This window comes from Moschus berezovskii, chromosome 5 (genome assembly GCF_049115385.1).
Source record: "Moschus berezovskii isolate FMDL1 chromosome 5, NW_MosBer_1.0, whole genome shotgun sequence".
Taxonomy (NCBI): domain Eukaryota; kingdom Metazoa; phylum Chordata; class Mammalia; order Artiodactyla; family Moschidae; genus Moschus; species Moschus berezovskii.
In genome coordinates, this window is record NC_142464.1 from 126,213,527 (window position 1) to 126,277,848 (window position 64,322).

General features: G+C 58.3%; 2 protein-coding genes across 2 annotated transcripts; one reads left to right on the top strand and one right to left on the bottom strand.

The window, feature by feature from the left end:
• Positions 1 to 21,349: 21,349 nt before the first annotated feature.
• On the top strand, positions 21,350 to 24,727 carry NKX1-1 (NK1 homeobox 1). Its single transcript, XM_055434341.2, has 2 exons — positions 21,350 to 21,797; positions 23,865 to 24,727. The coding sequence occupies exons 1-2, from the start codon at positions 21,350 to 21,352 to the stop codon at positions 24,725 to 24,727; spliced, it is 1,311 nt and encodes a 436-aa protein (XP_055290316.2).
• A 5,815-nt stretch (positions 24,728 to 30,542) lies between these two features.
• UVSSA (UV stimulated scaffold protein A) lies at positions 30,543 to 60,100 on the bottom strand. The gene is made up of 14 exons (XM_055434340.2): positions 60,076 to 60,100; positions 59,194 to 59,293; positions 57,844 to 58,174; positions 57,094 to 57,214; positions 56,004 to 56,300; positions 55,189 to 55,301; positions 54,498 to 54,626; positions 48,611 to 48,716; positions 44,168 to 44,312; positions 43,705 to 43,830; positions 42,970 to 43,153; positions 42,497 to 42,608; positions 39,959 to 40,133; positions 30,543 to 39,041 (listed from the first exon to the last, which is right to left on the bottom strand). The coding sequence occupies exons 2-14, from the start codon at positions 59,289 to 59,291 to the stop codon at positions 38,948 to 38,950; spliced, it is 2,031 nt and encodes a 676-aa protein (XP_055290315.1). The 5' UTR covers positions 59,292 to 59,293; positions 60,076 to 60,100; the 3' UTR covers positions 30,543 to 38,947.
• Between the last annotated feature and the right edge of the window lie 4,222 nt (positions 60,101 to 64,322).

The window sequence follows — 64,322 nt, forward strand, 5'->3', positions numbered from 1 at the left end:
GCCGGACCCGCAGGGGCTGTCGGACCCCCAGACCGCCTCCCCCAGCCACGGGCCCCACCGCCAGGGCCCAGGGAGGGAGCGGGCCGGCCTCTCCTGCGGCCTCTGGGGCTTCTGCCCAGCTCCGCATCCTGAGCAGGCGCCCAGCCCCGCTGCGCTCACCACTGTGCTCAGGCCTGGCGGTTGAATGCGTAGACGGACCGCAACCGTGGCCGAGACCCGCAAAGTGAGGGGCGTGCGGGGGGCCCCGCCCAGTGCGGCCCTGAGGGCCCCTCAGAGGCGGGTGGGGGCGCTCGGGTCAGTCGTTGGTGCCAACCGCCAGTTCAAGGGCCAAGGCAGCGTAAGAAGATGGCCTCTCGTGGGCACGGGGGCAACGGGGCTGTTTTACAGCCAAACCACAGGGCACGCGCCCTGTCCCCAGGGGCCGCCCAGCCGGGCACAGGGGCAACGGGGCCGTTTTACAGCCAAACCGCAGGGCACGTGCCCTTGTCCCGAGCAGACGCCCCGGGAGCGGGGCTGGGGCGGTGAGGACGGAAGGGGGAGCAGCGCCGCCCTTGGGTCCACGTAGGGCACAATGGCTGGTACCTCTCTTTAGGAGAGGAGAGGAGACTGTGGACAGCTGTGCCCACCCGCCTCTGTTTTCAGAAAAGGAGGATGAGAAGGTGAACAGAACATGAATTAAGGCCGTTACCTCGGGGTGGAGAGAACAGGTTACGCCAGGAGGAGCAAGACACCTGTGGAGGCGCTGCGCCCGCGCTCCGGCCTCACGGGGCCCTGGCCACAGAGCCGACGCCTTGGGAAAGACCCTGATGCTGGGAGAGGTCGGGGCAAGAGGAGGAGGGCAGACAGAGGGTGGGGTGGCTGGATGGCATCACCCACACGATGGGCGTGGGTTTGAGCAGCTCCAGGAGACGCTGAGAGGAGCTTGGAGCGCTGCAGTCCTTGCAGAGTCAGACAGGACTTAATGACGCACAGCAAAGGTCTCACAAAATAAAACATGTAATAAACAAAGAAAATGTCAAGTCACCAAATTTTGAGACAAAATAGGACTAGTAATCCAAACAGAAAAAAGCTCACTCCGCCCGACCGCAGTGGCCAGCGCTTTTATTCACGTGTCTGTCCCGAGTGAAGTGCGGCCTAAGCACACACAAGTGAACTGCATTGAGAAATCTTTATACTCGGTGACCTTCTTACTGACACAGACAGGAGCCCCGCTCCTCTGAAACTATTGTAGGTATATTGTAGGATAAGGCATACAAGCAATTATGTTAACATCATTAGGAAATAGAATTTTTGGCATAAGAGAAGAAAAATGAAATTGAAAATCAAAGAAATGAAATTTAAAAGTGTAATCTTAATAAACTATCTGAAAATGAAACTAAGAAAACAATTCCATTTAAAATCCCGTAAAAATTTTTAAGAATAAATTTAACCAAGAGGCTGTCAGACGGGCACACTGATACTAGCAAACGTTGCCAAGAAATGAAGGCCTGATGGGACGGAGAGAGAGCCTGCGGTCGTGTTTTCAGAGATTCAGTGCTGCTTTAAGCTGACAATACTCTCCAAACTGGTCTTCAGGGTCACTGAAATCCCTTTCAGAATCCTAGCTGACATATTTGTACAAACTGACAAGGTGATTCTGTAATTTTCATGGAATTGCGGGGGACTCAGAAAAGCCAAAGAATCCTGAAAAAGAAGGATAGAACAGAAGGACTGACTCTGCCCAGTTTCGAAGCCCGTGCAGTAGCGATCATTCAGACAGCGTGCTGCTGCCACAGGCCAGACTCGGGGGAGAGCGGGCTCGCACAGAGTCTAGAAACAGAGCGTGCGTCTCTGGCCAACTGACCGTTTACAGCGGTGCTGAGACCACTCTGGGCCAGGGACACTCTTTTCAACAAATGGTGCTGGGCAGACAGAATATCCACATGCAGAAGAATAAAGCTTAACCCTTACCTCACACCACATACAAGGATTAACTCAGAATGGACTGAAAACCATGTAAGAACCAAAATTATGTAACTCTTAGAAAAAAAGAGAGATAAATATTCACGGTCTCAGACTTGGCAATGGCTTCCTAGATGTGATGCCAAAAGCACCAGCAACAGAAAGGAAAATAGAAGAAATTAAAGTTAACAATCTCTGTGCTTCAAAGGACACTATCAAGAAAGTACAATGACATCCTTGAGATCAGGAGACAGCATTTTCAAACGACATATCTGACAAGCACGTTGCATCTTGAATGCAAAAATAAAATTCTTAAAATTCAATAGTAAAAGACCAAATAATTGCTTAAAAATAGGCAAATGATCTGAATAGACATTTCCTCAAGAGACATATACAAATGGCCAATCAGTTCAGTTCAGTCGCTCAGTCGTGTCTGACTCTCCGCGACCCCATGAACCGCAGCACACCAGGCCTCCCTGTCCATCACCAACTCCCGGAGTTCACTCAAACTCATGTCCACAGAGTTGGTGATGCCATCCAGCCATCTTATTCTCTGTCGTCCCCTTCTCCTCCCGCCCCCAACCTTTCCCAGCATCAGAGTCTTTTCCAGTGAGTCAACTCATCGCATGAGGTGGCCAAAGTACTGAAGCTTCAGCTTTAGCATCAGTCCTTCCAATGAACACCCAGCACTGATCTCCTTTAGGATGGACTCGCTGGATCTCCTTGCAGTCCAAGGGACTCTCAAGAGTATTCCCCAACACCACAGTTCAAAAGCATCAATTCTTCGGCGATCAACTTTCTTCACAGTCCAACTCTCACATCCATACATGACCACTGGAAAAACCATAGCCTTGACTAGATGGACCTTTGTTGGCAAAGTAATGTCTCTGCTTTTCAATATACTATCAAGGTTGGTCATAACTTTCCTTCCAAGCAGTAAGCGTCTTTTAATTTCATGGCTGCAATCAGCATCCGCAGTGACTTTGGAGCCCCAAAAAATAAAGTCTGACACTGTTTCCACTGTTTTTCCATCTATTTCCCATGAAGTGATGGGACCAGATGCCATGACCTTTGTTTTCTGAATGTTGAGCTTCAAGCCAACCTTTTCACTCTCCTCTTTCACTTTCATCAAGAGGCATTTTAGTTCCTCTTCACTTTCTGCCATAAGGGTGGTGTCATCTGCATATCTGAGGTTATTGATATTTCTCCCAGCAATCTTGATTCCAGCTTGTGCTTCCTCCAGCCCAGCGTTCCTCATGATGTGCTCTGCATAGAAGTTAAATAAGCAGGGTGACAATACACAGCCTTGACATACTCCTTTTCCTATTTGGAACCAGTCTGTTTTTCCATGTCCAGTTCTAACTGTTGCTTCCTGACCCGCACACAGGTTTCTCAAGAGGCAGGTCAGGTGGTCTGGTATTCCCATCTCTTTCAGAATTTTTCACAGTTTATTGTGATCCACACAAAGACTTTGGCATACTCAATAAAGCAGAAATAGATGTTTTTCTGGAACTCTCTTGCTTTTTTGATGATCCAGCGGATGTTGGCAATTTGATCTCTTGTTCCTCTGCCTTTTCTAAAACCAGCTTGAACATCTGGAAGTTCACGGTTCACGTATTGCTGAAGCCTGGCTTGGATGGCCAATAAATAAATGGCCAATAAACACACAAAAAATATGCTTAGTGTCACAGGTCATCAGAGAAACGCAAATCAAAACCACAGTGAGATACCATTTTACACCCCGTAGGGTGGTTAAAAACAAAAGGTCGGATAATAATAAGTGCTGAAAAGGAGGTGGTGCAATCAGAATGCTAATGTGGTGCTGGAGGGAATGTAATATTGTGTAGCCATTTTAAAACTTTTGAAACAGTTTGGCAGCTCCTCAAAAGATTAAACATAGAGTTACCCAGTGACCCAGCAATTCTACTCCCAGGTATCTACGCAGGAGAAATAAAATCTTTTCATCCACACAGAAAGTTGTACCGGAATGTTCATAGCAGCATTATTCATAATGTCCGTCAACAGATGATTAGGTAAAGAAAATGTGGTATGTCTGTACAAGGAATACTAGTAGGCAAGAAAAAGGAATGAAGAGCTGGTATATGCCCCAACACAAAGTTCCAGAGGAGGGGAGAGAGCACAGAACACATATTTGAAGAAACAGAGATCCCAAACATCCAAAATCTGCTTAAAGACATACATTAACAGACTCAAGAAGCTCAGTAAACTCCAAAGAAGGTAAACTCAAAACAAATTCATTCCCAGAAACATCATAATCAAACCACTGAAAACCGAAAACCAAAAAATAAATAACCACGAGAGCAGCCAGAGGATAGTGGTTATCTGTAGGGAAACTTGCAGAGATCGTGAAAACAAGAAGGCAGCGGAATGAGAGTTTTTAAGTGCTATCAGGAATGAAATATCAACTCAGATTTTATATCCAGTAAAAATGCCCTTCAGATATTAAGACAAAATAAAGACACTCTCAGACAAAGGAAAAGTAAGAGAATTTGTCACAAACAAACTTGTTCTAGAAGAAATGCTAAAGGGGGTTTTCAGGTGGAATGAAAATTATGCCAGAATGAAACTCGGAACTTTAGAAGAAATGCAAGGAGGGTCATAAATGTCTGGGTAAAGCCGTAGTGTCCTTCTTACTTTTTAAAATTTATTCTTGTTTTAAAAAAACATTTGGCTGCACAGCAGCACAACACCTTAGTTCACCGGCCAGGGATCGAACCGGTGGAAGCATGGAGTCTTATTCACTGAACCATCCGGGCAGGCCCTCTTCTCACTTCTTTAAGATACATGAGAGTTGAGGACAAACATTACAGCATTGCCTGTGGGAATTCTGAATATCTGTAGATGTAGCGGGACCTCCCCAGCAGCGCGAAGAGTAGCTGTGACGGTGAGTTAGCTGCCAACGAAAAGAGAACAGAGGCGGTTTGCTGAAGCTCCCCTCCCACTTGAGGCGGCAACATGTAGACTGCGGCAAAGTCGGTGTCCGCATCACAGTCTCAAGTAGAGTCACTAAAAAATAATTATCCAAGATGTTCACTAAGTGATTGTGATAGCCACCTCGTGATATATGTGAACCAGATTGTGAGCTGTATACCTCTAACTTATGCAGTGCCACATGTCAATTAAATCTCAATAAAACTAGGGAAAAGTTAAAGAATCTAAAAAGGTATCACCTGGAAACAATAACGAAGAAAGCTGAAGTGGCAATAATAATAACAGATGAAAGAAAACTACTCTGGGTAACTGGAAACATTACATGATGATAAAAGGGCCAGTTAACCAAGGAGACACGCAGGGCCAAATGTGCTTTCACCTGACAGCCTGAGCAACACGACCTTCAAAACGCAAGAAGCAAGAACTGAGGACTGGAAGCAGGGATGGCAAACCCACAGCGGCGGGGTCCTCGCTCTGTGTCAGGAGAACAAGCAGACAGATGGTCACCAGGAAAATAGAGGAACTGGACAACACCATCAGCCAATGCTTCTAAATAACGTTGTAGAACAGCACTCCATCTAACAACAGCAAAATGATCCTTTCCAAACGCACCTGCAACGCTCTCCAGAGACCATAGGCCAGGTTATAAAACCAACCTAAGAAATCTGAAGAATTCAACTTATGTAAAATGTTCTTGACCACAGTGAAATTAAAGTAGATATCAATAACGGTAAGAGATCTTCAAAAATCCCAGATGCAGGGCTTCCCTGGTGGCTCAGTGGTAAAGAATCCACCTGCCAATGCAAGAGATGTGGGTTCCATCCCTGGTCTGGGAAGATCCCACATGTTGCAGAGCAACCAAGCCCTTGCACCACAGCTACTGAGCCTGTGCTCTAGAGACCCTGCCCGGCAACAGGACGAGCCGCCGCAGTGAGAAGCCCGCTCTCCACAACCAGAGGAAACAGCCCCCACAGCAGCAAAGACCCAGCCGAGAATGAACAAGCCAGAGTTCCCGGATGCTGAGCGGCGAGCAAGCTTCAAAATAATCTGTGGGTCAAAGATGTCTCAAGGGAAATCGGAAAACATTTTTGAACTAAATTACTCGTGGACTGCGGTTGACGCAGTGCTTAGAAGGGAAATTTATGGCATTAGTGTTTCTATTGGAAAAAAAGAAAGACAACCTCAGTGATCTAAGCTTCCTTCTTAGCAAACGAGAAAAATAAGAGCAAAGGAAACACAAAGCAGCTAGAGATAGGAAATAACAAAGGAGAAGCCCAGATCACTGAAGTAAAAAACAGAAAAACGTTAGGTAAAGTCAGTGAAATCAAGAATCCCTTCCTCGGGAAAGTCACTTAAATTCATTAATCTCTAGGTAGACTGAAAAGGGAGAGAAAAGAGGGAAGACAGAAATTCCCAATGACAACACACGGAGACCAGACACGAAAAGGACAGTCGGGAATGACAGGGGTGAAGCAAGAGCCATCACCACGGAGCCCACAGACACGTTAAAGACAGTCGGGAATGACAGGGGCGAAGCAAGAGCCATCACCTCAGAGCAAAAAGACACGCAAAGGACAGTCGGGAATGACAGGGGCGAAGCAAGAGCCATCACCTCGGAGCCCACAGACGCGCAAAGGACAGTCGGGAATGACAGGGGCGAAGCAAGAGCCATCACCATGGAGCCCAGTCATGCAAAGGACAGTCGGGAATGACGGGGGCGAAGCAAGAGCCATCACCTCGGAGCCCAGACACGCAAAGGACAGTCGGGAATGACGGGGGCGAAGCAAGAGCCATCACCTCGGAGCCCAGACACGCAAAGGACAGTCGGGAATGACGGGGGCGAAGCAAGAGCCATCACCTCGGAGCCCAGACACGCAAAGGACAGTCGGGAATGACAGGGGCAAAGCAAGTGCCATCACCTCGGAACCCAGACACGCAAAGGACAGTCGGGAATGACAGGGGTGAAGCAAGAGCCATCACCTCGGAGCAAAAAGACACGCAAAAGACAGTCGGGAATGACAGGGGCAAAGCAAGAGCCATCACCTCGGAGCAAAAAGACACGCAAAAGACAGTCGGGAATGACAGGGGCAAAGCAAGAGCCATCACCTCGGAGCAAAAAGACACGCAAAGGACAGTAGGGAATGACAGGGGCGAAGCAAGAGCCATCACCACGGAGCCCACAGACACGCAAAGGACAGTCGGGAATGACGGGGACGAAGCAAGAGCCATCACCTCGGAGCCCAGACATGCAAAGGACAGTCGGGAATGACAGGGGCAAAGCAAGTGCCATCACCTCGGAACCCAGACACGCAAAGGACAGTTGGGAATGACAGGGGTGAAGCAAGAGCCATCACCTCGGAGCAAAAAGACAAGCAAAGGACAGTCGGGAATGACAGGGGCGAAGCAAGAGCCATCACCTCGGAGCCCACAGACATGCAAAGGACAGTCAGGAATGACAGGGGCGAAGCAAGAGCCATCACCACAGAGCCCAGACACGCAAAAGACAGTCGGGAATGACAGGGGCAAAGCAAGAGCCATCACCTCAGAGCAAAAAGACAAGCAAAGGACAGTCGGGAATGACAGGGGCGAAGCAAGAGCCATCACCTCGGAGCCCACAGACACGCAAAGGACAGTCGGGAATGACAGGGGCGAAGCAAGAGCCATCACCACGGAGCCCAGACACGCAAAAGACAGTCGGGAATGACAGGGCGAAGCAAGAGCCATCACCTCGGAGCCCAGACATGCAAAGGACAGTCGGGAATGACGGGGGTGAAGCAAGAGCCATCACCACGGAGCCCAGACATGCAAAAGACAGTCGGGAATGACAGGGCGAAGCAAGAGCCATCACCACGGAGCAAAAAGACATGCAAAGGACAGTCGGGAATGACGGGGGTGAAGCAAGAGCCATCACCACGGAGCCCAGACACGCAAAGGACAGTCGGGAATGACGGGGGTGAAGCAAGAGCCATCACCTCGGAGCCCAGACACGCAAAGGACAGTCAGGAATGACGGGGGCGAAGCAAGAGCCATCACCACGGAGCCCAGACACGCAAAGGACAGTCGGGAATGACGGGGGCGAAGCAAGTGCCATCACCTCGGAGCAAAAAGACACGCAAAGGACAGTTGGGAATGACGGGGGCGAAGCAAGAGCCATCACCACGGAGCAAAAAGACACGCAAAGGACAGTCGGGAATGACGGGGGCGAAGCAAGAGCCATCACCTCGGAGCCCAGACACGCAAAGGACAGTCGGGAATGACGGGGGCGAAGCAAGAGCCATCACCACGGAGCCCAGACACGCAAAGGACAGTCGGGAATGACAGGGGCGAAGCAAGAGCCATCACCACGGAGCAAAAAGACACGCAAAGGACAGTTGGGAATGACGGGGGCGAAGCAAGAGCCATCACCACGGAGCAAAAAGACACGCAAAGGACAGTCGGGAATGACGGGGGTGAAGCAAGAGCCATCACCATGGAGCCCACAGACACGCAAAGGACAGTCGGGAATGACGGGGGCGAAGCAAGAGCCATCACCACGGAGCCCAGACACACAAAGGACAGTTGGGAATGACGGGGGCGAAGCAAGAGCCATCACCACGGAGCAAAAAGACACGCAAAGGACAGTCGGGAATGACGGGGGCGAAGCAAGAGCCATCACCACGGAGCAAAAAGACACGCAAAGGACAGTCGGGAATGACGGCGCTCTGGATGCTGCAGTGTCAATGAACAGACTGATTTCTTGAAATCCACAAACTACGAAAACTTACCCAAGAACTAACAACCTGAATATCCACCTATCGACTGAAGCAGTTGGCTCCATAGTTAATGACCTTTCAAATAAGAAAACTCCAAACTCTGATAGTTTCACTGACAAATTCTTCAAAATACTTAGAGATATAAATAACACCAATTCTACGCAACCTCTGAGCAAACAGAAGAGATAACACTCCCATTTTATGAGGCCAGCATTGCCCTAATTCCAACAGCCGACAGAGGCAGAACCAGATAAAAAGCTACAGAGGAACCCCTGTGATGAACAACCGTGAAAACATCCTCAACACAGCACTAGAAAACTGGACCAGCCTCAGGAAAAACAGCAGCGTGCTCAGGCCAGGAGGCAGAGAGGCCCCACGCTGTGACAGCCGTGATCGTCCTCCAGCCGAGGCTGGTGGAGCAAGCCTCCAGGCACAAGTGAAAGGAGCGCGTGGCCGCAGCAGCAGCTACAGGGAAAGGACTTCACCGTACGTGACATCCGGTCGTCATAAAGACTCAGAGAACCAGGCACGGGAAGGAGCCCCTCGGCCTGCAGCTACTGTACATTTTTCAAGTTTCCAGTGGCCTATCGCTCGCAGATAGAAACGTGATTGACTTTTCCAGGGCGCATCCTCTGAGCTGCCAACCTTCTGAGCCCCAGGAGGCCGGTCCGTGGGACTCTCTGTGGGTAATCGTGTTGTCTGAATGTGGGACAGTTGTGCTTTTCTCCTTCCCCATCTGGATACCTTTTTTTCAGCTTGTTTTTCTTGGCTGAAACAGTCACAGGTGAAAGGGTTTGCTATCTGGAGATACAGTTTAAAACAGTCTGGAAAGAAAAGTGTGGCTGTGAACAGATGAACCCGCAGAAACAAGACGTCAGTAATCGCTGAATCTGAGTGACAGTGCGGGGAGCTGATTGTGAGCCTGTCTGTTTCCCTGTGTGTGTCTGAAATATTTTATAATGCAGCCAGGAAATTAAAAGACGCTTGCTCCTTGGAAGGAAAGTTATGACCAACCTAGACAGCATATTAAAAAGCAGAGACATTACTTTGCCAACCAAGGTCCGTCTAGTCAAAGCTATGGTTTTTCCCGTGGTCATGTATGGATGTGAGAGTTGGACTGTGAAGAAAGCTGATCGCCGAAGAATTGATGCTTTTGAACTGTGGTGTTGGAGAAGACTCTTGAGCGTCCCTTGGACTACAAGGAGATCCAACCAGTCCATCCTAAAGGAGATCAATCTGGGTCTATGCTAAAGCTGAAACTGCAATACTTTGGTCACCTCATGTGACGAGTTGACTCACTGGAAAAGACTCTGATGCTGGGAGGGACTGGGGGTGGGAGGAGACGGGGACGACAGAGAGTGAGATGGCTGGATGGCATCACCAACTCGATGGCCGTGAGTTTGAGTGAACTCTGGGAGTTGGTGATGGACAGGGAGGCCTGGCGTGCTGTGGTTCATGGGGTTGCGGAGAGTCGGACACGACTGAGCGGCTGGACTGAACTGAACCTATTATTACAGCACAACAACCCCAACCGCTGAGCGAATAGAAGAGGGGCAAAGGCGGTTCACGAAACCCACACGGGACCGTGTCTGCCGAACAAAACTCACAGCCAGACAGCAGATCCACCTGCCTGGCGCCTGGGAGCTCGGGGCCAAGCAGGACTTCGCCTCAACCTGGCAGCTCGTGTCTGCTGTCTCTTAAAGAGGGGATCCAAGATAAACCACGACCCCACCATGGCGCACAAGCGCCCCGGGCCACCTGGGTGATGACGAGCCGGGATGCAGGGAACCCGGCTCGGCTGAGGGTCGGTCCCGGCTCGCGATGTCACAGGGGGTGGAGGAGCTGGACGCGTGGCACTGACGGCTGAGCTTCCAAACACAGGAAAGAAGACGAGAGGGAAGAGGTGCCCGGGAGACGTTCTGGCTCCTCGGCACCTTCGTCAGCAGGTCTCCTCTGTGGTCAGAGGGGACACTGCGGGGCCCAGCCCGGTCAGCGAGCTTCCCCCTTCCACTGGGAAACTTGCCCCAAACCCACTGTCTCCATGGCCCTCGATCCCGGAGGCCTAAGTACCACCCCTTCTCTGCTGACAGTGTCAGAGTGGTTCCACATCCGCTGTATACGGGATGTGAGTGGGAACCCAAACGCCCACCTGTGCCAGTGGGAGGGTGACGGGAGGCCCCGGAGAGGGGAGAGGCGCAGGGAGGAGCCTGGGTGGGGGCGTTGCACAACAGGGCATCTGCCCTGGGGCCCCAAGAGCCAGCGGCCACCAGGATTTGAGACCAGGGACACGCGGACGGTTCTTGCCAGCAGTCATCAGAAAATAAGCAACCACAGCAAGGAGATCCAACCAGTCCATGAAATCAGTCCTGAATATTCACTGGAAGGACTGATGCTAAAGCTGAAGCTCCAACACTTTGGCTACCTGATGTGAAGAACTGACTCACTGGAAAAGACCCTGATGCTGGGAAAGATTGAAGGTGGGAGGAGAAGGGGACGACAGAGAATGAGATGGCTGGATGGCATCACCGACTCGATGGACATGAGTTTGAGTAAACTCTGGGAGTTGGTGATGGACAGGGAGGCCTGGCACTCTGCAGTCCATGGGGTCGTAAAGAGTCAGACACGACTGAGCGACTGAACTGAACTGGACAGGCAATAAACACCATTGGTGAGGATTTTCTTTTATTGAATTTTTACATCATCAGTAAAAAATTTAACCAATTTAATAGTAAAATGCAAAAAAAGGGAAAAAGTAATGAGTTGGTACTTTTAGATCACATTAAAATTTTAGTAATTTTAATAATTTTTACTAAAATTTAATATTTTAATAAAATTTTCATCTGAGCATAACTTCAGGTCTGAGGGAGAGTTGCAGAGTGCGGCAAAGAGCTCTGGAAGGCCCCCCCGGGCCCGGGTCAGCTCCTCCCCACTACCCACCACACACCTGTCCCTGCGGGCGGCGGGCTGGCAGATGGTCACAGGGAACCTGGACAGGGTTTCACCAGCCTTCCCCCACTACCGTCCTTTCTTAGCTCCCGGAGCTGGGGTAGGACCCTCTGGTGCACTGGGAGATGCCCCTGGGGTCCGCTCCGGAGCCGTGAGGATGGCACCTGGAACGGCACAGCGCGGTCACACGTCCTGCATCTGTCTGGGTCTTTATCTGAGGCCTGCTGTTTGCACGAGGGTGGGAGTGGAACACCGAGACGGGAACAGGTGCAGCCGGGGCCCCAGTCAGCGTCTGCGTGGGTGACGCTCACACACAGGGAGAAGCTGATGGCTGTGCAGTCGGAAGTTCACAGACGTTTCTGCTCTCTGCAGTAACCACAGCCGCCGTCTAGAGCTTGGACCGACAAAGCATTTTTTTCCCGGGAGGAATATTTATCACTGACATCGCTTAGACTTGCCATGCTGGTGACAGTCGGAAGGGGCCAGCTGCCGCTGGTCTCACCCCTGTTTTAAATTCCCTGCAGACGGAGTGGCCTCCTCCCGCCACCCAGCACCGCAGCAGCTGGCCGTGGGGAGGAGCAGGCGGGAGAGGGCAGGCTGGGCAGCGGCCGGGGGCTGACCGGGAAGAGGAGGCACCGGGGTGAGGAGAGGCAGCCCTGCAGGGTCCTCACCCCATCAGGACGTCCAGACCCCGGGCTCTTCTGAGGCCCCGGGCAGGAAGACATAGGGCCCCTTCCCACCTTCCCACGGCCCAGCCTAGCAGGACCGCACTCCTGGGAAGCAGTGCACAGCGTGGTTTGGGGGAAGGATCGCAGCCAGGGCGGGGCGGCTCCTGTGGCTGGAGCACAGCCCGGGGGGATGGCGGCCCCGCTGAGCTTGGCCGGGGATGGCATACCCGCACATGGCCCTCGTCCAGGCCCTGGTTCCCTGGTTCTGTGCCCTCAGGAGGTGCAGCACCGGCCCACCATTCCTGCTCCAGCAGATTGACAATTGTCTGTGGCAGGGGCACCTGAGACAGGACCTTCAGGGAGGCACCGCTGGAAACGAGCATCAAGGAGAAGTGAAACGTGTGTCGGTGAGAAGGTGGGCAGTTGGAACAAGGCAACAGCCAGTGCAAAGGCCCTGGGGCCGCAGCAGGAAGGCCTCCTGGCCGGGGCTGGGAGGGAGGGTTGGTGGGGTGAGTGGCTGGAGAGGTCCTCCAGACCGAGAGCAGGCCTGAGTTTTGTTCCCTGTGTTGGGAAGAGGCTGGACGGGTGTGAGGAGAGGACTGTGATCTGAGCTCTGAGCAGCTTGGACCAGGAACTCCTGGTCTGGCTCTCACGTGAGAGAGAGACCGGGAAGCAGTGGGGGCCTCCGGGGACCAGAGGACCGGAGCATCCCTGGAGGAGGCCCAGGCCGTCCCCCTCGCCATCCGCCAGCTGCTCAGAGGCAGAGACCCACACCTGTCACCCACAGGCCCTGCTTCCAGGGGCCGCTGCACTGGGCCGGTCCAGGGCAGAGGCAGCCGGCACCGGCGCGCCAGGCGGCAGCGTCCTGGGCCTGCACGCGGCTCTCTCGCAGCTGTCCTCAGATTAGATTTCCCCTTTCTCATTACCACCGTCATAGGTCCTTCAGACCTCATTCCAGCCCGAGATATTATCTGACCCGTATAATTAATTAATTATAGCCCAAATATTATAGATTATTAAAAATAGCATAACTAATAGTGTAATATCTCAAGCTGTCGACTTTAATAGTCAACATTGTCTTGGCGGCGCTTATCAGCCCGGGACACCCGGTGAGAATATTGATTCCGGGTAATTTTAGCCGTCATCTGCCATCCTGACGGCCAATTGTCAGGGCCTCACCCAAGCCGGGGCTCATTTGAAATCGTTAAACCGCTGTGCGGCTCACAGTGGATCTTAATGTTTCCTTTTTCTCCCCCTTCAATATGTTTCTGCAACAGAGGAAAATAAATTGAGAAGTGGAGGGGGGAGGGGGAGGGGTTGGGGATGGGAGGGGGCCTCTCTCCGCAGAGCAGCCCCGGGACCTTCCCCAGCGCCCCCAGCCCGTCTTCTCGTCTCCGGATTCTCTGGGAGGAGCTTGGCAGGGGGCGGGGCCCGAGGACCAGGCGGAGGGGTTGGAATCAAACTCGGGACCCAGACCTGCTGTCGCCTGACTCCCGCCCAGAAAGCACCCCCAACCCCGCCCCCAGCCCCGCTCCTGGGGTGTTTCCACCTGGACCCCACCCCCCGGCAGGCGCACAATCTCACCGTTACCGACACGCAGGGTCGGACCCACACCACGCACAGGGATTTGAACGCCCCGTGCGCGCGCGCGCACACACACACACACACAGGGGCAGACATGCAGAGACACGCGTGAGTCACACAGCAGCACCAGGACGCGGGCCACGAGGACAGGTCCCCGGCCACGTGGAGTGCCTGGGGGCCTCCTGGGGGGCGATTGGGAGGGCGCCGTGGGGAGGTGCGGTCACAAACCCCGGCAGAGGAAGGGGAGCCGTGGGGGCCGCGGGCGTCCCAGTCCCCCACCCCGACCCCCGTGACCTGCTGCCCCGCCCGCGGGACGGCACCGCCGGTGACCGCGCCCCGCCCTCCCCTGCGCACGACCCTACCCCCGCCTCCACCCCACCCCCGGACAACGCTCGCCACCCCAGGACACTTCCTTTCGCAAACACAGCGCCCCCAGCCCTGCCACCGACACCCCTTCAACCCGGCACGCGTCCCCCATCCCGCCCACCCCGCCCCGGGAGGTCACCGCGCGCCAGAGTCGCTGCTCCGAGGTTTCCCCTGGAGCCTTACTCAAACTTCTAATTATGATTCATGCGCGTGATAATAATAATTTAATAATCAGGGAGCCGCGCAAGAGGCATTAACCTCAATTAAGCTCATTAAGCCGCCTGACCGCCCCCCGCGTGCCCTTCCGACCGGCGGCTGCTGGCCCCTGAGTGCGAGCCGCTCCTGTGAATTCAGTTAGGGAGCCTCTGCAGTGTCCCTGGCCCCCGCCCCCCCCAACCCCGAGCGCGCTGGGCCGCCCCACCTCCCCGCCCAAGCTGGGTTGTGCCCCCTGCCCCTCTCCCTCTGGGCGGGAGAGGGGCACCTCCTCCCCCACCGCCTTCACCCCTCAGGCTGTGGTCACTGCCCGCCCTCCTCCTGCAGGAGCTCCCGAGGCAAGACCTGCGGGTCTTACTCTCTGCTACCCCCAGACCCAGCCCCGGGCCCATGCGTCAGGCCTGTGGCAGAGAACACAGTGATGAGAGGAAGGTCTGGAGGGTGGGCCAGGCTGTGACCGAGGGGTGGCTGAGTGGTGACTAGGCCAGCTGCTGGACAGGTAGGGGTCTGGAGGGAGAAACGATGGGACAGCCAGGCAGGCGAAGCACGGGGCAGATGGGTGAGTGGGGCTGACAAGGCTGCCTTGTCTCAGCCCTGATGTGTGGGCTGTGAGGGGTGCACTGTATCAGTCAGGGCTCCACTACCATCCCGCTGTGTAACAAACAACCCCAAAGCGCTCAGTGGCCCACAGCATGGTCACTCATTTCCTGCTGGTGGACCAGGATCTGTTGCCAACTGCTGCCCCCGCCAGGAGCCTTAGTGGGGTTCGGGTGGCCTCCACATCTTCCTTTCCAGGCCCAGCTGAGGGGCCGTGAGGGCCCTGGACTGTGTTCTGATGGAAGAGATTGTAAGCGGCCACAGGCGGGAACAGGAGGCCTCTGAAGGCCTGAGTCAGGACGCCTGGTCACTTCTGCCCGTGCAGGTCACATGGCCAAACCCACGTGGCCAAAGCCGGCTTCAGCAGTGGAGAGCATCCTTTCCCCACTGGAAGACCTTGTTGGGAGGGAGAATGAAGGGCAGGGGACTTGGGCTACACCATCCACCCCATGATATTTCTGATTTCATTAGAGCTCTTACAGTTGGATGGGGCTGAGGGAGGGGAGGAGTTACCGTGAAAGTGTGTGTGTGCGCAGATGCATCCAGAACCCAGCTGTGCATCAAGACAGTAGCCCCACAGGCCAACCACGCTCCCTTGTGCAGAGGTAGCCCAGAGTAGCCCAGGTCCATCTCCAACCTCTGACTCCTGGGGAGGCCCAAGCAGAGCCAGAGGCAGCGATTCAGGTGCCTGGGATTTACTGAGGCAGGAGAAATCCAGGAGGGAGGGAGGAAGAGGTCAAGCCAGGTCAGAGCAAGGACACTGCCCTCCCAGTCCTGCCCAGAGGAGGGGCCCCAGGACAGGCGCCTCCCAAGCAGCTCGTGGGTGTAAGCCAGACCCGCCGCACTCAGCAGCTCAAACCAGGAAACAGGCAGGGCAGCACCTGTGTCCACTGGTCAGCGCCAGGCCACACAGTCATTGGAGGACAGACCCAAGGTGGCCAGGGCCATCTCCCCGTTCCCAGGGGAGGGACAGACGAGGGAGTCGGGCCGCTTCGGGGGTGCAAGTGCAGCGCATGAGCAGAAACACACTCTCCACGCTCAGCATTGCTCCTTCCAATTTTTCTTGTCAATGTAAACCCACTTTTGCATTTTGCATCCTGCCTCTGCTCTGATGGCAGACAGGGAACTAAGGGAGCCACACACATGATGTCCCAGAGCCCACCGTCTGGGGCCAGAGCCGCGGTGAACACATAAAGGCACCATGACATGCTCAGACATGACACCGTGTGATGCTTGGGGCTTGGATAGGCCCCCAGGCTGATGCCGCCTCCCGTGTGAGGAAGTCAGGCGGCTTCCAGGTGGGGCTGCCACTAAGGTGAGTAGGCAGGATGTGTGCGGACAGTAGCTAAGGGCACCTCAACAGAGCCACTCCACCACCATACCATCTGGGCACAGCGGGGCTCTGGGCACAGGACGTGGGCTTAAGAGCCAGCAGGACCACCCACAGGACTCAGTCAGGAAGGCCTTGCTTGATTCTGGCTGCAGAGCCCTGAGACAGCCCTGGACCACAGCAGCCTCGAGGAGTTGCTGGAACAGGAGGCCTGTGATTGGATTTGTGCTTCAGAATGATGGGGGGCAGACGGAAGGACCAGGCTGTGGCAGAGGCAGGAGAGGTGGCCATGTCATCGGGACCCTGATACCCAGAGCTCAAGGCACCTGTCAGTGCACTTGGGAGGGGTCTTCTGAGGATTCACCCCTAGACAGCAGGACCTTGGGCATTACCCTGGGGCGGCGGGGGCGGGGATCCATAGAAATCCCAGAAGCCTCTGGTGAGCACTGACTGACAATGTCTGAGCTTGGAGCTCTGCGTCTGGCAGGACCCTGGAGGAAAGTGAGGGGAGGTGGCCATCCCGGGCAGGACCAAACCTGGAACCCCTGCTGCCCCGCAGGGATGGACAGTAACAGGCAAAGTGGCTGGAGAGGACAAAGGCCTCAAGGGGGCGTCTGGAGGGACAGGGTCTGCTGGGGCAAGGACACCCCCCCCCGACACCCCATCTGAAATGTCTTCCCTGTGTCAGCTGGTGGCCGATTACCTGTCCTTTGTGCCATTAAAGATGCTGGCACCACGCGCAGGTGCGGCCAAAGGGCCGCAGGCACCGGGGCGCTGTCCGCGGTGCTGAACACAGGCCTGAGCGTCCGCTCTCCGCGGTCCTGAAGGCGTCTTGGACGCCAAGGCCGCGTGAGGCTGGGTCCCCCTTGTCCCAAAGCTTCCGTGCAGCAGCACAGGCCCCCTCCCTTCTCTGGTGTCCTGAGTGTGGGGTGCCCTTTCTCGAGTCGTCAGGAGACTCCAGGTGAGATCTCAGAGAAGATGAGACAGCAAAGAAGCAGAGCGTTCCCCTTTCATTTGCCTAACTTCAGGTGACCCAAAGCCGTCGCCAGGGGGTATTTTGGCGTGCATAGGAGGGGGAGGGCACACAGAACCTTCCGTGGCCAGCCTCCGCCTCTGCCGCCTGCATTCTCCCCACAGGTGCCCGGGGAGGAGCCTGCTCAGAGAGGGCACAGTGCCAGCAGAGGACCCAGTCCGGACTCGGGGACTGAAGCACTGGTCTGTGGGCGGGATGGTCACCCCTGCTCTGTGTCCTTCACGGAGATGTTGGGAGGATCCTGGGCTGTCTGGGGTGGGATGTGTTTTTCATGAACCAAACATCACTCAAAGCGGGGGTTGTTTATCCATGTGCCCTGGAGACCCCCAAGCACTGCTGCCCTTCCAGCTGCAAGAGGAGAAGGGAGCCCCACCACCTCCACCGTGTACAGCGAAGGCTGTAACTCTGTCACCCCTCGTCCCTTGAGGGGAGGAGGGATGCGGGGACCTTCGAGGTCACATGGAACCCAACTCCCACAATCCACAGACGAAACACTGAGGAGGGTTCGCAAACGCATGAGGCAGAGGCGGTGGGCTGCTCCTCCTGCTGCCGCCTCCAGGCCGGCCAAGCACGGAGAGCTCAGTGCTCCCCCAGCTCCCTCGGGCGCTCCCTCCCCTCCCCTCACCCACATTGTCTCAGCCCCCACCCACACGTGCTCTCAGGCCCACTTCGAAGGCCTTTTATCACCAGTCTCTCCCCAGATTTCTTTTTTAATTTTTTTTTATTGGAGGCAAATTACTTTACATTAATATATTGGCTGGTTTTGCCATACATTGACACGAATCCGCCCCGGGTGTTATCCCCAGATTTCTAACTTTGTCCATGTTGGTTCCAGCCTTGACACCCCCCCAACCCTCCAGTGACCCCCTCTGGTCCTGACAGATGTGCAGAATGTGGGGCTTAGCAACGAGGGGGTTTCCTGTCCGCTAGGCAGGTGGAGCTGTCCCCACGTCAAGCCCTGATTTCACCTGTCATTGCCCACCTGGGGCCCCTGCAAGTGAGGCTGGTGGCTTGGAGATAACCCGATATGGCAGATGGGAAAAGATTGCACAAATGAGGGTCTAATTGACAATCAATTGTGATTAGGAGCAAAAGGACGTCTTTATAGCCCCAGACGCTCTGAGCTAAAGTTGGGGAGATGGGAGGCCATCTCCAGGTCTGGTAGAGGACGGGGTACTGCGGATCCGGATCCACGACCACAGATGTTCCTCAGAGATGGGGGAGGGCTGGGGCAGGAGAGGACGCGATCATTCCCCCCGCCCGTCCACACACAGCACCCCACTTCCCCTGGGAAAGCGGCCTGGGGTCCCCCGTGTACTCTGGAGGACCCCACACTCATACGCCATCACCCCACGCTGCTCCGGGCTGCACGCTGCAGACTTCGAGATCCTTTCCCTGCCTGCCTGCCGAAGCTCCCAGCAGAACGCTGTGGGCAGGGAAGAAGGGGAGGGAAGGATCTCCACGCTCTGGGACAGGCACAGGGCTTCCATCCATCCCATCCATCCGAGTGGCCCTCAGCCTGGACCAGTCCACACCTCTCGGGGCAAGAGCGCTCTGCTGCACTGCGTGTGCGCCTGTGCTTTGGAGAGGAGCACGCTGTGGCTGTTTGCTGCGGTATAGTATTCCATTACGCTTACGTATCACATGTAATATACTGTGTTCTATTTACTGTGCTTTAGTGATAATCACCACACATTACACTGCATCTACATTCTACAGGCCATCATTTCACGTGTGTGCTCATGTTGAATGAAAGTTGTATCAAGAGAGCTCGTATCTCTCTTCCTCACTGAGCATGTAACCAGAGTGAGCGCAGGCTCCTGCCCGCCCAGCCCTCCGCCCACCCAGCAAGGGGTGGGGGTTTTGACTGCTGAGTGTGTGCCTCACCTGGTGACCCGTGGTGGGGCCAGGCACGGTGTGTGAGCGTGCCCTGGAGGGGCTTGCATCACACTGAGCCTCGGCCACCCAGAACCAGGTCAGGGCCCAGTCCAAGGGACTTGCCTCTTGGTGCCCAGGACAGTACCCAGCAGCTGTGCCTGGAGGGGTGAGCGGTCCGAGCAGTAGCTCAGGGGACGGGGCCCCGTGTGCCCCTCCTCACGGAGAGAGTGGAGGGGCAGCAAGGCCAGCTGGGAGCTGGGGGGCAGGGGTGAGGCTGGCTGCAGGGATGTGACCGCGTTTTCGTGCCCAGGTGCTCGTGAATGGATTTGTGCCTGTGTGTGGTGTGTGCTGGTGAATGAGTGTGTGAGTGCGTGCGAATGGGTGTGCACAGCTATGTTCAAACTTTGCTGGGGGAGGGGCAGATGGAGCCTAAGAGTCCCTCCAGGAAGGTGGGGGTGGGAAGGAGATAATTACCTCTCTGTGATGAGAGATTATCCACCCTCCTTCCCCCAGAGGTGATTTATAATTTAAAGATAAAGAATAATCAAGTCCTGGCAAGGAAGGACACAGTGTTGTGGGTCTGATTAGAATCTCCGGACGGACCAGCACGCGGGGGAGGGGAAGAGCTGGGGGAGGGGACGTCTGGCCTCCCCATCCCCCCACCCCGCCCCCACCTCCCTGAGGATCAGCCTGTCCGAGCTTGGCCCAAATTACAGCCAATCGGTCCCCCATTATTTCTCCCAACTTTTAATTTCTGCTTCCAAAGGATCATTGCCCGCGGTAATTGCAAAGGACCCGTCCTTGTGTGCAGAGCAGGCTCCGGGGACCGCAGTGTGGGGCGGCGCACACCGCTCGTGCACACGCCCGCGCGCACACCCCCGCCACCAACAGCGAACACCCTGAGGACCCCGTACGCGCGCTCCCACCACCGTATCCCACCTGGGTCCCGCGGTGGCCGGTGTGCTCGTCGGCGGGCGCCGGGAGGAGGGAGCGGCGGCCCGCCCTCGGACGCGGGCCGGCCCCCCGAGGGCCGCAGGGCCGGGCGGTGCGCACCTCGCGGTGTAGACAAACGCACACGTAACACCCGGACCGAAGGACTTCTCCTGGAGCGGGGAGGGGAGTTTGCGGTGCTGTTTCCCCTTCCGGAAGGCTATCGATTTTTGTGTAAGCCTCCTGCCCTTGGCACGAGATTTTCGGCCCCTGTTTTGGGGCGGGGACGGGAGGCCCAGCCAGCGGTCCCCGCGCTCGATTCCACTTCTGATGAGCGACCCGGGGCCGTCGGCCCCGCCCCCGGCGCGGACACGAGGCCAGGCCCTAATTTGACGGCGCGAAGAGGGCGGGGGCGTGAGGGGAAGCCGGCCCGAGTCGCTAAGCGAGCGAGACCCGGAGACTCGAGAGCAGACCCGGAGCGGAGGGACGGAGGGAGGCGGGACCGAGGCCCGCGGGACGCCCGGGAGAGGGCTGACGACGCGGCCAAGACCCCGGGGGTCGGCCCGCGGGGACCGCACGGTTCGCCCAGCCGCCGAGGGGCGCGGTAGCCTCGCGAGTAGCCGGGATGCCCCAGCCAACTCGCGGGGCGCGCCCCGGGGCCCCCGCAATTATTTAAGGCGGCTGCCTTCCCCCGCCTCAAGCCCGGGGGGCCGGCGGCGTTTCCGGACGAGCGGAAGCGAAGCGAACCGCGACAGCCGCTCGCGCACCGCACTCTTCCCCGGGCTGCGCGTCTGTCGGTCGGGCCCGGGGTGCCGTCCGTGTGTCCCGCGCGGGGCCCGCCTCCTCCGCCCGGGACCGTTCGCAGCCAATTAGGCGCGCGCGCTAACGAGGGCGGCGGAGCCCGCGGCCGCCGGCGGGCGCACGTGTGTGCGGCGAGTGGGCGCGTGGGCGCCGCCGGCGGGGCCGCCATAAAGGAGCCGGCCCGGCGCGGCGGGCGCCTGAGGCGGCGGCGGAGGCGGCGGCAGCAGCACCGGCCGAGCGCGGGGCGCGAGCCAAGCCGCGGCCGCCGGCGCAGGACCGAGCGGCGGCGCCCGGGCCGCCGGGGATGGGAGCCCAGTAGCCGGAGGGGCCCAAGCGGCCGACGCGGCGGGAGGCCGGCATGAGCGCGAGCGGCCCGGCAGCTCCCGGGGACGGCCCCGCGCTGCCGCCGCCGCCGCCAGCGCCAGGCCCAGGGCCCGCACCGCCCGCGCCCGCTGCCGCCCGGGACGCCATGGACGGGCGCGCGGAGGTGCCTGCCTTCCCGCGGGCCGGAGCCCCGCCGCTCGCCGCCAGCGACACGGTGCCCGCTGCGCCCGAGGGGGCTGGGGCGGCCCGGCCCGGCCCGCCGCCGCGCCCCACCTCCTTCTCGGTGCTGGACATCCTGGACCCCAACAAGTTCAACAGCAGAAGACGCCGCTGTGTGCTGCTGGGCCCCGTGGCGCCCGCTGCCTGCGCCCCGTGCGCCCCGGTCCCCGCCGCCCCGGGACGCCCTCCGCGCTCGGAGGAGCTGGAGCGCCGCGCCCTCGTCGCCGCCGGAGCTGGAGCCGGGACCGGAGCTGAGCCGCCGCGTGAGTAGGACAGGGCCGGCGCCGGGTCTCCAGGGCAGGTGCACGGGCCGCGGCTATGCGTTCGCGCTCCCGGGACCCTTCGGCGAATCTGGCCGGCCTGGCGACCAGGCTCTGTGGGAAAGTTCGCAGCGCGCGGGGCCCTCACCAGCCCGCCCGCCACCTGCGTCCGACCCGGACTCCGGGCCCGCATCGCCGGGTGCCTCCCAGATGGCTCCCCGGGCCGGCGCAGGGCTGCGGGCCGCACGGCCGGCGCAGGTTTGGCCACTGCGCGCCCTGGGCACGGCGGGCTCGCGCGCCGTGACCTCCCCACTCCCGCCGCAGCCTCCCGAGGCCCCCGCCCTCCATTCCTTTTTTTCCCTTTTTTTTCCCCTTTCTCTTTTTCTTTTTTTGGGGGGACAAATCAGACTAATTGTGACAAAACGCTGGTTATCTCTGGAAAAACAATTAAATCCCTTCGATTACAGTTAAGGGGAAATGTGCTTAGCGGCGGAAAGCAACCGCTAATGGGGCGGCCCGAGCCCCGGCCCGGTCGATATCCCATTACGGCTGCATGCATATCTCTTTCAAGCACCTTGCAAACTCCCCCCGAACATCTAAATTATAGGGTCAAAATTCGGATAATTACTCGATTAAAACCTATTACACTTATTAGGGGCCGCTATTGATCGAGAATTGCATTCGACCGGCTCCTGATTGCTTTCGGTGCCCCCTCCCCTGGCCCTTCCTCCAGCCAACTTCCCGGGCGCTCTGCCTGGCAGGGAGAGGCGCACAGGGAGGGCAGGACTGGAGCGCCTTTCCAGGAGAGGGGCCTCCAGTTGGGAGCGCCCTCAGAGCTGGACTGATATGAAGGAGGAACAGCCCAGGCGGACTGAGGGGCCCTCAGGCTTCCTGCCTGGCAAGGTTCCGGGAGTTTCCACAGAGCCTGCACTCAAACGGGGGACAGTCAGAAGGCCCAGTTTCTCGGGTTCAGGGAGGGAGTAGTCAGGCCCCCTTCCTCAGTCCAGCCCTGGACAGAACAGGAGCAAAGTACTCTCGGGCTCATCTTGGCACAGTCTCTGCTCGCGGTGAGGGGTACGTGGGGGCCTGGAGGCCCGCCTCCGGGCAGCCTCTGTGGTCACCCTGGAGGAGCCTCCTGGGACTGAATTTGTCCTTTATTCTCCAATTCTCGGTGCCATCCTCACGGGGCCTGGTGCCCGACCGCGTGACATGGTGTTGGGGGCTTGCCCTGCCTTCTTTCCTAGTTGTATGACACCTGTGGGAGCCAGGGCTGCATAGAAACCCCCCTGCCCCATGCCAGGCCACCAGGTCAGACGCTGTCCTCCAAATTTCTGAGATTCGGATTGCAACCCCCTTGCGGGCCTCTGCCTGGAGGATCCCGGGCTGCTGCTCAGACAGGCCGAGCGGGGACTCCATCCTGGGGATCTCAGAACCGCCTTGGACCCCTACCACCCAGGCCCAGATTTCCCGGTCAGGCCCAGTCCAGGCCCGCTGGGGCCTCAGCCCAGGGGCAAGTTCTAGGCCCCAAGGCTCGAGGTAGGGATGGATCCAGGGCAGCGTTTTTGGTCCCCAAAATCGCCTCCGGTAGCCGGCTCCAAGCTTACCCCAGGCCCCTGGTCTGGCCCACTGTTAAACGCTCAGTAATTGGCTGGCCCGGAGCTTTGCGGTAATTGGAGGATAATATACGCCGAAATAAATTAAATGGCCGTTAACTAGTTTATACATTACACAAAATGAGTTTAATTAAGTTTGTATCTGCCCCGCGGATCGATGGGATCCTTCCCCCTCGCCATAAGCCCGGCGGTCCGGTCTGCCCCGCTCAGGCAAAGGCGCAGACCCGGGAGACGGAGGGAATAGGAGCCGCGGGAGAGGAGGGGTGCCGGGGTGGGGGGCGCGGGAGGAGGGAGGGAGCGGGCAGGGAGAGGAGAGCGAACGGGGCCGGGGAGGCGGCAGAGAAGAAACGGAAACGGGCGAGGGGGCTCGATCCGGGGCGCGGGACGGCGGGGACGAGCGCAGAAGGGAGCGCGCCGGTCCTAACTGTCCTGTCCTCCCGCCCCGCCCGGCCCGCAGACGCCGGCGACCCCTGCAAGGCGGACGAGGCAGAGGCCAACGGCTACAGCAGCGGCGGCGGCCGCAGCCCGAGCGCAGACAGCGGGGACGAGGCGCCCGACGACGACGACGATGAGGACGAGGCTGCGGGGGCGGCGCGCGGCGCGGAAGCGCGGGGAGGCGGCGGCGGCGGCCTCGGGGCCCGCGGGTCGGGCTGCCAGGGAGAGGCCGAGGCGCCCTCAGGCGCCGTCGACGAGGCCGCGGCCCCGGGTCCCCGCGGGACCTCGCCCGGAGCCCCGGGCCCGCAGGGAGCCGCGGCGGCGGCGGCGCCTGGGGGCGCAGGGACGGCCTCGCAGAGCGCGGCGGCGGCGGCCGCGAAGCCCAAGCGGAAGCGCACGGGCTCGGACTCCAAGTCCGGGAAGCCGCGGCGCGCGCGCACCGCCTTCACCTACGAGCAGCTCGTGGCGCTGGAGAACAAGTTCAAGGCGACGCGCTACCTGTCGGTGTGCGAGCGCCTCAACCTGGCGCTGTCGCTGAGCCTCACCGAGACGCAGGTGAAGATCTGGTTCCAAAACCGCCGCACCAAGTGGAAGAAGCAGAACCCGGGCGCCGACACCAGCGCGCCGACCGGTGGCGGCGGGGGCGCAGGGCCGGGCGCGGGGCCGGGCGCGGGGCTGCCCGGCGGCCTCAGCCCGCTCAGCCCGTCGCCGCCCATGGGCGCGCCGCTCGCCATGCACGGCCCGGCGGGGTACCCGGCGCACGGCCCCGGCGGCCTGGTGTGCGCCGCGCAGCTGCCCTTCCTGTCGAGTCCGGCGGTGCTTTCGCCCTTCGTGCTGGGCTCGCAGACCTACGGCGCGCCCGCCTTCTACGCGCCGCACCTCTGAGCGCGGCCACGGGACCGACCCGGCGGCCCGAGGACCCGAGGGCGCCCGCGGGCCGGCTCTTTGGCAAGGCTGCGGTCGCTGACTCTGTATATAGCGGATTGCTACCGAAGAGTTTTAAATTTATAAACGACTGTGCGTCGGGGCCGAGCTCGGTCCGCTCGGAAGCACTTTGCCGAACTCTACCCAATCAATAAACCGAAGGAGGCCCGCGTCCCTCAAGCTACTCGCTGCCCTTCGGCGGGGACTTCGGCGCGACCCAGGCGCCCGGCGCGGGCCGTGGGCCCCCGCTTCCCTGGGTTCCCGTGGCCAGGCTCGCGCGTCCTGCGCCCCGAGTTCCCCACGTGCTTGCGACCTTCGCCGCGGAGCCTCCAGCCCCAGAGAACCAGGTCCCCCAAACCTCAGGACCTCCTCTTCCCCTGCCCCGCGGGGGGCGCCTGGGGGTGAGGCGAGGCCGGGGCTGGCGGGGCCGCCTGCCTCGCTGCGCCTCGGCCCCGCCAATCCTGAGCACCAGGCCTGTGGAGGTGGTGGGGGCGTCTGCAGCTTCCCAGGGAGGCGCCTGAGCCCAGCCCGCGGGATCCCGTGCAGCCGTGCCTCTCCGCCGGCAGCCCGGCGCCGCGCCCCAACTTGCCGGCTCCTGGAGCGCGGGGCCGGGAGGCAGGCGGCTGTGACAGCCGAGGCTCCGGGATGCGCGGGCTGCTGCGCTGTGATGGGGGTCCCCTCCGCCGGCACTCAGGGTGGGCTCCCACAGTCGCTGGACACAGAGGGCGGGGCGGTGTGCCTGCCCAGCCCCACGGCTGCTCCATGGCCGAGCCCTGCGCCTGCGGGGGGACATCCCTCTCCGTGAGCAACTCCCGTGTTCTCAGAGGTACTCTTCCCGTGCTGGTCACCGACCACGGGGCCAGAGCTGGAGCCGAGGCTGGGGTAGTGGAGCATGATGACCCCCGGCCGGTCGGGGTGGCAGAGGGCGCCCGGCGTTGCCCTCGCCGTCTCTAGAGGGCAGAGGGTGGAGGAGGGGCAGGGGTTGGGGTGGCGGCCTCCACCCTCCCTCCTCACCCGCAGCACCGCCCCCCACCCCGGGCGCCCCACCCGCGCAGGGCCGGTGCTCCGGAAATTCTGCAGTAACTCTCCGGCTGGCGGTCAGCACCGATGGGCTCCTCCACCCAACCTGCAGGCAGCCGGAGGCCCGAATCTCAGGACGGGCGGGTGCGGGAGTGTGAGCGACCCCGTCTCACCGCCGAGGCCTGGCTTCCCGAGGGCGCAGGCAGCAGACAGTGGGGCCCCGAAGGCTCTCGGCCTCAAGCTTCCCGAGTGGCTGTGCGCTTAGGCCAAGCAGGGTCCCAAGGCTGCTGAGCAAGAAGCCGCAGCCTGCACTTCCGGGTTTACACCCTCAGGACTGCGGAGGAGGGGCCGGATGGATCATCCCCTGGGGACCCCCTGCCCGCCTCCCCTACGCCCACCTTGGGGAACCGCCCGAGGGCAGAAAGGAGGAGGGAGTTTCATGCACAAGGGGCAGGGGCTCTGGGATCCCTCTCCCCTACACTCACAAGGTCACCTGGACACGTGGCGCTCGCCCCTCTGGACCCTCTAGTATCACTAGCCCTGGCTCAGGATGCAGGGAGGTTGGAGGCCGTGAGGCAGGGAGGCGATCCCGCCTTTCCCCCAACTTCGCTCCTCCTTGGGGCCCCGACTTAGCCCCGAGCTGGTCCCATGGCCATGCAGCAGGCTGCCCCGGGCACTCTGGGCACCTGGACAGGCCCTGCTGTGCAAGTGGGGGGGACTCCCCGTCACTCCCTGGTCCCCTGAGGTCTCCCTTCAGTGCTGAGCCCTTGTGGGGACGGAGCTGTGTCAGCCTGTCTGAGCCTCCTCGCACCCCAGGGGCAGGCATGTCACTGGGAAGAACAGGCCTGGTGCTTGTGGGGCTTGCTGGGGGGGCCCTGGCCTGGCCTGGGTGCCCTTGCCCGCTCCTGCAGGCACTCACAGGCCCAACTCCCGCCCCAGCCCTCCCGCTCCCTCTCCTACAGGTCATCAGAATCTGCCATGAGCCCAGGGAACTCTGGGGTGCACACACCACCTCCCCAGGGACCCTCAAGCTGTCCTACCAGCCTTACTCCCGAGGCTTTTCGGGGGCCCCTGCCTGCCCAGTTTCGGGGTTCCTGAGCTGGAGGCAGAGGGGCGTGCTGGACCTGCTGGCACCTTACCCCTGTCCTCCTGTGGCCCCACTTTGCTGTGAGTGCTGTGAGGCTCGGCCCAGGATCTGGGTGCACTCTGGGGAGGCCCTCCTCAGCCCCCAGGACCAGCCCTGGCTCCAGAGAGCACCGGCCCCCAATCCCAGAATGTTGCCCATGCAGTTCAGCCTGTGGAGGAGCAGGCGCGACACAGCCCCTCCCTGCCCAGATGCGCACAGGGGCTCCCCTCCCTCCACTGCCCCCGCCTCCCATCCAGGGGCTGCTGAGCCCGGCTCCCCTCCCTCCGTGGCCCAGCCCACGCTGGTGGGCTCTGGTCACTTGCTCTGTTAGGATTGGCTTTGGTTGCGTGGAAGAGAAAAGCTCAATGAATGGAAATCGAAGATTGATTGTTTCTCCTGGGTGAGGGGGTGCTGGCCTGGGCAGCTGTGACACCTTCCGAGAGTTCCAGGGGCACCAGCTCTGTCCAGCTCTCCCGTTGCCCTGTCCCAGCTGGGCTGGGCCTCATGTACACATATGGAGGGTGAGGCTCCAGCCATCACATCCACGTTCTAGGCACAAACAAGAGAGAAGAGGGGAGCAACCACTTCCTTTAAGGAGCTTTCTGGAAGTCCTTATAACAGCTGCTCGTATCTCATTGGCCAGAACTTGGTCACTTGACCCCTCCTAGCCAAGTGAGGTTGGGAAATGTAGTTTCTTACCTGGTGAGACCCCCCCTCCCACCCCCGCCCCATGCCTGGTAAGAAGGGGAGTGGGCATGGGGGCTGCCAGCAGACCCACCCACCCCCAGAGCACCCTGGCAGCTTCACCTGTCTCCCTGCCCACCTACTCCACTTAGCTCTGACCAGCGCTGTTCTGTCTGGGCGTGCTGGGGACAGCCCTACCGTCACAGTCACACGCTCGGGGGCACTCGCCTGGCCAGCAGCCTGCCCTGGCCCGCTGTGCCTGCCACCCCACCCCCCTGGCAGGCTCGTGCCCCCTGCCTGTCCTCCCGCTGTTTCCACCTGGCCCCACGTTGCCTCTGGCTGCCTGCTGCGCAGCCTTCTCTTGGAGCCAAAGCTGAAGACTGTCCACACAGGCCGCCCTCCCGACGGAGCAGGCGGCCTGTCCCGCTCCTCCCTTCTCAGGGCCCCGGCCCGTCCTGCTGAGGTGAGGGGAGCCCCACCTCACTCCCTGCCCAGCGCCCCCTCAGTACCGCTGCCCCAGCCCAGGTGCTCCTGTCCTCGTCCCCACGGGCCCCTCTCCTCCAGCAGCGAGGCTCTCCTGCGCTGCCCGGCCCTGCCCACACCAGTGGTGCGGCCCGTCACTCAGCGGCTGGTACCCCTGCCACCCTACCCCCAGTTCCCCACTTGTGACCACGTGCCCTTGCTCCTGGGCAGCCAGCGTGACCTACCACACCCCTGCCCCGGGGTGGCCCCCAGCTCTCCTTTCTGGGCCACTGAAACGTCACTCATCTCAGAGGGACCGTCCCTGACCACCTGCAGCTTTCTGGAGGGCGTGCTGTTTCCATGGGGAGGGCAAGGCTGGATGGACAGAGTGGGCAACCTGGGGGTGAGCAGGGGAGTAACTGGTCATCCTCAGAAACGCAGGGACTGTCACTCCGGGTTGGGGGGGGCAGGGCTGAGCACACAGGTTGCAGGGGACAACTGCAGGTGCCCTGTCCACTCCACACCAGACAGCGGGGTGGTGGTTCCCTCTGGAGAAGCCCCTGCCAGGCAATGACCACTCTCTCTCTTGCCAGGACACAAAGCTAATGGTAGCTGGGTGCTGATCCCTGGGAGAGAGACCACTTTTCCTGCTTTCTGGGCAGCTGGACACTCCCAGGGGATTAGGTTTGGCCAAGCTGACATGAGCAGCGTACGCTGCTGGAGGAGTTCCTGAGGAGGCTCCTCAAAGGAACTGGCTGAGGCCAAGGCACAGCTGCCTCTTCTGCAGACCCAGTGATGGCTGGAGCTCCAGCAGCCACCGTGGCCCAAGAGACAGTCTTGGGAATGCAGGCCTTGTGCTCTGATGCTGGGAAGGGATGAAGCCCAATGGCTCCATGCAATTTCACCAACCTGAGCAACGCCTTAGGACTTTCTGTTCAGTTGCGTCTGACTCTCTGCGACCCCATGAACCGCAGCACGCCAGGCCTCCCTGTCCATCACCAACTCCCGGAGTCTACCCAAACTCATGTCCATCGAGTCGGTGATGCCATCCAGCCATCTCATCCTCCGTCGTCCCCTTCTCCTCCCTCCCTCAATCCTTCCCAGCATCAGGGTCTTTTCAAATGAGTCATCTCTTCGCACCAGGTGGCCAAAGTATTGGCGTTTCAGCTTTAGCATCAGTCCTTCCAATGAACACCCAGGACTGATCTCCTTTAGGATGGACTGGTTGGATCTCCTTGCAGTCCAAGGGACTCTCAAGAGTCTTCTCCAGCACCACAGTTCAAAAGCATCCCTTCTTTGGCGATCAGCTTTCTTTATAGTTCAACTCTCACATCCGTACATGACCACTGGAAAAACCAGAGCCTTGGCTAGATGGACCTTTATTGACAAAGTAATGTCTCTGTTTTTTAATATGCTGCCTAGATTGGTCATAACTTTCAAGGAGTAAGCGTCTTTTTAAATTTCATGGCTGCAATCACCATCTGCGGTGTTTATGGAGCCCAGAAAAATAGTCAGCCATTGTTTCCACTGTTTCCCCATCTATTTGCCATGAAGTGATGGGACCAGATGCCATGATCTTAGTTTTCTGAATGTTGAGCCTCAAGCCAACTTTTTCACTCTCCTCTTCCACTTTCATCTTTAGTTCTTCACTTTCTGCCATAAGGGTGGTGTCATCTGCATATCTGAGATTATTGATATTTCTCCCAGCAATCTTGATTCCAGCTTGTGCTTCCTCCAGCCCAGCGTTTCTCATGACATACTCTTCATATAAGTTAAATAGGCAGGGTGACAATATACAACCTTGACGTACTCCTTTTCCTATTTGGAACCAGTCTGTTGTTCCATGTACAGTTCTAACTGTTGCTTCCTGTCCTGCATACAGGTTTCTCAAGAAGCAGGTCAGGTGGTCTGGTATTCCCATCTCTTTCAGAATGTTCCACAATTTATGGTGATTCACACAGTCAAAGGCTTTGGCATAGTCAATGAAACAGAAATAGATGTTTTTCTGGAACTCTCTTGCTGTTTCGATGATCCAGCGGATGTTGGCAATTTGATCTCTGGTTCCTTTGCCTTTTCCAAAACCTGCTTGAACATCTGGAGGTTCACGGTTCATGTATTGCTGAAGCCTGGCTTGGAGAATTTTGAGCATGACTTTACTAGCGTGTGAGACGAGTGCAACTGTGCGGTCGTCTGAGCATTCCTTGGCGTTGCCTTTCTTGGGGACTGGAGCATGTTTAAACCCTGTGTTCACCAGGCTCTGTCACTGGAGTGTTCCTTTCTATGCAGCCAACACTCCTGCCACCCCTCTGCTGCTCCCTGGGCTGGCCAGTCAGTCTGCCCCGGGCAAGGGGGCCACACCATACCACCCCACACCCCAAAGCAGCCCCAGGGCCCAAGGGATATAAAACGAAGAAGCCATGAAAGACTGGTTAAATTCAACTACATTCAGAAACATCTACATGGCAGAAAACAACGTGAGCAAAATCAGAATGTAAAATTAGGGTGTATTTGCAACTCGTCACGTACAGCTTGTTTTCTCACTGAATACAGTGTTCCCACAGTTTAATAAGAAACCCATAAGCTAACAGAAAAATGAGCAAAGGGTATGGAATACAATTCCCAGAAACGGATAAACAACGAATGCTTTAACATATGGAAAATGCTTGCTGTCACTCCTAAGAGAAACATCAATTACAACTTTAAGCTACTTTCTCATGGAGCAAAGATCAAAACATTCATGAAGTGAGAACCAAGTGAGGGTCAGCATCTGGCTGGTAGAACACTGACGGTGTGCCCAACACACCCACACGCACCCCCAACGCACTCGCTCACGCACATGGGTGCGCTCACAGACACGCACCCCACACGCACACGCACACAGGCGTGCACTCATGCACACACACCCCCCCACACACGCATGCACACACAGCTAGTCGGCCAAACGACAAGACTCACTGGATCAAAGCATTTGAGGAAACCTAATGGTGATGGACAGGGAGGCCTGGCATGCTGGGATTCATGGGGTCGCAGAGAGTCAGACACGACTGAGCGACTGAACTGAACTGAATGAGCTGATCATGTATGGATGTGAGAGTTGGACTGTGAAGAAAGCTGATCACCAAAGAATTGATGCTTTTGAGCTGTGGTGTTGGAGAAGACTCTTGAGAGTCCCTTGGACTGCAAGGAGGTCCAACCAGTCCACTCTAAAGGAGATCAATCCTGGGTGTTCACTGGAAGGACTGATGCTAAAGCTGAAACTCCAATACTTTGGCCACCTCATGTGAAGAGTTGACTCACTGGAAAAGAGTCTGATGCTGGGAAGGATTGGGGGCGGGAGGAGAAGGGGATGACAGAGAATGAGATGGCTGGATGGCATCACCGACTCGATGGACATGAGTTTGAGTGAACTCCGGGAGTTGGTGATGGACAGGGAGGCCTGGCGTGCTGTGATTCATGGGGTCGCAGAGAGTCGGACACACTGAGCGACTGAACTGAACTGACCTGAAGGAGCTCATTAGGAACCTGCCGGGCAAGGACTCACACGGCCAAGCGTAACAGCTGCAGACCTACACAGCTGGTCCAGAAAACACACCAAACAAACAGAAAGAAATCTGGGGGATGGGAGGATCTTCCAGAGTTGCCACATCATATTACTTAACAAAGAAAGAGACACCAGGAAAGAAGAACTGGGCAAGTAGAGCCTGTACACAGAGGGAGAAAGCGGTCAACAGAAGCTGCTCTGGAGCAAGCCCAGGCGTTCAACTTACTAGACAAGTAAACCAGTTACTGTATGTCCACATCTAAAGAATGATGTTTTACCAGTAGAGTACCAGTAACAAGAAACAAATTAAGAGAACAAAACAGACTCTTTCTGGACTGAAGAAGTACAATCACTAAAATGGAAAGCTCGCTAGAGCAACTCAACACCTGACTAGTCGGCAAAAGGAAGAATGCAGGCCCTTGAAGACAGGTCAACAGGTCCAGTCTGAGAAACAGAAAAAAGGATGGAGAAACAAACAGGCCCGAGGCCTGTGCGGGCACACGCTGTGGCCCTGGAAGGGAAAGAGGAGCGTGGCGGACAGAACCTCTGGAGAAAGAATGGCCACAACCTCCCAGGTTAACGAGAAACCCCTGCCACAGCAAGCAGCTCAGCAGAGCCCCAGCAGCACATGGACAGTGAGCCCCAGACCAGACAGGTTTCAGTCAACAGCAGGACGGTGAAGACAGACCATCTGGAAAGCAGAGAAAACCCAACTCAGTATGTAGAGGCTTCTTTCTCTGAAAGACTGACAGCTGCCTTCTCGGCTGGAACCCTGGAGCCTAGGAAGCGGTGACATGACATATTCAAAGTGTTGAAAGAAAAAACTGTTACACCAAGAATTCCATATCCACCAAAACTACTCAAAAATAAAGAAGCAATGAAGACATCCCCAAAGAGACAAGGACAAAGGCAGTTCACGGCTGGCAGATTCAAATCCTCAAGGAGACACACAGGGCACTGGCAAAGGCAGCCTCGGGGCTGATAAGACAGTGTAACGTGTCTATGAACCTCTTCCTTTCCTACTGAGTCAAAGGGCAACTACATACAGCAGTAATCACAAACCTATGCTGATGGGCTGACAACCTGTAAGACGCAACTTGTATGATAAGTGATAAGAACAGTGGAAAGGAGCTGGAAAGAAACACAGTTCTAAGGGAACAGCTGTGTAACCACTGAAATCCAGCTGGCATTAATCCAAACTAGAGTGTATTAAGTTGTTCATCATAATCCTCAATGCAACCACTACAAATAATGAAAGGCACAAGGGAATTAAAGTATTACAAGGGAATTAAACAGTTATTTAACACACAGGAAATCAGTAACAGGGAAGAAAGGTTTTAAAAGACACATAGAAAAAAAAAACCGGCAGACATAAATCTTACCTTATCAGTAATTATATTAAAGGTAAACAGATTTAATGTTCCACTCAAGCAACAGAGTTGGCAGAACGGACTAAGAAACATGATCAAATACATGCCATCCATAAGAAAGACTTTAGATTCAGAGACGACGAGGGTGAAGCTGGAGAAGGCTGTGTCGCGCGAACAACGGAAGGGACACTCACGTCACACAAGACAGACTTTAGGCAAACGCTGTCCCTAGAGACAGAGAAGGTCATGCTCTAAGATAAAAGGTCAATCCCTCAGGAAGAAATACCAAATATAAACATATATGCACTTAACAACAAAGCCCTAAAGTACATGAAGCAAAAACTGACAGAAAAGGGAGAAATAGGTAATTTTAATAGTTGGCGATTTCAATACCCCACTTTCAATAATGAATTTAACATGGAGAAGGAAATGTCGGCCCACTCCAGTATTCTTGCCTGGAGAATCCCACGGACAGAGGAGCCTGGTGGGCTACAATCCATGGGGTTGCGAAGAGTCGGACACGACTGAGCGACTACACTACACTACTACTACTAGACTGGGGTTCAAACTACCGTCAACTCTCACTCACCTCCAAGGGTGGAGGAGAGAAAAGGTGGAGCTAAAATGGGGAACAAGCTAACAGTGCAGAAGCTGCTTGAGATTGGACTTTGGTGCGCACAGGCGCACACTCAGGTGTGTGTACATACACACGGCATACGTGCCCACAGTGACCCCCTTCCAGACCCTTACTTGGAAGGCAAGTTTGGTTAACTGGCAAATAATCAGAAAGTGCTTAGAACATGTGTTCTGCTCACTCCAGGAGACCTGAATGTGTTACTAGAAAGGAATGAGGCTGGGACTTCCCTGGTGGTCCAGTGGGTTAAGACTTCCCCTTCCAATGCAGGGGGATGCAGGTTTGATCCTTGGTCGGGGAGCTAAGATCCCACATGCCTCCTGGCCCAAAACATAAGACAGAAACAATATTGTAACAAACTCAATAAAGACTTTAAAAAACAAATAATGACTTTAACAGCTGGGGTAAAGAGCAATAGGAAAAGAAAACCTGAGCAGCACTAGACCCCAACCATACCTACAGACTCCACAGAACACCCACCACCAGCAGAACACGGAGCCGCATGTAACTCTCCAGGATAGACCACGGGTCTCAAATTCTAAAGAACTGAAATCACACAAGACGTGCTCTTTGGCTCAGTGAAATTAGAAATCAAGTTACCAGAAGGAAACTTGGGAAATTCACAAGCATGTGGACATTAAACAACTCCTAAATAAATAATGGGTAAAAGAAAAAATCACAAGAGAAGTTAGAAAATACTTTAAGAATAAATAAATATGAATACACAATATGCTAAAATGTATAGGATGAAGCTAAATCAGTGCTTAGATGAAACTTTATACCCATAAACAGCCACATTAAAAAGCAGGCGTCCAAACAGTAAGCTAGCTAGACTTCCACCAAAGAAAGTGCGACAAAACTGAAAAATTATAAATGCAGAGCAACCCACAGAAATAAAGGTTAGAGTGGAAATTAACCAAGCAAAAAGTGACGGATAATAGAGGACACCTTGGAACAGATCGATAGAACGGATGCTTCTTCAGCGAGACTGACCAGGAACAGAGCGAGGAGGCTCACATTCCCAAAACCAGGAAGGACGGAAGAGACAGCACCATCAACCCTGCTTTTGTTGTTCAGTCACCAAGTCGTGTCCAGCTCGAGGCGGCCCCAGGGACTGCAGCACGCCAGGCCTCCCTGTCCCTCACCTTCTCCCGGGGTTTGCCCAGGTTCGTGTCCATCGAGTCGGTGATGCCATCCAACCATCTCATCCTCTGTCATCCCCTTTTCCTCCCGCCCTCAATCCTTCCCAGCATCAGGGTCTTTTCCTGTGAGTCAGCCCTTTGCATCAGGTGGCCAGAGTACTGGAGCATCAGTCTTCAGCTTCAGCATCAGTCTTTCCAATGAGTATTCAGGGTTGATTTCAAGATGGACTGGTTGGATCTCCTTACAGTCCAAGGGACTCTCAAGAATCTTCTCCAGCACCACAGTTCAGAAGCATCAGTTCAGCACTCTGCCTTCTTTGTAGCTCAGGTTTCACAATCGTCTGTGACTACTGGAAAGAAACAGCCTTGACCATATGAATCTCTGTCGGCAAAGTGACACCTTTGTGTTTTAACACGCTGTCTAGGTTTGCCTCAGCTTTCCTACCAAGAAGCAATCACCTTCTGATTTCATGGCGACAGTGATCTGAGAGCCCAAGAAGAGGAGGGTTGTCACTGCTTCCCCTTCTCCCCTTCTATTTGCCACGAAGTGATGGAACTGGACGCCATGATCACAGTTGTCCTTAATGCTTAGTTTTAAGCTGACTTTTTCACCCTCCTCCTTCAAGAGGCTCTTCAGCTCCTCTTCCCCTCCTGCCACTTGAGTGGTGTCACCTGCGTGTCTGAGGTTGGTGACGTTTCTCCCAGCAGTCTTGATTGCAGCCTGTGCTCTGTCCAGACCAGCATTTTGCATGATGTGCTCTGCGTGTCAGTGAAGCAGGGTGACACACAGCCTGGTCCACACCTCGCTCAGCCCTGAAGCAGTCCCTGTCCCACACGAGGCTCTAACTGTTGCCTCTTGACTGGCACACGGGCTTCTCAGGAGACAGGCACGATGGTGTGGTAGTCTCATCTCTTTTAAGAGTTTTTCACAGTTGCTATGACCCACATCGTCAAAGACTTTGGCGTGATCAATGAAACAAAGGTAGATTTTTTTTTTAATTCCTTGGCTTTCTGTATGATCCAGCAAATGCTAGCAATTTGAATTCTGGTTCCTCTGCCTTTTCTAAACCCAGCTTGGACATCTGGAAGTTCTCAGTTCACGTAACGCTGAAGCCTAGCATGAAGAATTTTGAGAATCAGCTTATTAGCATGGGAGATGAGAGTGACTGGCAGGGGTTTGAACATTGTTTAGCACAGACCTTCTTGGGAACTGGGATGAGGACTGGTCTTTTCCAGTCCTGTGGCCACTGCTGGGTTTTCGAGTTTGCTGGCATGTTGAGGTAGCACTTTGACTGCATCATCTTTGGGGATCTTAAACAGCTCTGCTGGAATCCCATCACCTCCACTAGCTTTGCTGACAGCAGTGCTTCCTAAGGCCCACTTGACTTCACAGCCCAGAATGTCTGGCTCTGAGTGACTGACCACACCATCGTGGTTATCCGGGTCATTAAGACCTTTTTTAGCACAGTTCGTGTATTCTTTCTGTCTCTTCTGATTCCGTTAGGTCTTCACCGTTTCTGTCCTTTACTGTGCCCATCTGTGGCTGAACTGTTCCTTTGCTATTTCCAATTTTCCTGAAAAGATCTCGTCTATCAACCTTATGGAAACATAAATGATTATAAAGGAATACTACGAACTGTATGTATAACCTAGATAAGATGGGCAGGTTTCTAGAAAATACAAACAACTGAGCTGACCACGTGAGATTTATCCCACTAATGCAAGGGTGGTTCAACATATGAAAAGCAATTAACGTAATACGCTATATCAACAAAACAAAAGATAGAAACCACACAATCATTTCAATAGATGTAGAAAGTGCATCTGACAAAAATTCAACTCCCTTCATGACAGAACACTCAACAAACTAGGAACACAAGGGAACATCCTCAACCTGCTACGCAGCATCTACAAAAAGCTCAGCTACCGTCACACTCTGCGGGAAAAGACCAAAAGCTCTTCCTCTCAGATCAGTGACGAGAAGAGGACGTCTCTCCCCTCCAGTCTCTCTGGCTCTGCCCTGAGGCTCCAGCCAAAGCAACCAGACAAGACAAAGAGACAAAAGAGTCCAAATTGCAAAGGAAGAAACACAACTCCCTCCTGCAGATGATGACCCTGTGTACGAAAAGTCCTAAGGAATCTACACACACACACAGCCCTGTTAAAACTAGTAAGTGAGCTGAGAACTTTCAAGACATACGATCAACGTAAAACACTTGTAGTATCTAGGTATTAGTAGCGAACAATCCAAAAATGAAATTCGGAGAACTACATTTATAATAGCATCAAACAGAATAAAACTTTTAAGAATAAATTTAACAAAGACAAAACTTGGTATACGAAAAACCACGAAACTGTGAAAATACAAAGAAAACCTAAGTATATGGAAAGATGCTCTAAGTTCACTAAGCATAAAATTTAATATTAAGACAACATTATGTTTGACCTCTAACATCGCAGGAGTCAGGGGTACCTACCCCCCCTGCATCTGTGGTTCTGCCTCCAAGGAGTCACCCAACCACAGCTCATGTGGGACCCCAAAGTATTTACTGTAGAAAAAAATCCTCTCGTAAGAGTCAACACAATCCGTAAAATCTGATACCTTTTTATTTTTTGGCAGAAATTGACAAGCTCATCCTAAAATTTATTTGGAAATGTAAAAGACCCAGAACAGTCAAAACAATGTTGAAAAAGAACAAAGTTGGAGGCTTTCAAAATTTCTTGCAAGGATACATCAGTCAAGACTGTAGTAGCAGCACGAGGTCAGGGAACAGAAGTGAGACTCCAGAAATAAATTCAGACATTTAATGTCAACTTACAGTCAACAAAGGTGCCAAGACAATTCAATGGGAAAGAGAACGATCTTATCGATAAATGATGCTGAGACAACTGGATATCCACACAAATGATGCACAGACGGAAATTAGTGCAAAATGGCTGAACCGCACCAAAGACCTCAGTTTAAGAGCAAGATCGTGAAGCTCCTGGAAGAAAGCACGAGTTACACTCATGACTGGGGAACAGCACCACTGCTCAGATACGACGTGAAACGCGCGAGTGCCGAGACGACACAGAGACGTGGCATATGGAAACCCACAGCTTTGTCTTCAGAGGACACTGCAAGGAGAGGAGAACAGTGGGGGTGACAGCAGACCCATGAGGGTCTAGTGCCCAGAACACACGCAGAGCTCTTGCAGCTCAGAACAGCAGCTCAACTGGAAACGGGCAAAGGGTCTAGATGTTTCTCCAGAGAAGATAGCCCATGACCAGTGAGCACACGAAAAGATGTTCAACACAGCTGACCGGATGGTATCCTGATTCGATGGACATGAGTCTGAGCAAACTCCAGGAGACAGTAACGGACAGGGAGGCCTGGCACGATGCAGTCCCTGGGGTCACGGAGTCGGGCAAGACTTAGCAACTGAACAAGATGTCCACCATCATTCATCCTTAGAAAACGCAAGTCCAAACCTCAAGGAGATGCCACTTCACACCCACTAGGATGGCTAAACTTAAAAATGCTGACGATGACAAGCACGGTGAGAACACGGAGACTGAGCACCGGATGCATTGGTGGGGGTGTGAGCGGCACAGCCGCTTTGGGGACATCCCAGCAATTAATCGGCAAGTTAAACACAGAGTTACCATACAGCCCATCCACTTCACCTCCAGGCACGAACCCAAAAGGAGTGAAAACACGCCCACACAAAAACCTGCTCACAGATGGGCACAACGGTACCTGTAACCCCAGAGCACAGATCACCCGCGTGTCCGGATGCAGGGTGAGTGTGGCCTGTTCACACAGTGAGGTGTTGTCTGGACTAAGAGGAGGATGCGCTGACAGCCCCGGGGGCGGCCCTGAGGACCCGCACCTCGTGAAGGCAGCTGGCGGGGGCGGTGGCTCCGCGCACAGGAAGCGCCCAGCAGGGACCAGGAGAGGAGGGGAGAAGGCTGGGGGCAGGGCAGGGATGCGCTCGTCCTGGACGTTGGGCAGTCCTGAGCCACGTCACCCCAGGCGACCAGGCAGGTGGGCCCGAAAGCGCTGGCCGAGGTCCCCACAGCAGGCACGTCCACACTGCTGGGACACTTAAGAGTGTGCGCCGGGTCCTCGCCTTGAACACTGGACAATGACTGCTGTTGCCGCCCACACCCACAGAGGAGGCGAGGACACCACAGGGGATCCAGCACACAGGCCTGGCCCTCTAATTCAGGGCGTAGTTAAACTGGTTTGCAAACTTCTCGTGCTTCTTCTGGTCCATCTGGTTCATGGCGGTGACCACCCTCTGCACGGCTGCCCTGCAGGGAAGCACAGCGAGATGTGACCAGGGAGGCCGGCTGGGCCCCGGGCCCCCAACGGCAGCCTGGCGGGACTGGGACCCCAGTGCTGGGGTGGCTGCTGCACTCGGACCACTTGGGAGCCCCCTACAGAAGGGCACCACGGCACCACGGTGGGGGGCTCTGCCCCCAAGGCCACCTTGGTCTGGCCTGGCACGTCTCCCACTGTTCCCTGAGCCCCAAGGGCGGCCTCCAGACCCCAATCTTGCCCATGAGAGCACAGCCCGCCCAGCAGCCAGGTGGGCAGAGGCAGCAGGACACGCCTGATCCTCAGCCCAGCTTCCTCCTGCCTGGACACGCTGGGAGCCCCTGCCCAGAGCAGACACACCGCGACAGGCGGCACCTGTGCCTTGGAGGAGGCGCGGCCTCCCACACAGCACACCGCCAGACACACAGCATGCGGCAGGGAGCCCGCCCAGGCCACTTGGGGAGCACACCCCAGGCCACGCTCCTCCTGCCACCAGCACCCACCCTGCCCTCCACCCCAGCCGAGTCACAGGGAGCCAGCCACGAGCCCAGAGCCTGGGGTCATGACGCTCCGGATGTAGCCGTTCCTGTGCCCGCAGCGCAGGGGCTCTGCGGGGCGCTCAGGAAGCTGCCCTCTGGGCGCCCCCAGGACTCTGTGGTTGCTGGGAGCACATCCCCTGGCCGGTGCAGCGAGCGGAGCACCGTCGCAGTGTCGAGCCTGAGGATGGCCCCACCCCAAGGCCTGGGTGCCAACCAAGCAGGCACCCCTGCGCCTTCCCCAGGCACTGGCGGTGGGCAGTGCCTCTGGCCGGCACAGCAGCGGGACGGACGCTGAGGCGCTGGGCAGGTGGCCCCTCTGCTCGTGTCCCAGCACCCAGGGCAGAGAACAGGACGCCGTGAGGAGCACTTACTTGGCGAAGACTTTCTTGGCAATGCGTGCGCGTGCCGTGTCAGCCTGTCGCTTGAGGTCAGTAAGGCCCGGGTGCTTACGCTGCTTGCCCTTGCCTTTCCCGCCAGGCCTGGACGAGCCCAGATCCACCCCGGTGGCTGCCTCCACGTCCCTCAGGAACTCAGGATCCTGCCAGTCTGCAGACAGACACTGAGATTTCAGAAAACACCCGCGCCAACCTCACCAAGGCCTGACCCCTCCGTAGGTGATTACAGGGGGTGTCCCCACGGAGCCCCTAGGCAGCAAGGCAACCAAGTCTGGTGACCAGGGGACAAGGCCACGGACAAGTAGCTGCATCAGCCTCCAGGTGGACTGTGGCCCACTTGCCCCTTGCCGGGGCCCTTGACCTGTCCCTGCCAGAGGGTGGGCGCAGGCCAGCCACCGCCAAGGGAGAAGCGCCTGCCGCACCTCCTGATTGGCTGAAGCTAACTTGGCCCCAGGCCCCCGCGAGGAGGGTGTCAGCTCACCCAGGCCCCTCAAGATAGCAGGAGCAGGTGGTCCAAAGGGAAACAAATGTCCCCCAGCCCCAGCCTGGCCTCACCTGCCCCAGCTGCACCAGGGACCACATCCGTGTGCCCGCTTGCCAGGATGGAAAGGGTTAACAGTCCAAACACAGGAGAAGAGCTCCCAACCCGCAGGCAGAGGCCTCAAGGTCCACTCACCTCAACCTGCTTCTCTCCTGGGGGGGCGGGGTGGGGCGGGGCTGTGTGGAGGTCCCTGAAATTTGGCATCCATCCAGCACAGCCCCGCCAGTGTCCAGACCTACGGACCCTGGCCCCAGCTGGCAGAGGGTGCTGGACACCCCTGACCCCAACAGTGAGCAGCCTGGGCTGGCAGAGGGGCTGGCAGTGAGCAGGCTGCATCCAGCAGGGGGGAGCCAGGTGCCCAGATTCAGAGACGGCGCGGCCTCCCCAAGTTGATTTCTAAAGTGAAGGGATACGGGGCTGCACAATCCAGATATAGGAACGATTAATCCAAGATTAAGGAAAACTGTCCAAACAGTTTATCTCCCAGTAATGAGAAGGCGTCACAGTTTAGGAACCCAGTGAATGGAGCAATTGTTTAAACACAACGGAAAAACGCCGGCACCCAGTAGAGATGGAATGAGCATCTCAGGAAAATGAAGGAGCAATTTAAAAGCCTTTGAAGAAAATCAATAGGAGCCGGCAGCGGGCCGTCCTGCGTGCTGACGGGCCCTGGAGCCCCGCACGCATTGTCACCGAGGTGAGCACCGGGGAAAAGAAAATTACCCGCGTGCGAGGGAGGCGGGATCGATACTGCAGTTAGTAAAGAGACGCTATTTCACATCTGACTGGCCAGCGCTGGCCCCGGCCCGGTACCTGTTGTTAACAAGTCACCGAGGGCTGCAGAACCTGATACTCTTCAGGGCTGACACAAAAAATAGGCACTTAATTTGCTCCTGAGTGTGGGCCACCAGGGGAGGCCGCGGCCCCTGCATGAGCAGGTCAGGCCCGTCCCTGCCGCCCTCCAGGCCCAGGGCCCAGGGCTGACCTGCTGTGAGGCTGAAATCCAACACCGATCTCTCCAGATGAAGGAAGGACCTGCTTAAGTGACACGCGGCCTGGCTGGGACCTGCAGGCCACAGGCACCACCCCGAGGACACAGCTACCCTCTGCCTTGGGGAGCTCTGGGCCTGAGCCCGTGGCCTTTGTCACAAGAGTGGGGGCCTCCAGACCTCAGCCCAGGTCGACCAACCATGGGATTCTGACACAGGTCAGGCCCCGCCCCACCCCGAGGGTACTTGGGGCTGCCCTGGCAGGGGGCCACTTCTGTGGGTCCCCACCCTGCTTGCGCTCAGGGGCCTCTGGGAGCCAGGCAGAGGCCAGCCCGCAGCCCACACCAGGACGCAGCACGAGGTGAGTGCTGTGAAAGGCACAGAACCATCTCAGTGGCTCCAGTCCCTTGTCCATTTTGCATGAAACTGGCCTATGGGTCAGAAAACGGGGACCTCAAGGAGGTACCCGAGAGAGCGCTCCACGCTCAGAGGCCCAGCAGGACTGCCTGGGACCATGGGCAGGACCCTGGCCTTCTGCTCGCACAGCACAGACGGTCTACACACGCTGCACACCACATGCACCCCACAGCCCTGTGTGCTCAGGCTGGCCAGGCAGCAGGTGAGCAAGCAGACAGGAGCTGGCAGCCTCCAGGCAGCCCCAGGTTTCAGCCACTTACCTTCCTCACCTTGTTCCCTCACATGCGTAAACATGGGTTTAAACACCCAGAACCCCAACAGACAATGACAGAGCGGTTTCCAGCCGTGGGTGTACCCATGCCACCCACCAGGAGCCACGTGAAAACGTGACCAGGACGGAAGCTGAAGCTGAGGGTCCTGCCAGTGCCGAGGGCCACACACCCTGAGCTAAGGTCACCGCTGTCCTGGAGATGGCAGCTGACCCCCACGGGCACCATGGGCTGGCCTGCAGGCCTCTGGGTGCAGGGTGTTCTCACATCAGGCCCGCTCCTTGCCCCCCAGACCCACCTGGGTGCCCTGCTGGCCTCTGCAGCTGCTGCCTCTGCTCCCGGGCCCTGTCCTCTGCATGGAGGGGCCGTCCCGTGTCATCTCTCGGGATGATCTTCCCATGGAAAGGGCACTGCACGGAGAATGGAGCAGTTCTGACGCGGGACAGGCTGCCGGCCACCCCACCGACGGCTCTGAGGAGGGCCGGCCCACACCCCCCTGCCCTCCAACACATGCCACACAAGGCAGGGGCCCTCAGGTGCAGCGTGAGAGCCAGGCAGGGGTGGCGGTCTGCGGTCAGTCCGCCTCCATGGACCCAGCACAGAGCAGGCTCAGCACCACGCGGCCAGGGACGCAACGACCGAGGCGGAGGAGCCCAGCCCTGTGCCCACCCAGGGGGTCTTGGTGCCAGCAGGCTAGAGCCCAGCCCAGCCCTGTCCGCCACGGGCCCCCAGCCCTGCCCTGTCCACCACGGGCCCCCTGCCCTGCCCCACCTTCAGGCGGTCCTGGCGCGCGCAGAGCCGGCCGTCGGGTCTTGGGGCGCGGCAACGGTGCTGCACCGGCTCAAACTGCCCTGCGAAGGTTATGCGGCGGCTCCGCAGGGCCTCGGAGACGCTGGCACTGTCCACCTCGGCATCCACTTCACAGGGCTTCCAGAAGCGGTGCTCCGAGTCACACCTGCACACAGACCCACCTCTCAGCACCCACAGCGAGGCTTGGCCTGCAAGTGCACCCAGGGCAAGTGGAGACGCCGAGCACGGCAGGGGTACGCCAAGCACAGCCAAGCGGCCTGACACCCCAGTGTGGCCTGGGCCTGGGGAGGGGGGGTCCCTGACAGGCGTTAATAAAACACAGACCCACATTTCCTGCCCTCAGGTCTGCAGATAAAAAGTGTGGGCCGGTGCAGCAACACAGCAGCGTCCAGGAAGCTCCCGTACAGTCCTGGGCCCGCCCCACAGGAGCCCAGGCAGAGAACAGAAGGGGATGGTGATGCGAACCTGGGGCAGAGCTGGGAGCATGGGCTGGGCTGGGCTGGGCTGGGCTGGGCCAAGGCCCTCACACTGTCAGGGCAGTGACAGGGGAGGCCCCTTAGGGGGCCACAGGGAGGTTCAAAAAGCCCACAGGCCTCTGGGCAGGGCCGGACCAATGCCCAGCCCTGGGGCTTCAAGAGCCGCTAAGAGCTGTGTCCACTGCGTGCAGGGCGCACAGGGCGCAGTGCCCTCACTCACTTGAGGATCTTGCCAGCCGTCAGGTCCTCCTGGCCCCAGTAGCACAGGTCCACCCCGAAGGGGACGACAGGTGCCCGGGCCTGCTCTGCCGCCCGCCGTGCAGCCTGCTCCGGTGCCAGTGAAGCCCTGGAGAGCGAGCAGGGCTCAGGGACGGGGAGCCCAAGGCCCCCGAGGCCACCCGCCTCTCCCACCCCCCAGGCCCTGGGGACACCCCTGGGCCCTGACCCCCGACCCCTGCACCTCGGGCCTGGACCAGGGGAGCCGGGCTGATATCCCGCTCCTCACGTGGGGCTCGGGGTGCCCTGACGTCTGTCCCTCTGGCCCCAGAGCCACAGGCCTTTCCTTGGGGCGGACCTAGTCTGCACGCCAACAGTGAAGACTCAGGACCCCAGGCCCCCACCCCAGGACAAACGTGGTAGGCACCCGCCTGGGGCGTACGCACGCGGGGCTGCCTGAGCATCACCTGGGGCTCGGGGGCGAGGCTGGGGGCCCATGGGGCTGGAGCCGGTGCCTTTGGGCGGCCGCAGAGGTGGGGTCGCAGGCCTCCATGTCACTCCCAGGCCTCTTCCTCGCCTGTGAGCCTGATGCGGCCAGACCTTCCTCCAGCCCTGGAACAGAGATGTCCGCTTTGGGTCCCCACCCTGTGGCCCCGCACAGAGCCCTGGAGGGCGCCCTGCCCTTGCCCCCCGCGATGGCACAGCCATGTGAGCACAGCCTCGGCCACTCACTGCCGAGGCCACCGGACACCGACCTGTGCGGGCCAGGTGTTCACGCCAAGTGGCCAGAGCGGCAGGGCCACGTCTCTGACACCCCTGGACCCCTTTCACCAGGGCCCCCCCTGCCCACCGGTGCGGTGCCCGGGCTGTCCCTGACACCTGCCAGCCCTTCCCAGCTGGGCACGGGGCCAGCATCCCAGCAGGCAGGGGGCAGAACCATCAGGGCCGAGGCGCTCCACCCCGAGGGCCCCGCCCACTCTCCGAGCTCTCCTCTGCATGGCAGCAAAGACAGCGAGCAAAGCACCCAGGAGACGAGAGCTGAAGAGGGGCTGGAGACACAGCCAAAGACGAAGAGGGACGCGAGCAGCCTGGGGAGGCGGCCCCGGGCGGGGATGCGGGGCACGAGGCAGCCACACACACGCGTGGGCAGTTCTTAGCGCACGGAGACGTGACGCGTGTCCACGTCCTCGTCACCTGACCCCATAAGGAGAGGAAATGACTGGAGCGGGGGAAATAGAGTCCAGGGTTCCTGGAATCAGAGGAAGAACGAGGGGTTTCCTGAGGGCGAGACGGAGACAGAGGAAGAACAGGCAAGTCACTCAAGGGCGCTTAGAAACGTCAGAGGGGAAGAAAAAGGTCTGAGCAGCTTTCCTCCTGAAGCCGTGACCATCCACGGGCACCAGAAGCAGTCGAGTATGAGGTCTGAGGAATGATGTTCAAACTTAAGACTTTTTCACCCACCTCCACTACATGTCAAGGTTGCGGCTTCTACAGCAGATACCTTGGACCTCCCATCCAAGAAACCCTTCCCAGGGCACAGGGAAAACTGACAGGACGGCCAAGCGGGCAGCTCCTGGGGCCACAGGGCCACCGGAGGAGCAGAGCTACAAGGACACCAACACAGTACAGCCCACCACGCCCTGCGCCTGGCCTCCTGACGGCACCTCCGTCCTTCCATCTGTGTGCAGGGACTTCTCAGGGAAGCGAGAGGGAAAACAGGAAACGACGCAGCCTCCCTGTGCACAGATCCTGGTGCCTGTAGGCGGCCTCCCTGTATACAGAGCCTGGTGTCTGCATGAGGCCTCCCTGTGCACAGAGCCTGGTGTCTGCACGCAGCCTCTCTGTACACAGAGCCTGGTGTCCGCACGCAGCCTCCCTGTACACAGAGCGTGGTGTCTGTACGCAGCCTCCCTGTACACAGAGCCTGGTGTCTGCATGAGGCCTCCCTGTGCACAGAACCTGGTGTCTGCACGCAGGCTACCTGTATACAGAGCCTGGTGTCTGCATGAGGCCTCCCTGTATACATAGATCCTGGTGTCTGCACGCAGCCTCCCTGTACACAGAGGTGTGGTGTCTGTACACAGCCTCCCTGTACACAGAGCCTGGTGTCTGCACGAGGCCTCCCTGTGCACAGAGCCTGGTGTCCGCACGCAGCCTCCCTGTACACAGAGCCTGATGTCTGCACGCGGCCTCCCTGTACACAGAGCCTGGTGTCTGCACGTGGCCTCCCTGTGCACAGAGCCTGGTGTCTGCACGTGGCCTCTCTGTGCACAGAGCCTGGTGTCTGCACGTGGCCCCCCTGTGCACAGAGCCTGGTGTCCGCACGCGGCCTCCCTGTATACATAGATCCTGGTGTCCACACATAGCCTCCCTGTACACAGAGCCTGGTGTCCACACGCGGCCTCCCTGTGCACAGAGCCTGGTGTCTGCACGCGGCCTCCCTGTACACAGAGCCTGGTGTCTGCACGCAGCCTCCCTGTACACAGAGTGTGGTGTCTGTACGCAGCCTCCCTGTATACACAGATCCTGGTGTCTGCACGCAGCCTCCCTGTACACAGAGCCTGGTGTCTGCACGCAGCCTCCCTGTACACAGAGCCTGGTGTCTGCACGCAGCCTCCCTGTATACATAGATCCTGGTGTCTGCACGCAGCCTCCCTGTGCACAGATCCTCACAGTCACCCACGTGCTGTCTGGTGCTGTCGCAGAAGCCTCACGACACCCACAAATCTGAAAACGTTTCCTCCAAGTCCCTCACAAGACTTGCCTGCCCTCCCTGCTCCAGAGGCCCTCCAATTCTCTCACAGACTGTGAATGTGGGGTTCACCCCTTCTTCTCGAGTGCCCGTGGCTGAGTGGAGGACCCAGGGCAGAGCCACTCATCACACGCAGCTTCGCGTGGGTCACCCGCAGCCCCCCGCTGAGCACACTCGGAATGCAGGCGGGGACCAGGCTCTGCCACCAGCATACTCCAGGTCCAGGGACGAGGCCCTCCAGATGCCTCCACCCGGGATCTCAGCAATGCAGCGCTCCCAGCTGGTGCAGACCCACGGCCATGCGCACACGTGGGGAGGCAGGCTGATAAGTGGCCGCAGTGGCACTTACGAAGGTGGATACAATCACTGCCCAACGATCGATACGAGAATTCCTAAGAGTTACAAGAATGAAATATATTTTTCATTGATTTGTTGTTCTAAACCATTAAAAAGATGGGTAAGCGTGTTGAAGCAGGGTAAACAGTCAGGGCACTGAGAAAACACTACCATTCTTACACTGTTGCAGAAAATCAATCTCCATGACACACTTTCAAGTAAAAATCCAAAAAGCAAGTGAGTCCGCGGCCCCGGGAACGGTGCTCTTGGGGAGAACACTGAAGGGCAGCCCAGCAGCCATGGGCCCCACCTGCTGACCGGGGTGCCAGACCCAGGCCCAGACCTCAGCTCAAATTCACTCCCGCAGCAGCTCTTAAGAAAAATCACAAAAACGTCTAAATCCCCTTTTTGTTTAAAGTGACCAAGTAGCACCTATTTGCGCTGCGGCAGGCGGGGCGGCGGGATCGATGGCAGGAAGCGGGAGGCGGGGGCTGAGCGCAGAGCTGGGCTCAAGCCTGACACTATTGATTTTACCTAGTTCAGCTGGCCTTGTAATTAAAATGTAAATTTGAGAAAGAGATTACATCCTGACAGAAATGGTAGGATTAAGGGGAAGATAAAAGCCCCTCAGTGAAAATTCAGAGAAAGAAATGAGAAAGAAATGGGCGCCATCTCCCCAGCTGCGGGTTTAGACGAATCTACCGCAGAGTCATCGCCTTTAATTGAAAACCAGTGACGACAATCGACTGGCATTATGAACTAGCGCCCAGCACTTCCTGCGCTGCCCTGCAGCGCCGGGGTCCACGGAGCAGACCCGGCCCCGGACCCTTTGAGGAGCAAGGGGTCTCCCGCCACCCACTGTCAGAGGCCCGTCCTGGGGCACAGCGGCACCTCCTGCAGGGCTCCCAGGCGCCCGGCCCACAAGCCTGCAGAGAGCAGCTCAGCTCCACTCTGCGCACCTGGCCGTGGTGAGAACAGGCCGGGGCTGGCAGCACCTGGGGGTGGTCACCTACACTGGTGCCCGGAGACCGAGTGCCCCCTTGAGGGAGGTGGGCCAGGCCCCTCAGGGCTCCAGCACCCCGCCCCCGGCCGCCTCGTGGGCATGGGACGAGGCCTGGGGGAGGCAGGCCCAGACCAGGCACCTGGAGGGGCACGGCAGAAGGCCGGGCCCCAGGAGCGGCCCAGGGTTCAGAGGAGACCCATGCTGGGACGGCGCAGCCTGTGAGCTCAGCGTGAGGCTGAGGCGGGGACTAGAGGGCTGGGGTGGGCAGCGGCTGCACCCTCGGGCTCCCAGGGGGGCCTCGAACAGCAGGTGGGGGACACCCTGGTCACATCCACGCTGCAACTGCCTGAGCACCTAACTCCTGGAGAAACTCACTCGCACCTCACACGCCAGCTCAAACCTCAAATCGACAACTCGCTCACTCCCCACACAAGCCACGCGTGGCACAGGCTTCACTCGCTCCCTCTGGACACAGGTGCCCCTGTGCACACGAGGCTCCTGGAGGTTTTCGGAAGAGAAGCCCCCGGCAAAGGCAGGGGGCGGCAGCGCCTTCCCGAGGGGCCCTGGGGCCCCTGGACCAGAGGCTGAGCCGTGACCCCACCGACGGGACCAGAACTCAGGGAGGCCCATGTCAACAGGCACCCGGCTGCACGAGGAGAACCACGATTTTCAACGAAAGCAGCTCCGCAGGGGTGCCCAGCGGGACGGCAGAGACCCCAGGACCACGTGGCACAGACCGGCACTCCGTGGCCAGCCCCAGGCCCGCCCACAGGGGCCGCGTCCTGACGGCCCCCACCCCAGGCCCAAGCCGCTGCTCACCGCACTCAGGCCGCAGGTGCTCGGGGACACAGGCTTCATACCCCTCCTTCTCCGGGACCTCCACAAAGTCGTCGTCGTCTTCATCCTCGTCGCCGGGGGCTGCTGCCTGGGGAAACAGTCCGAGCTGTGAGTGATAGCCCTAGAAGAGCCCCGGCCCCGCTTCTGTGGACCGCCTCCAGGCTGGGGCTCAGCGCTGACTACACAGCCGCACTCACAGTCCGCCCCGTTCCCTAAACCGCAGTGGCCCACATGGGCCTCCGCTGGCCGGCCCACTGAGACCCACAGACAGGCACGCTGCAGCCCAGGAAGCCCCACGGGCCTGGCCCTCCACCCAGCTCCGGCCAGACCAGAAGCACCGCCCCGGGCGTCCAGCACTGCGGCTGTGACCACGGCACTTCCAGAACGTTTCGTCCTCAAGAGCGGTTTGTTAAAAGGCCACTGAAGAGACAGCCTCCCCTGGACAGGGCGGCCCTCCCTGTCTCTCTCTGAACCTGGAGCCCCCAGCCCCCACCCCGAGTCCAGGGCCCTGACATCCACTCCCCCTCCACCCCTTCCCCAGCGGCACGGAGCCAGGCCGGAGCAGTAGAGACCCTGAGCGTGGGGGGGCTCCTCCGGAAAACAGCTTGGCGGCAGCCTCGCGCTCACGCCACGCGCTGGGCCACACGCAGCCTGAACCAGGGCTCAGCAGCCTTGCCTCTCAGGCACAGAGAGTCCCCTCCCCTCACACTCTCAGTCCCTGCACCCCCGCGACGGGGCACGGGGGCCCGTCCTTCCCAAGAGGCTCACAGCACAGATGTACCTGTGAGCTGGGTCGCACAACCAGCGCTGACGGGGAACACCCTGGAGTCTGCCCAACTGCTGGAAACATTGAGAGAGGAGACCGTGGCCAGGCTGATGCCCACTGGACCCTCACCCTCCCCTCCAGGGTCCATCCCGACAGCAAGGCCCCGGGGCACACGGCTGCCTGGGGCAGACAGACAAGGGCCGGCCCGCCGACCCCAGGGCAGGGGGCTGGCCAGGCCACAGGCACCCAGGACTCAGGCTGAGGAGCGGCTGGGAGGCCTAATCAGATGCAAATGCTCTCAGCTTGGGCGCAAGCCGCGGCGCGCGTCTGGGAGGCACGGAGACATTAATCATTGGAAACTGTAATTTTTGTTATCAGTCTAACACTGATCAAAAGGGAAGCCTGTCTCCACCGCTGACCTGTGAAACGTCCCAATTATACTCTTTGGAAATGACAGGGGCACTTAACTCCAGAGCCGAGCAAATGACGACGATCAATCACGTTTGAATAACAATGAGCCGCGGACCTGAAAATTATTTTTGTATAGAATCTACCCAGGAATTTATGAAAGGTGGAAAGCAGCCCAAGGTTTTCGGGCATTACGGTCCCAGCTAGTGCCGTGCGTATCAAACACTAAACAGAATTTATGTGTTTTAATTTTCCAAAAGGTAGATGTGGACTGGGTGCTACAATGCATAACACACCGTGCCAGACTTTAAATATGGAGCTCATTTTCATAAAATATTATGCTTATTGCTCACACCCTTGAATTTCACCTGGGACTTTTATTAAATTTTCATTTCCTAAAAAACATTGGGCTGCTTAGCTAACTATTACGAATTATACCCTCTCTCCCCCCAGGTAAAACTGTTTATCCACGTGCGCTGGCGGGGCCCGCGGGCCTGCAAGGCAGCCTCCTTGGGCCCCGGACCCTGGCACGCAGCTCTGCACGGGCAGTGCCAGCGTCCTCCCACAAGAGCTACTGCAGCCATCGCTGCCACCCTCGCGTCCCAAACCCCTCGGAGGCTGGGGTGACCCTCAAACCAGGCCCCCAGGGAAGCAGGGGGCTCCACTGTTGCTATGAACTCGAGCTTCAATGGCTCCACTCACAAGGAAGGTCTAGTTCTCCGTGCTGCATGGGGCTCTGAGGTGCTGAGCACCCTGAGGCCCTCCCACATCCAGCCCTGGGGGCACCCCATCCCCGGAGGGCAGCGGAAAGAAACCCCCCAGCATCCAAGCCGGGCAGTCCTCTCCTGGCCTTGGAGAAGCACCCTGCTGGGGATGCCCAGGCCTACGGAAAGCGTCCACCTGCACTTGAGGGGCCAGCCCAGAGCTCCCAGGCACCACAGTAGCAACCTCCTCTCGAGGTTAAAGGTCACAGATCAGGTCAGAAGCCACACTGGGCATGGGTGGGAGGCGGCTGGGGGCAGAGCAGGGGCACGGGGACCCCTGAGGGTCCTGGGTGACGTCACAGCCTGTGGGCATCAGGGGAGGCAGGCGGCTTGCACAGCAGGGTCAGACTCACTGATGGTTCTCAAGAGCAATTTGCTGGGAGTCAAGCTTCCCCGTCGTGAAGAGAGACCACCAGACACGCTCGAGAAAGCAGCCTGCCCTCACCTAGGGGCCCAGAGGTGCACCTCCCCTGCCAGGTCCAGTCCCAGGCTGCCTGGGAGGCCGGGCAGGCAGGCCAGGCCCCGGGACTGAACCCTTAGGGCCCCAGGGAGGGAGAGGACGCCCCGGGCCTTCCTGTCATTCCACACAAATTGATTCCCACCCAGTTAAAAGGATTTAGAAAAATGAGGCTCTGAGACCATAATTAAACAAGCAATAAAACTTCTAAAATATACAACGTAATCCGATTACAGAAGTAGGGTAGCGGGTTGCTAATTACTCGAGAAGGATGGGAAGGGCCACCTCCCAGACCTGCCCGCCCAAGGCCTGCCCGCGATAGAGCTGGACCATTAAACACATTCCGTGCGATCTAATTAACTTGGGGCACCATTGCCATTACTTTTCACCCAAGAAATCACTTTTGTTCAGTTTTATGTGTGTATGTTTCCCTTTTAAAAAAAAAAAAAATGATGTAAGGCCCCATCAGACAAGTGAGCGCCAAGCTGCATCTGTCTCCTCAGCTTGATGGCAACGCACTTAAAACCCCATTCTATCTTATAAACCAAAAATTAACCGTGCTCAGCTGTGAGGGTCGTCATCACAGCTGCTATTTATATGCTAATGCCCTCCCTGGACTGCGTGCAAATTGCCCAGCCAGGCCAATATCTCATGTGCATCTCTGCTGCCTGGACGCACCTCGGCAGGTGTGGGCCTGCTGTGGGCGGGTGGTGACCATCACAGGCCTCGAGTGGGCGTAGGGCACTGCCGCCCTCCTGCACAGAGGGGCCTGGAGCCGCCAGCCCTTCTCACCTGCTCCCGCTGCTCCAGCACTGAGGCCAGCCGGCCCAGGGTGTGCAAGGCTGCTACCGCCCCGTCAGGTCCACCAGGCGCCCGGCCACCGTTTCCAGGCAGAAGCTGGGCAGCCTGAGTCTGTCCTGCATCCAGACGGGCAGCCCCTCCTCCCCGGACCCCGCCTGGGGCCTGATGCAGGCTGGCTGGCCTTGTCCAGCCCGGCCTCTGGGCAAGATCATGGGCTCACCATGCACCCTGGCCTTAGCGAAAAGATCCATGCAACTCCCCCAGACTCAGCCTTCCCATCTGTAAAACAGGGGTAAGGACGGAATCGACCTCACAGGGCCGACTCTGGAATTGAGGAGACCGCCTGTGAAAGTTTTCCAAGGATTTTTATCAGTGTAACAGATGTAGCAGCCACAGATTATTAGGCCTGTCCTCCAGCAACAGGGCTGGAAACTAAATTTACCAAACATGCTCCACATCAACCTCGCTAAGACCGATCTCTGCCCGCTTCCACACCGAGCTGGGACAGAAACGTCATAAAACAAAAAAGTTACATAAAACAAAAGTTACAGATATTTAAGCAAGCTTTAAATGCTCTTTAAAGACAGAATACCTACATCAAAAGGAAAAGAACATGGCAACTGACTAAAATGGGAAACCTGACCAGAAACCCCAACCAGGCAGCCAGGGAGGGGTGCCGCACACCAGGCACCTCCACGGTTGGGGCAGCAGGACCTCAGACCCGCCCGTCTCCCACAGTGTTAGAGTTCCAAGTACTGAACCGCAGCTGCCAGCTCAGCCTGCTAGCGGAGACACCAGGCAGAGACTGCAGCTGCAGACGTTTCACGAGAAGACGACCCAGCGAAGACGCCGGTGTGTGCGTCGTCACCGCGCTGGGCTGCGCAGATACCACCGCGGGGCTATGCTGGGAGGCGGGCCGCCCAAGCAGGCGCTGCCACTCAGCCAGGCGCCCAGTCACTCCATCCAGCAGGCCCGCGGCCCGGAGAACCGACAAGCACGTGCTCAAGGGCTTCAACCCTCCAAGTCGGCTCTTAGAGGAGAAGACAGGGCAGCCCTGCTTCCTCCTGCTGAAGCCACCACGCGGACCCCATGCCCTGCCCCGACTGAAGCACCCCGAACACCCCTCACGTCCTCAGCCTCCACTTCGCAGAAGGCCCCCTCTGACCGGACCACGTGCCTCCCAGGCCTTAGGGCTGCCCGGCTGCGCTCAGTGACCTGCGGACGCTCAAGCGCGATCAGGCCCAGGGGCCACTCAGGGCTGGTTCCCCGCAGCGGGCCTCTCTGAGTGGCCCTCAGGGAGCCGCGGCAGGACACCCGGAAGGCTCTGCTGCCAGTCCTGGGCCGCAAGGAGCAGGCGTGCTGCCGGGCCACCCTTCATGGATCTCCCCAAAGCCCTGGCTGCCTCCAGCTCGGCAAACCTGGGAGCCACTGGGGGGGGGTCACCCAGCCCCACCAGCACAGCAACTGAGAGATGGCCTCTGCGTAGGATGGGCCGGGCCGAGCCGGCCATGAAGGGGCGCTCGGTGCTGACCTCCAACCGCCACCGCGCCCAGGCCCTGCTGAGGCTCAGACACAGGGACGCGCGCACTGAACCAACTGCCCTCCTGGGCCCAGAAAGCACCCTCTCTCACTGTGGAATAAGCATCGAGGCCACAACTCCCAGAACTGACTGACTTCTCACTGAGCTGTGTGCTCAGCAAAGTCCCGAAGAGAGGCGGCCCGGGAGCAGCCTGGGACCCGTCTGCCCGCCCGCTGGCCGCAGGAGAAGGGCGAGAGCGCCCCCTGCCGGCCCCCGAGGGCCGCGCAGTGCGGGGGGCGGGAGGCGGCCCGAGCTCAGAGGCCCTCGCGAACCGCGCCTCCGCCCACAGGCAAGGAGGAGGGGGCGCCAGGCTCAGAGCGCTGGCCGCTCGCCACTCTAAGTCCGGGGGCCTAAACCTGACCTCGTCCTCAGCAAAGAACCCTGCCTGCCCACCCCGGGCTCCCTCAAAAAACGGGGGAGGACGGGACCCGTCACCCCACGCCCACCGCGTCTCCTCCAGGTGGCAGAGCACGACCCAGCGGGGTTCCACTCTCTGCACCCCAAGCTCTCAGGGAACTCTGCTACCTATTTTCGCACCAATTCTGACCACAGTTTACAGGTTCTAATCACTAACACGGTCCAGCTACAGTTCCCCTCACCCAACACACACACACACCCTCCAGCTGTGACTCCCCCAACCCTGCGCACACACCCATCAGCTGTGGCTCCCCCCAACCCTGCACACACACCCGCCAGCCACAGCTGTCCCCCTGCCCACACACACTCTCCAAATGCTCCATCCCTTCCTCTACGATATCCTTGGAGGACCCAGGTCTCTCTCTCTATCAGCACCTTGCCGACGTGAAGTTCCAGGCCCTGGCAGGCCACCAAGCCCACAGGATGGGCCCCCGCGGGCCCTTCGGGAGCTGGCTCCCCTGCTCCCCTCCTGGGCACCTCACTAGAGCCCCAGTCCACCTCTGCAGCCTCCTGCCCAAACCCTGGCCCAGCCCCGCCACCTGCGGGCAGGGCCTGGCCACGGTCGCTGGCACTCAGATGAGTCCTCTCCCGGCGAGGAGACATAAGGACACGCAGGGCTGAGCTCGGATCAGGGGGATGTCCCCTGGCTAGCCTCACAGCCAGCTGGGGGCACTCACCTCCCCTCTGCGGCCCTCTTCGGGGACGATGTCCAGCTCCCGGGACCTCTTCAAGGCGGTTTCCAGCTCGGCCTTCAGGTGGATGGCACCCTCCAAGTGCCCACCATGTGTCCCCGCACGGGTGAACAGCTGCAAGGACAGGACATCACTTCCTAGGCCAGGTACCCGCTCTCCCCCAGGGTCAGCCCTGAACCCTCTGTCAACCCATGCAGCCCATCTGGACCCCGCCCTGACCCAGGGGCCCGCCCTGATCCAGGGGCACACCCGAACCTAGGAGAAGGGCCCAGACCCAGGGGCCCTCCCTGATCCAGGAGCCCACCAGGACCCAGGGGCCCTCCCTGATCCAGGAGCCCACCAGGACCCAGGGGTCCACCGCCCTGATCCAGGAGCCCACCAGGACCCAGGGGCCCACCACCCTGATACAGGAGCCCACCGGGACCCAGGGGCCTGCCCTGATCCAGGAGTTCACCGGGACCCAGGGGCCCACCACCCTGATCCAGGAGCCCACCAGGACCCAGGGGCCCGCCGCCCTGATCCAGGAGCCCACCAGGACCCAGGGGCCCACCGCCCTGATCCAGGAGCCCACTTGGACCCAGGGGCCCGCCCTGTTCCAGGAGAACACCCTGACCCAGGAGCATGCCCAGACCCAGGGACCTGCCCTGACCCACAACACCCAGAACCAGGAACCCACCTGGACCCAAGAGCATGCAGCCGGCAGGAGCTTGTTCTGGATGAGCCTGAGCGCATCCCGGGCCGCACGGATGACGGCTGAGTTGTCCTCGTTCTCACGTACCCTCAGGCTGTCTGCAGCAAATGCACCGTCACCAGCGGGACCGCTACCCCGGCAGATCACTGGGCATCCCAGACTGTACCACCCGCCAGCCACTCATCATCTGGCACCCAAACCTGCCAGCCCAGGAGACTCTGTCCTGTGGCTTTAGCCTAATCCCAACGCCCCTCTCCAGGCCATGAAGTCAGGGGGACCCCTCCCACACCCACACTGCCTTCAGGATGGAGGCCCCACCCGCCCTGCAGCCCAGGGTCCTCCCTGTGAGCTCTGCCACCCCAGCAAGCCTCAGCCAGCACCCCCTCCAGCACGACCCCTGCATCCAGGCCTTGGCGCTTCCTTGCAGGGCAAAAGGTCTCACTGTGGCTGCAAAAACCAGGTGACCTCCAGTCTCAGCCTCACCCCACCTGAAGGGCCTGGGCCACGTGGGGTGGGACAGACGGTCAGTGCCCCTCACCCACGGGAGCAGGAATGCAAAAGCCCCATGGTGTCAGTGTTGTCATGGCCCATGTTGTCACAAACATGGCAAAAAGCTGTTTCTCTCAATTCTTCCTCCCAACCACCCTCTGGCCTGAGCCGCAGAGCACCCTGCGTATCAGAGAGGGCTGGCGCCCTGCGCCCCACACGCCGGAGTGCCTTCCCGTGCTCCCCTCACGGCCTGAGCACAGGAAGTGTCCTGGGGCCTGTGGCCAAGGCGGCCTGGCACGGGGCAGCTCTACCTGAGGACAGTTCCACGTCCAGCGTGTACTGGCGGGAGCCCAGACCGTGGTGCTGCACGAACCCGTCCAGCTCACTGTCCTCGTCCTCCGAGGGCGGCCCTCCCGTGTCCACGGCTCCCGGGTGGCGTGCGCAGGCGGGCAGGCTCTTGCTGCAGCAGGGCTGCTCCTCGTCCCTGTCGCCCTTCTCGGGCATGGGGCACCAGGTGGTCCCAGGGACCAGGTCGAGGTCAAAGGGCAGCAACAGTCGGAAGCAGCTCTCTAGCTCCGTGAGGCAGCCCCGGATCTCCGCGGACATCTCTGGGAGGACGGGACGCAACTCGCTGGGCCCCAGCGGGAGTGGCGTCCAGGAGGGGACACAGCGCGCCCCGCCCCCTCCTCCACAGGCAGGCGGGCGCCCTACTCCAGAGACCACTCCGGGACGTTCGGGGCGACACCCTCAGCCGTGCCCAGCGAGAGCCTCCCTGGACAGCACTCCTTCCGCTCCCCGCTGAGCTCAGCTCTGCCCCACCAGCCTACCCTGGCCGTGGCTGCCTGCAGGATCCCCTGGTTCTGTGGCCTTCCTGAGGCCAGGCTTCTGGAAGGGCCTTCGACCTGCCGCCCTTCAAGCTGCCCCCCACAGGGAGGTCTGGCACAGGGATTTGGAGAGCAGACCGGCAAGACCGCAGTTGGTGGGTGTTGGGGTCAGATGGACGGCGGCGGTCAGGTCACCATGGGACGCGCGTCTGCAGCGTGGCTGCCGGGGCAGCAGGAGAGGGTGGGCGGCCTGCAGGGGGCCTCCCCGGCCCTCGACTTGAACCAGCTCTGTCTTCCCTGTCTACCCACCTGCCCCAAAACCCCCAGCGAGCCTCAGCCGGCGCCTCCTCCAGCGCGACCCCTGGCCCCACGGCCCTGGGTGCCTTGCAGGGCGCCAGGCACCTGGGGATCTAGGTCTTCCTGTGGCTACACGGCCAGGCGACCTCCTCCTCACCCCCCGCCCCCCAAACTCCCAGAGCAGGCCCTGCGACAGGGGTGCACTGCTGGGCAAGGACCTGAGCTCTGCCTGGGAAGGAGCAGCAGGTTGGGGGGCGGCACCCCATTCCCCACCGCTCACCTTCCATCTCCCTCGCTGCCCACTCGGACCTTTCCTTGTAGATTCTGTCCAAGCGCTTCTGTTTCTCTTCTGCTCGCTTTCTTTCCGCCAGAGTGCGAGCATCCACATCTTGGAAATCTACCTGAGAAATTTAGGTCAAGGTCAGACCCAGCCACAGAGCCCAACAAAAACGCGAGTTGGAAACAGGCCTAACAGAAGACACAGCAGCGCCAGCTATACTCAGGAGAGCTACAGGGACAAGTAGCACGGTCTCAAGTTCACGCTCGCTGCTTTCACACACAAGGCAACACACTCGACGCTAACATTAAGCCTCCAGGATGCACAGCCACTGGCATCTCCTAGTAAAGTCAGCCAAAAAGGCTTCTAGTCAGCACACGCTGCAGAGGGAAGGGAGGCTGCTGCCAGACCCAGGGGCCTGAGAAAAACGCCCAAGGGGCCGCAGGGGGCAGTGGGCAGGGCAGCGGCCGCAGGCCTGGAGTGGGTGGGGAGGAGGGGGCAGTACTGGTCCCAGCAGATGTTGCCCACGCTGACTGGCTGGGCCCAAGCCCAGAGCCCAGCAGAGAAGAGAGCTGTGTCTGAGCAGATGACTCTCACACTCCTTTTCACCTTATGGAAACCAGGGCCAAAGCCTCAGCCCCACCGACACGCGGAGACGAGCTATGGCTCTTTCCCCACAGCTGCTCCTCCGGCTCCAGACCGCCCCCCGCCCAGACCCCACCGGCCGGGCGTTGCAGTGCAGGGCTTGCCCACCTGTTTGCTGTGCTTTAGGAAGTGGAAGCCCAGGGCCAGCTTCTTATAGGCTGTGCCGTACTTCTCATTCCAGCCACGGATGGCCCGTGTGGCCGCCTGCCTCAGCCTCTGTGCCACCTCCCTGGGGGGCGGCAGGGGCCGCTCGTGGTCGGTGCCCAGCGTGAGCTCCAAGAACTCCTGGAAGTTGGAAACGACCAGCGTCCTGAACTGGTGAGACCTGGCGAAGAGCTGGTCCAGGACCTGGAAGGCGGACAGGCGGATCTCCGAGTGCTCCTGGCTCAGCTGGGCCATCAGCAGGTGGTAGGCGTGGCCAAGCTGCTCCTCTGAAGACCTGGAGACACAGCCGCGGTGGCAGGGACAGGGACGCAGGCACTTCCAGAGCCATTTGCCCTTCCCCCGGGGGCAGATAAGCACGGCCCACATGCCAAACCTGGCCCTGCCTGTTGCTGGATGGCCCACAAGGCAAGGTTTTAACTACTTTCATTAAGACAAATGGAAAAAAAAAACATTTCCTGACACATGAAAACGTTGTGAAGTCCAGTGTCAGTGCCCATGGTTTCACTGGAGCCCAGCCAGGCGCTTTCATTCATTCAGCTGGCTGACCACCCATCCACAGCCGAGTGCCTGGGAGCCTGAAGGACTCTTGGCCCGCCCAGCTAGCAGCAGTGCAGAGACCCCACCCCAAGGGGAGACCACCCCCAGCCCCCCTGGAAAGCTCTGTGGCCTTCTGGGAGCTGCCCTGGAAGGCGCACACACCGCAACCCCTTTTGTTCCTCTTCCCAGCTATCCTCCCCTCCCCTCCCCGTATGCCCTGCTCTTTGGGGGTTTTCAGGGAATGCAGCAAAACCTGACCTGAGCCACCATTTTTAGCAGTGTAAATTCTTATCACTTAAGTCCTGTAAACATACGACAAGGATAACGAATAAACCTCGTTTCTGTTGCTAGCACCTGAGGGGCTCTTGGGTAAGAGTGGTGTCCAAAGACAGACAAGACCTCCCCACCCAACACAAGAGTCCACCTGTGTGACCTCTAACCTTCCTCCCACATGTTCCAACACTAAGTATAAGTAATCCTTAAATCATACACAAGCGTTCAAGGATAGGCACCCACACAGAGAATTGAGCAGACCTGTTCTCCCTAACGCTGCACACCCCTGCCTGGAACTGCTGCCCCAGAACAGAACCAAGCCCTGCAGGGTCCTGGGGAGATGTCCTGGGGGTGTTCCTTTGCTGGTTCTTTCCCAGCAGAGAAGCGATCATAGGGACAGGCAGGGACAGCTGACCCCAGGGTAGCCCCACATTCTCCTAGGGCTGTCACAGGCTTGCTGAGACATTGAGCCTTAAGACATACTTGCAGATTTTCTTCAGGTCCTTCATTTTCTCGGGGTTCAATTGGGGCTCTCCTGAAGTTGTGAGCTCTTCTACCAACTCTGAAAGTTTCTGATCCATATCTAGAATCAGGAAACGCAGAGACACTAAACGACCACCTAGTATTTCACAACTCTGAGGTTTTAGATGTTCGCTGGGTTCCACTATGTGTCAGGCACAGGGTGTGGGCACAACGCTGAGGAGTCCTTGCGACCTGGCCTCTTTGCCATGACCCCCTGATGCTGAAAACTTAACAATTCAAGGTGAGATTCCGGGCCGGGTCAACAAGACTTTTTGATGGTAGTTAGGAAAAGGGCAACAACAGACCGGTGCTCTGGAGGTCTACAATCTGAGCCCACCAGCGAGAGCCACGGAGCACGCAGTCACGCTCGGCGGGAAGGCAAGGACCAGACGGCCTGAATTACACTCAAGGTAGCTCTCCCGCAGGACGGCAGGCGCACCTCTTCCCTCGCCAGCTCGACCATCCCTCCGAAAGCCACAGGGTGGCCTCGAGACCCGCAACTCGACATGCCCGTGGGCAGCCGCTGGAGGCGGGTATGGAGGAGGCCGGGGCGCCCGCGCCGCAGGGGCGGGCCGGAGTCGGGGGCAGCGAGGACGCCCGGCGGCCTGCCGTCGCCGATGCTCGGCCGCCCTCCGGGGCCGCGCCCCAAAGCCCCGCCGCCCGCGGGCCAGGCGGGGCCGACGAGCCCCGGTCCCCAAGTCCGGGGCGCGGCCGGACGGAAGAGGGCGGCGTCCAGGGAAGGGCGCGGCGGGGACACCCCGGGGCGGGGGACGGAGGAGGCGCCCCCGAGAGAGGGACGCGCGCCGACCCCGGCCAGCCCGGCCGCCCCTCGGCCCCACCTACCGCGCTCCCAGCCGCTCGCCGCAGCCCGCCCTTCCGGCGGAGGGCCCGCCCCCGTCACGTGCCCCGGGCCTCGACAGTCATTGGCCCGCCTGGCCCGGGCGGCGGGGGTCGAAGGTCGGCGCGGCCGAGGCCCCGCCTGGCCCACTTGGCGGCCACGCTCTGGTTAGCCCGCCCCTTCCGGCTCAGGCCCCGCCCCCCGTCACGGGACCCCCCCGCCCAGGCGCGGCGAGCGGTGGCCCCTGGACCCCCGAGGCGTGGACGCGGGGTCAGGGCCGAGACCTGCGCGGTGACGCAGGCGCGCTCCCGGCCGAAGGCGCAGGGGTGCTGAGGACGCGCGAGAAGGGAGGCGGGCGGGCGCGGCAAGGCCTTAAAGGGGCCGCGCGCGCGGGGGCCGGGCCGGGCCCGACGCGGGTGCGCGCTCGCCGTTTCGGCATCGGCGCCGGAAGCGCGGCGGCTCCCCGGCTCCGGGCCGCCCGGTGGGCGCGCTTCTCCAGGGGCGCCGGAGACGCTGCCCCCCGGCGCTGCCCAGACGGCTCTCCGGGCCGGGGCTTGGGCGGACGCCCCGGCCGTCCCCGAGGGGTGGTGGCCCCGCCGGCACCGCCCTCCCCGGCCCGGGGGCCCCTCCGCAGGAGACCTGGCTCGTCTGCCCGCCGCAGCCGGGCCCTCGGGAGGCTCCCCGGGCCCGCGGCGAGCGGCTGCGGTGCGTGCGGGGGCCCGGGCCGGGCCGAAGGGGCCGACGGCGCCGCAGGCCGGCCGGCCCGCGCGCCTCCGCGGGCGGCGGTGCCCGACGCGCCGGGCTCCCGTCTCGGGACGGAGACCAGGACGCCGGTCGGACCGCGTGGTTCCGCTGACACAGAACGCCCAGGGGAGGGAGACCCCGAGCGGAGGGAGGCGCGGGGGACCCGGGGTCGGGGCTGGTGCTCGCCCAGCCTCGTCTGTGTGTGGAAATGTCGAGCTGCGTCTTTGGAAAGGGTGGCTCTTGTGGTATGTGAATTACACCTTAATAAATAGCTATTAAGAAAGAGGGGCGGGAAGGAACGAAAAATGAGACCAAACGAGTTAAAAAGCAAAAGAAGAAATGACCGCCGGTCTTCCTGTGCAGGCCCCCGCCTCTGGTCTCCGGTCTGTGGCTACAAGGTGTTTCCCGTGCGAAGGAGAACCCCCGCTCCAACTCCCCTTCCCGGACACCCCTCCGCGGCCCTCGCCGCCCCGCTCCTGGGCACCTGTCTCTGCCCCACCGCCCACTCGTCTCCGATGATGGAGGGTCCTCTGTCCTTCCACGCGCTTGGGTCAATGACCTGGGAGGCCCCCTGGACCCCTCTTCCTTCCCCTCGGCCCAGATGTCCAGACAGCACCACCTTCGGAGGGAACTCAGAATGTGCGCACTTGGTCACCCTACCGCGACCACCAGGTCCTGGCCACAGAGCCGGTCCCCGCAGCCACCTCTGCTCTGTCCTGCCCCCTAGAGACCGTTCACCTCGCAGCAGCCAGAGGGACCCCCTAGAGGCTAAAGTCCGATCGTGTGATTTCCCCTCGGCGCTTCCGTGCCTCCCATCCCAGGGTGAAGCCAGAACTGTGCCGCTCAGCCGGCCTCCTCCCTCCTGCTCTCCCTGCCCCTGCAGCCGGTGGGGCTTCCGGAAGCCACCCCACGCCTGCAAGGCTGTGCATCTCACCCGGCACGTCTTCCTTCAGCCTCTCACCTCCCTTGCTGCAACAAGACCCCCCTGCCCCGGCCCCCACCCACCCTTTCTCTTTGGCAGCGCTGGGTCTTGGTGCGCGCGCGCGGGTTTTTTTCTGGTCGCGGGACGCGGCTTCTCACTGTGGCGCACAGGCTCCAGGTCTGCACGCTTCGGTGCTGGTGGCTCCCGGGCTCCAGAACACAGGCTCCGTAGCTGTGACACGCGGGCTGTGTTGCTCTGCGGCCTGTGCAGTCTTCTGGCCCAGGGGTCAAACCTGTGTCTCCCGCACTGGCAGGCGGGCTCTTCACGGCGGAGCCGCCAGGGAAGCCGCCCTACGCGCCCGTCCCGCACTTGGTCCCCTCTGTCCCACAGTGCTTATAGCCCTCACCCAGGCTTGTGATCTCATCCTGAGGTTATTGCGGTTTCTCCTCTTCTGTTCTCAGGAGGTATGCTCCATGAGAACGGGGATTTTTGTCTTGCTTCATGTCAGGCACAGAGTAGGTGTTCAATACTCGTTGAATGTTGAATCAACAAGAACAAGTAAGCACCTTAAAAGCAGTTGGAGAGAAAACGGACATTACAAAGATAAGAGAGCAGCAAATTTCTTGGTCAAAACAACACAAGCCGCAAGGCAATGAAAAAACACCCTGCAGCAGTAAAAGGAAAAACACTGTCAACCTTGGGACTGTACGTGCAGTGAAATGTGCCCCCCAAGCTAAACTAAGGTTAAATGAAGTCATTTCAGACAAAAGCTGAGTGAATTCATCACCAGCAGTTTTACAGTTTAAGAAATGTTACAGAACTTCTTCAGAATTAAATTAGAATTTAATAACATATTTGGAAAACTTCCACATATTTGGAAATTAGCCATCAGACATCTAAATAGTCCATGGGTCACATAAAAAAAAAAAAATCACAAGGGAAACTAAGATATTTTTAACTGCATGAAAATTAAAACATTAAAATGTAGGGATGTTTATGTTAGAAATGAAAGGCTCCACAGCAGTAATTTTCCCCTTAAGAAGCTAGAAAAAGAATAATTAAATCCAAAATAGACTTTATTTTCTTGGGCTCCAAACTCAACTATGGATGGTGACCACAGCCATGAAATTAAAAGACGCTTGCTCTTTGAAAGGAAAGCTATGACAAACCTAGACAGTATTAAAAACCAGAGACAATCACTTTGCCAACCAAGGTCCGTCTAGTCAAAGCTATGGTTTTTCCAGTGGTCATGTATGGATGTGACAGTTGGACCATAAAGAAGACGGAGCACAAAAGAATCGATGCTTTTGAACTGTGGTGTTGGAGAAGACTCTCGAGAGTCCCTTGGACAGCAAGGAGATCCAACCAGTCCACCCTAAAGGAAATCAGTCCTGAGTATTCATTGGAAGGACTGATGTTGAAACTGAAGCTCCAATACTTTGGCCACCTGAAGCTAAGAACTGACTCATTGGAAAAGACCCTGATGCTGGGAAAGACTGAGGGCAGGAGGAAAAGGGGACGACAGAGGATGAGATGGCTGGGTGGCACCACCGACTCAATGGACATGGGTTTGATCAAACTCCAGGAGATTGTGAAGGGAAGCCTGCGTGCTGCAGTCCCTGGGGCTGCAAAGAGTCGGACACGACTGCACAAGTGGAGAACAACAAACACAAAATAAGCAGAAGGAAGAAAGCAATAAGGAGCAGAAATCAATTAAAAAGAAAACAGTCAAACAATGGGAGGAGATAATCCAAAGTGTGCTTTGTAGTACCTGTAAAATTGAAATTCTGATTGGTAGAAAACTGACTGTGGCTAAACTGATCAAGGAAAAATTAAGGAGAAACAAACGATCAAGAAGAGGAATGACAGCACATCACGACATGTCCTACAGGCATTGAAATAATAGACCACATTACAGATGATGTGCTTAGTGAAGTCGTAAGCAGATCAAATCCAGCAATACATAAAAAACATAACACTCCAAGTGGTATTTATCCAGGAAGGCAAGTCTTGTTTAACCGTTCAAAATCAAAGAACGTAATTCTCCGTATCAACAGAATAAAGAAGAAAAATCACATGGTAATTTCCTTAGACAAAAAAAAAGAACATTTGACCAAATTCATCAATTCACAATAACTCCTCTCAGGAGACTCCCTCAACCTGATAAGGAACACCCAGGGAAACCTGCAAAAGCATCAAACTTAACAGTGAAAGGTGACCCTTTCTGCTCAAGAATGGAGACAAGGCCACAGTGTCCTGTTTTCACCACGAGCTGGAGGCTCTGGCTCGTACAAGAAGGGAAGAAGAAACGCAAGACATGGACGTCAGGAAGAAGGAAGCAAACTGTCTCTATTCACAGATGATACAATTGTGTACATAGAATATGCCTTAAAATTTACTGAAAAGACAGACTAGTGAGGGACTTCAGCAAGGTCACAGGCTACAAGGTCTGTATACAAAACCACCATGTCTGTTACCATATTGGAACTACCGGAAAGGGAAATGTAAAGATTAAGTGTACAATAGCATTGAAAATCTTGAGGTAATTAGGGTTAACAAAATATGTCCAAGGTATGTACACTAAAA

Excerpts from the sequence above, each read along its gene's own strand:
- NKX1-1 (XM_055434341.2), top strand. The coding sequence starts at position 21,350 with ATGAGCGCGAGCGGCCCGGCAGCTCCCGGGGACGGCCCCGCGCTGCCG. Across the intron at positions 21,798-23,864 it reads GACCGGAGCTGAGCCGCCGC|ACGCCGGCGACCCCTGCAAG; the intron begins GTGAGTAGGACA and ends CCCGGCCCGCAG.
- UVSSA (XM_055434340.2), bottom strand. The coding sequence starts at position 59,291 with ATGGATCAGAAACTTTCAGAGTTGGTAGAAGAGCTCACAACTTCAGGA. Across the intron at positions 58,175-59,193 it reads GACCTGAAGAAAATCTGCAA|GTCTTCAGAGGAGCAGCTTG; the intron begins GTATGTCTTAAG and ends CTGTGTCTCCAG. Across the intron at positions 48,717-54,497 it reads AAGAGGGCCGCAGAGGGGAG|GCAGCAGCCCCCGGCGACGA; the intron begins GTGAGTGCCCCC and ends CTGTTTCCCCAG.